Source organism: Nipponia nippon, unplaced genomic scaffold, assembly GCF_047370975.1.
Source record: "Nipponia nippon isolate SJK-2023a ecotype South Korea unplaced genomic scaffold, ASM4737097v1 scaffold_22, whole genome shotgun sequence".
In the NCBI taxonomy this organism is placed as follows: domain Eukaryota; kingdom Metazoa; phylum Chordata; class Aves; order Pelecaniformes; family Threskiornithidae; genus Nipponia; species Nipponia nippon.
Genome location: NW_028262339.1, coordinates 6,550,949 through 6,623,037, shown reverse-complemented (window position 1 = coordinate 6,623,037; position 72,089 = coordinate 6,550,949). Strand labels below are relative to the sequence as shown.

General features: G+C 43.1%; 1 long non-coding RNA gene across 1 annotated transcript; it reads right to left on the bottom strand.

The window, feature by feature from the left end:
- Positions 1 to 21,703: 21,703 nt before the first annotated feature.
- On the bottom strand, positions 21,704 to 42,677 carry LOC148055456 (uncharacterized). Its single transcript, XR_015705388.1, has 2 exons — positions 37,711 to 42,677; positions 21,704 to 25,549 (listed from the first exon to the last, which is right to left on the bottom strand). It is a non-coding gene; the product is annotated as an uncharacterized LOC148055456 (long non-coding RNA).
- Between the last annotated feature and the right edge of the window lie 29,412 nt (positions 42,678 to 72,089).

Sequence of the window (72,089 nt, the reverse complement as noted above, 5' to 3'; positions counted from 1 at the left end):
AGGAAACATTTCTGTCGGATTCTGGAATGCTAACCATGGCAGGAAATGGTTATGTAAAATGCAGAATTGCTTCTATTTAAAAGTGCTCTTTGGTGAACAAAGTGAGAAAAGATTTATTTCATGCTTTGCACTCTGAAATACAATAATCTGAGCAATTTGATAAAGTTCTTTTTACTGGGGAGCCCCAAGTTCACAGACTTGCTATTTGCTTCATCTGGTAAAGTTCACACCATTGCCAAGTCACATGAATTCAGAGGAAAAGCCAGGGCACTCTTCCTACAAGTTTAATTTGCTGTCCCTCCCTTTCCTGAATCATCTGAATATCTTAAGTCAGAAGGGAGAAGCTGGGCACTTGCAGGGGGGTGCACAGCTCTCATCTTGCCAAAAACCAACGCTACCCTTATCCACTTCTCCAATTTATGCTGCCCAGAGGGGCACAGATGAGCATGTTTTAGCAACAGGATTCCATGTCTAGCAGCTATGTGAGCCAAATATCTGATTAAAAAATATATTTAAAAAACCCAGGTGTACTTGTTCACATGAGAATATCCCATACAATGGCCTAAGGCTAGGGAGAAGTTTTCTAAAGGGAAATAAGAGGAGCAGGGTCACCCAAGCCCCTGAAAACAAGATAGGCAAAGAACCGGAAAACAGAATGATCTTCTACTTGTAGAAAAGAGGGACCTTAATTAAATCTTTTCTATGATTTAATGTTATCTATCCTAATTTCCAAGATATTAGGTGGAAAGACAATGCAAGAGCACTGTGTGTCTAAATTACATGCCAAAGGACCACGGATGTTGAAACAGTAAGCCATCAGCTTGATCTTACACAACTGTAAATTTTGAGTTATTACAGTGGACTTACTAGGCTGAATAAACAAGATCAAAACTGGGTTCACAGGGTTGATGGATTGATCCAAATCTTTTAATACATTTGTAAAGTAGACATTTCAGCTGAGTAATTGACATTTTGTAGGTTAGCTCTCACAGTCTGAACATTGTCACTAAACATGCTCTAAAGAAACGCAGGCTTTGAGCTCAGGGTGCACCCTAGCTTCCCTCTCGTGAGCTCTTTCCAGTTGCATACCTTTTTCCCACTTTTTTGGCTTCTGAAAGGCAAATCTGAAGTTTTCTCTCCTTTTTGGGGTGCTCGATTGCTACTGAATAGACATTAAAGCCATTTATGCATTTTAAGTGAGATCACCAATTTAATCCATCCTTAATGAGTTTCTTTTATTATCAGCGTGATTATGCTGTATTGTTCCTTCTTTAGAGGCTGCCCCATACTGGGGTGGAGGAAAAGACATGAATCACAGCTAATTTTGTACTGGGACAATCTGGAATCTACTCCTACTTACCCTCTAGCAAAACAAATCTAAACCACACTTAATCAGCTACTGGGTAATTTTTGGATAGGGACTGACCTAAGGAGTATGTCCCAGGGAAAGGAGTCATAATACAAATTCCCTGAAAACTCATTTTTCCCCAACTACTTTAATGGGCTTTGCAGTGCTCTAATTTACTTGAAGGATGAAGATAACCTGGGATCCAGGTCAAGAAAGGATCGTTCTTCTGCTTGGCCACAATGAAGGCACAAGAGGGACATAACTCTCTTGTCAATAGTCTTTTATTTTATGCTTCTGCCTATTGTATTTATAAACACAAATCTCATAAATATGGACATCAATTAAAGTTATATATCAAGATGAAAACACATTTTGTTTGTGGAACATTATGTCCAGTGGCAGAAAAGGTTTGTTCATACTTTGGAAAATCATGCCATGTTTTTTTTTCTTTCAAATTGCTATATGCGAACCTGTTTCAAAAAGCCTGGGCTTCCTTATATCTTTTGGAATGATGCACAAAGAACTGAACCCATTCCCACGTTGTCCATGACTAGAACATACAGATAACCATTAACACTCTCTCAAGATGATATAGTATATTTAAATAATTTAAATAATTTTAATGACTGGTAAAATATCACTGTATTAGTGTCCTTTTTTTTTTTCTTTGGAGAATAATATACCATTATCTGTTTGGCCTTAAAGCCTAAACCCCAGAAAACACTAAGAAATGTAGAAGACTATAAATATCATGCAAAAACAACAATAACAAAAATTTCACAGCAATAACAAACTGTTGGGGATAGTCAGAGATGTTCATTTTGGAAAATATAATTTCCATATTCTAAACTAATTCATAAAATAATAGCATTAAATCACTTTTGACACCACAACAAACATAACTAGCTATACTCAGGGTGGTAGGTATATCTGAGGCAAAACATATATTTAAAATAGATCATGTTGCTACATTTTAGGTAGACAAACTTCACTACTAATATTCTTAAAGCAAACTACCAGAAGTAGGACAGGGAACAGCATACTCTCCTGCACTTTGGGAAACCCCTTCTGGGGCAATCCAGAGAGCAGACCAGAATTTTGCTGTATTATAAATAACTAGATTTGGTCTGGTTCTTGCATGCATTATGCAAGTTCAGTGTGGAAGAGGAAAGCAGATTAAGGGCCTCATGTCACCTATTTCTGAGCCAGCAGTTTGCTTTTACAATGCAGATGTAATACAAAGGAACAGAACAGGAATAACTGTTGTTCTTCTGGTAGTGGTCAGGTGGCTTTTGAAGCAAAAAAGTGAAAGACGCTAGAGACCTCTCAGTTTCCTATGCACCACAAACAATTATTGTCCTATAGAACAGAAAATTTTTGATAATTTAGGATCTTGCAGGACACAAACTAGCATGCCCTACCCTCATATGCCAGTATGTCAAAGCAATTCAGCGCCACCACAGGTGCATTTTATTTGTGCCTGAGAGAGTGAAATGGCTCTGAGTAGCAATCGTCTTTTTACTGAGGATATTTCAGAGGTGGGTATTTGTTGCTAATTGGGACTGCACCATTCACTTGTACACCGACTTTCAAGTATCCAAAGTTATACCAGTTCCACACCAAGCCTGTGCCACAAGCTGATTTCCTGATTTCATTATGGAAAGAATGATATGTGGAAGTCACTGAAAAGAAAGCAAACAAAAAGGTAGTAGTAGATCAGAGAAACTACTTTATTCGATGCACTCAAAACTCTCTTATCTTCTACTAGTTGCAAAACCTATCTATTTTCTTTGCTGTGAAACAAAACTACATATATCACTGTCTTTGATCATGCCCTCTGTGGGAATATGTGCCTCATATTGCCAATCTGAACAGTCACGTATGTCCAGTGTTGTGCTGTTTTCTTAATTGATTGATGCATTCTCTGCGCCTCATAAAAAGTAGTGGAAAGAAAACCTAATAGTGAATGAGTTACACTTCCTAGGTTGATATCCAACCCACATAGCACTCTGAGCATTCACAAAAATTATGAACTCTAATAAAAGCAAGCAGTTGTAAAATTAGAATCAAAATCCCTGAAGGAGAAAGTTTCCTAGCACTGGGTCTCCTGTACTGTTTGCTCCAGGTGAGTCAGAAGAATGTGCTGTTGCTGCCTCTGCTCTGCCCAGCATCACCTTGGCTTCGAGAAGCAAAAAGCCAGCAAGCGCTGGTACAGCAGGAAGCCCAAGTCGGGCTACAGTGGGGTTCATCAATACACTGGGGAACATTCCCATGCACCCATGTGCCCCATCTGTACTACCTGTTGCTATCATCAGCCCAGAAGGAATGTTTTTAAGAAAAAGGGATAACTGGGGACAATGTTCAACTCCTGAGTATAGAAGCCCAGATACCAGCACTGCTATTGAAGGACATTTGCAGAATTCTTCTATTTTCTCTTCCTTTCTTATTGAGAGAATTTCATGTCTAGTGACAGTTAAAGACCTCATAGCACATTATGCTTCAGAGTCATAACTACTGATACACCAGCATAAAAAGTTGCTTTTGAAACTCTCACTTTAACTTTTCTGTGCCTCATTTTTCCAGATATAAATGGTAATAATATTGATTATTCGGTTTTGTAATATAAGAGGTTGTAGAGTTCTCTGAGGACAAGTTAAAAGTGTGCATTAAAATTAGCCCAAAAACCAGAGCATGTGGGCACCTACTTTTAGGTACTCTGAATATATAACACACACACACCCCCGCCGGCTTCATGGCCCATTTTTGCCATAACTCCTCTACGAAACACCACTTTCATCCTTCACAGTAGTGCTGCAGGGACACATTAGTGATTGTGAAATGCTAAAACCATGATGATCTGATGCATGCAATTATGAGAAAGTGATATAGCAGCTGCCGTTATTCCTTTCGACACATTGTTACTGCAGTGATTCATAAGACTGATCATTGATACTTTTGATTTGTACAATTCTGAAATATCTACTATAGTTAACAGTACTTGCCTCAGCACACAGGTTTTCCCTGAATGATATTCTTTTATTCTAGTGATTACATTTTCTAGGATCATCAGTAGTTCTTCCTCCTCCCTGTATGTTCAACCCTGACTTATTTATCAAGAACAACTATATGCTTCTTCTATTAATTTTCTTATTTTTTGCTCTTCTAGTCTACTCTTAACCTAAGCTATTCCTTGACCACCTAAGGAATTTAAGTTACTCACAGTTTTCCAAGATATCATGCCAAAAATCCTATCTATCTTAGTTCTTAATAACAATAGTCGCTATCAGTAGTAAAAAGTTACACAACATAAATTACACTAATATAACCATGCCTTTCTATGCCTTTGTTATTCATAGAATCATAAAACCATAGAATGCTTTGGGATGGAAGGGACCTTTAAAGGTCATCTAGTCCAACCCCCCTGCAATGGGCAGGGACATCTTCCACTAGATCAGGTTGCTCAGAGCTCCATCTAGCCTGCCCTCGAATGTTTCCAAGGATGGGGCATCTACAACCTCTCTGGGCAACCCGTTCCAGTGTTTCACCACCCTCATCGTGAAAAATGTTTTCCTTGTGTTCAGTCTGAATCTACCCTCCTTTAGTTTAAAACCATTACCCCTTGTCCTGTTGCAGCCAGCCTTGCTAAAAAGACTATCCCCATCTTTCTTGTAGGCCCCCTTTAAGTATTGGAAGGCTGCAATAAGGTCTCCCCACAGCCTTCTCTTCTCCAGGCTAAACAGCCCCAACTCTCTCAGCCTTTCCTCATAGGAGAGGTGTTCCAGCCCTCTGATCATTTTTGTGGCCCTCCTCTGGATCTGCCCCAACAGGTCCATGTCCTTCCTGTGCTGAGGGCCCCAGAGCTGGACACAGTACTCCAGGTGGGGTCTCACCAGAGCAGAGTAGAGGGGCAGAATCATCTCCCTTGACCTGCTGGCCACGCTTCTTTTGATGCAACCCAGGATACGGTTGGCTTTCTGGGCTGTGAGAGCACATTGCCGGCTCGTGTCCAGCTTTTCGTTATTCTCATCAGATGAGTTGCTTGCTAACAGAATAAAAGTATATTCTTAATGTTGGCCCTTAGGTGTGGGATTTGGCCTTTAATTTTATACTATTTCTATTAAGCCATTCCTTAAAATCATCCATATAGTCTGATCTTCCTATAGCCTCAACAGTGCCTTGCAATTTCCAAATTCTCCTCTATACTGAAGCATATTGTTGTGCAGAGGTCTGTACTTTAGGTTGTGCAAGGTAAAAGAAGTTTGCCTTAGCCAAGTAAATTAATTTTTTTATAAAAGTCAGCAAAAGTTTTAAGAAAGGAAACTGAAAGTCTGAAAGTTTTGTTCAAACAAAAGGATGTACTGCTATTATATACAAAAAATTGCAAACAGCCAGCAAAGATTCATCAAGGACAAAATCACATCCAACCAATTTAATTTCCTCAACAATAAGGTAAAAGGTCTGTGAATAAACAATAGAAATCATAAATCTTGCCTTTCATTATGCTTTTGACATTTGCTGATGTGATAAGCAAACCAGGCAAACCAGGTCAAGATGAAATTCTTCAGGGTGGATGAAAAATTGGATAACCATACAAGAAAAGTGCTCAGCCATTTACTATAAAAACACAAAGACAGATTGAGTCCTGTCTTGGGTTTGGTGCAAATCAACATTTTCAGCAAATAGGATATTGGACTAGAAAGTAACACTATTAAATTCTAGGCACTGAGCTAGTGGTACCAGCAATGACACTGGAGAACACTGTTAGTGCTGAAAATTATCTTGACAAATTGGAGAAATGATCTTCTTTCTTAAATAGATGTTGTTCAATAAGCAGAAGGTACTACATGCAGACAAAGTTACTCAGCTGTTTAGACAGATATCAAATTTTTTGAATAGCACTTCTGTAGAAAAGGACCAGAGGGTTGTAATGGATCTGAAGCTAATGGGACTTAATCTGCTGCTGTACAAGCTAGAGTTATAAACTAGTTGATAGGCAAGGATGTATGTAAATTATGTACAAAAATAATTGCTTCAGTTGGAGCTGAAGGTCTTATCTACCCGACTATTACAAATATTCTTAACCTTTCCAAATGCTTCTAGGTAGTACAGGCAACTATATGAGCATAAAGTGTTTGACATTGGCTATGGCTTGATGGGATCAGGAAGGCCAAGGCTTGGCTGGAGCTGAACCTGGTGAGGGATGCAAAGAATAATAAGAAGGGCTTCTACAGGTACATTAACTAGAAAAGGAAGGTTAAAGAAAGCGTACCCCCTCTGATGAGCAAAAGTGACAAACTGGTAACAATAGACGAGGAGAAGGCTGAGGTACTCAACAACTTCTTTGCCGCGTTCTTCACTGGCAACCTCTCTCCTCACACCTCCTGAGTCAGTGGGCCATTTGACAGGGATCGGGGGGCAAAGTTACTCCCACTGTAAGAGAAGATCAGGTTCGCGACCACCTGAGGAACCTGAACGTACATAAGTCTATGGGTCCCGATGAGATGCATCCCAGGGTCCTGAGGGAACTGGCTGATGTAGTTGCCAAGCCACTCTCCATGATATTTGAAAAGTCCTGGCAGTCAGGTGAAGTCCCTGGGGACTGGAAGAAGGGAAACATTGCACCCATTTTTAAAAAGGGTAGAAAGGAGGACCCTGGGAACTACTGACCTGTCAGCCTCAGCTCTGTGCCTGGGAAGACCATGGAACAGATCCTCCTAGAAGCTATGCTAAGGCACATGGAGGACAGGGAGGTGATTCGAGACAGCCAGCACGGCTTCACCAAGGGCAAGTCCTGATTGACCAACCTAGTGGCCTTCTATGATGGAGTGACTGCATCAGTGGACGAGGGAAGAGCTATGGATGTCATCTATCTGGACTTCTGTAAGGCCTTTGACACAGTCCCCCACAACATCCTTCTCTCTAAATTGGAAGGATATGGATTTGATGGGCAGACTGTTCAGTGGATAGCAAACCCTCTGGATGGTCGCATCCAGAAGGTAGTGGTCAATGGCTCGATGTCCAGATGGAGATCAGTGACGAGTGGGGTCCCTCAGGGGTCTGTTCTGGGGCCGGTGCTGTTCAATATCTTCATCAATGACATAGACAGCGGGATCGAGTGCACCCTCAGCAAGTTTGCAGATGACACCAAGCTCGGTGGAAGTGTCGATCTGCTGGAGGGTAGGAAGGGTCTACAGAGGGATCTGGACAGACTGGATCGATGGGCTGGGGCCAACTGTATGAGGTTCAACAAGGCTAAGTGCCGGGTCCTGCACTTCAGTCACAACAACCCCATGCAATGCTACAGGCTGGAGGAGGAGTGGCTGGAGAGCTGCCTGGCGGAAAAGGACCTGGGGGTGTTGGTTGACAGCCACCTGAACATGAGCCGGCAGTGTGCCCAGGTGGCCAAGAGGGCCAATGGCATCCTGGCTTGTATCAGCAATAGTGTGGCCAGCAGGACCAGGGAGGTGATAGTGCCCCTGTACTCGGCACTGGTGAGGCCGCACCTCGAGTACTGTGTTCAGTTTTGGGCCCCTCACTACAAGAAGGACATTGAGGTGCTGGAGCGTGTCCAGAGGAGGGCAACGAAGTTGGTGAAGGGTCTAGAGCACAAGTCTTATGAGGAGAAGCTGAGGGAGCTGGGGTTGTTTAGTCTGGAGAAGAGGAGGCTGAGGGGAGACCTTATTGCTCTCTACAACTACCTGAAAGGAGGTTGTAGTGAGGTGGGGGTCAGTCTCTTCTCCCTAGTAACAAGTGATAGGATGAGAGGAAACGGCCTCAAGCCGAAAAACTTCTTCACCGAAAGGGTAGTCAGGCACTGGAACAGGCTGCCCAGGGAAGTGGTTGAGTCTCCATCCCTGGAGGTAGTTAAAAGACGGGTACATGTGGTGCTTGAGGACATGGTTTAGTGGTGGACTTGGCAGTGATAGGTTAATGGTTGGACTCGATGATCTTAAGGGTCTTTTCCAACCTTAACGATTCTATGATTCTATGATTCTATGAAGGGATTGAGGGCAGCCCTGAGGAGAAGGACTTGAGGGTACTGGTAGATGAAAAGCTGGACATGAGCCGGCAGTGTGCTCTTGCAGCCCAGAAAGCCAACCGTATCCTGGGCTGCATCAAAAGAAGCGTGGCCAGCAGGTCGAGGGAGGTGATTCTGCCCCTCTACTCTGCTCTGGTGAGACCCCACCTGGAGTACTGTGTCCAGCTCTGGAGGACATGGACCTGTTGGGGCAGATCCAGAGGAGGGCCACAAAAATGATCAGAGGGCTGGAACACCTCTCCTATGAGGAAAGGCTGAGAGAGCTGGGGTTGTTCAGCCTGGAGAAGAGAAGGCTGTGGGGAGACCTTATTGCAGCCTTCCAATACTTAAAGGGGGCCTACAAGAAAGATGGGGATAGTCTTTTTAGCAAGGCTGGCTGCAACAGGACAAGGGGTAATGGTTTTAAACTAAAGGAGGGTAGATTCAGACTGAACACAAGGAAAACATTTTTCACGATGAGGGTGGTGGAACACTGGAACGGGTTGCCCAGAGAGGTTGTAGATGCCCCATCCTTGGAAACATTCGAGGGCAGGCTAGATGGAGCTCTGAGCAACCTGATCTAGTGGAAGATGTCCCTGACCATTGCAGGGGGGTTGGACTAGATGACCTTTAAAGGTCCCTTCCATCCCAAAGCATTCTATGATTTTATGAATTTATATGATTCTATAGCTATGTTGTCTTTAAAGAGGGGACATGGGAGCAGAGCTGTATCTGCATGCCTGCATCTAACCCACACAAAATGACACTTACAGGCTAAGGACAATTTCTTTGGGCTCAGCTGGTACTATTCAAACTGCCTAATGCTTTGTTAAGGCACACTTAACCACTATGTCATACTTGCAGGATAATTGTCCATCCAAAAGCAAATTTTTCTTTTCTGTTAGCATTCAGAACACCCCTCAGAAGTACACCAATAACATTTGCATTCTACCATTAACTCTGGCACATCAGATACTTTATCTTATCATCTGGATCTTTATATTAATTTGCATACATTTAAAAATGATAATTTATTACACATTTCACTAAGTACAGAGGTGTAAATTTGTTTCTTAGAATTATTTCTTTTTTGTTAATCCTGGAGATTTGGCTCCTAGCATGTTTAAGGGGTCAGTACTAAAGCATGGAGAGATGTGAAATTGTACATTCAGTTCTGAAATGCTCTGAATTAAAAATGTTCTTTATTCTAGTAAAGAGGAAAAAAATCTTTGTTACACACTTTCCACAAGGAAAATTTGACATAAAGAATTATTTGTGTTTTCTATATTACATGAAAGCAATTTTACATCAGTTCTTTAGCTTTTTATTGTTTTGTGAATTTGAAAGAGCTTAGAGTACTCTGTATGTTTTTCCTTATTTTAAAGCCAACGCAATTATCGCTAAGCTTCATTTAAGAAAGCTTGTAAAATATTCTACTACAGTGGTGAAGCCAAGAATTTGAGAAGGTTTACAGAACTGACTTTCATGCAGGTAAGAGGACCACCATCAAACAGCATCTCTTTAAACTTTAACCTTGCTTTATGAGTTCACTTCATTTTTGCTATTGGAGATAAAAGGGAAGACCTAATGTTGCAGATAAATTTTCCTCCTATCGGTCTACTTTTTGCATAGTGTCCTGGTTTCAGCTGGGATAGAGTTAATTTTCTTCTTGGTAGCCGGTATGGGGCTGTGTTTTGGGTTTAGGAGGAGAACAATGTCGATGATACACTGATGTTTTGGTTCTTGCTAAGTAGTGCTAAGTAGTTGCTAAGTGGCACTCACACTGATCAAGGACTTTTCAGCTTCCCATGCTCTGCCAGGTGCACAAGAAGATGGGAGGGGGCACAGCCAGGACAGCTGACCCAGACTGGCCCAAGGGCTATTCCATACCATATGACGTCATGCTCAGTATATGAGCGGCGGGAGTTGACCGAGGGTGGGGTATTGATCGCTGCTTGGGGGATGTGCTGGGCATCGGTCGACGGGTGGTGAGCAATTGTAGAGTGTATCGCTTGCTTTGTATTACTATTGTACTATTATTACTTGGTTTTATTATTGTTGCTATTATTACTATTACTGCTGTTCTATTTTTATCTTACTTTAGTTATTAAACTGTTCTTATCTCAACCCACGAGTTTTCCCCTTTTGCCCTTCCGATTCTCTCCCCCATCCCACCGGTGGGGGAGTGAGCGAGCGGCTGTGTGGTGCTTCGTTGCTGGCTGGGGTTAAACCACAACAGTCCTTTTTGGCGCCCAACGTGGGGCACAAAGGGTTTGAGATAATAACAGATTAATCAGAGTGTATTAAGGAATTTGTATTGAAAGGGTTAAAGCCAAGATAGACAAAGCCACTGCATCAAAATGCCTCCTGAAAGAATTAAAGCCTAGGGGCAAGGAGGACATTTTAAATATCTTAGTCACTTAACTAAACAAAAGAAAGGCCTTTGTGATTTAGGGAGTAGTTAGAATGGTTGTAAGATAAGGGGGCTCCGGGATAATCCCACCTCAGACAACTGGGCCTTGGGAGAACAAATGCATGGAAGATAGGAAGTCACAATAGGATGACGACAGCCTTGAAGGACACCGTTTAGGTGATCCTAGGACTGAGTTTGCGCAGAAGCAAAGGTCAATCAGCGAACACAGTGAAGACGACTAGGAGCCTTCATCTGAAGACCCCCAAAGACCACTTGAAGACCACCACGGGAGAGGACTGCGCATGCGGATCGGACATTTGCATATGTTAATGAGTTCCAGGAAATCTCATGTTTATGTAAATGATTTATCGGAAATCCTGTGAATATGTAGGATTTTATAGTATATAATCCCTGAAAGTCTACCAAATCGGTGGAGCACTTATGGTGGAGAATCCCCAGTGCTGCCCAGCGCTGCAATAAAGGATACCGGCTTAATAGTAACTTCGTTGCTATTGAGTTTCATTTCAGGGACTCTCTGAATACTCCGTTTCTCCCTTGGGGGATTCGGACTGTGAGGAGAAGCATCCGTGAATTTTTGTATCAGTATCTGTTAACAGTTTTATCAGTCGTAATATTGATTCATCCGTTCTCGGTACTAGTCCACCTGATCTGCACCATACTCTTGTTTTTGCTGTGCATGTTGAAGATTGGTGTGGGTTTTTTCAGTTTGCTGTGCTTTGCTGTAATGAGTGATGTTTTGCTTCGAAGACTGGTTATTAAAATGCTGACCTTGAGCGCTATCTGGTATTTGGGTTCTGTAGTGAAGCCATTACTGTACTTCGGGTACCACCTCATGGAGACAATTAGCAATTATACCTCTTCCTCTGAGAGGCTTTTTATGGAGGAAATACAGAATGGCACCTTCGCTGCCTTCTTCTATGATGTTTCCTCCTTCATTGCAACAACTTTTCATTGTCTTGAGCATCCTTGGGTAGTTAAGATATATCCATTGGTAGTTCTTGGGAATTTTGTTTCAGTTTTGTCTAAGGTTAATAAGCAGTTTAAGAATATCATCCAGAGATCTGCTCCAAGGCTGGATAGTTATGAGAGGCAGGGTGTGTGGGAGAGCATGGGCAAATGCCTAGGACAGTGGGCCCCTCCAATGTTTTGGAACTTCACCCCTGAACAAGTGCAGAATCCTGAAAAACTAGTAAAGTATTTGGAAAAAGTATGCTGTCACCCTGGCAACTCCAGAGAGACACAAATCACTGCAACGTGCTGGGGCCTGGCCCATGCCTACCGAGCCCTATTCAACACTATTCAGAACCCTCAAGGGGAAGAGAAGGTCTCTGGATGGGACGACAAAATGACGGCCCCTGTGGCTGCGCCGGCCCCTGCCACAGGCACTGTGGCTGTGCCAGCCCCCGCGCCGGCCCCCGTGGCTGCGCCAGTGCCCGCGATAGGTGCTGCAGCTGATCCAGAGAACCAACCCGTGCCAGTATCACTTGCCCCTATACAGAAGAGAAAATACACAAGGAAATCAACTCATTTAGTAAGGGCTGATGATGAGCCAGGGCCATCAAGAGAACAGGAGGGGGAAGAGGCAGAACCCATAAATGAGATGGTAACCACCCGATCCCTGTCCCTGAGTGAGCTGCGAGATATGCGAAAAGATTTCAGCCATCGTCCAGGCGAGCACATCATCACCTGGCTGCTCTGATGCTGGGATAATGGGGCTAGTAGCCTGGAATTAGAGGGTAGGGAAGCCAAACAGCTGGGATCCCTGTCTAGGGAAGGGGGCATTGACAAAGCAATTGGAAAATGGGCAAAAGCCCTCAGCCTCTGGAGGCGACTCCTGTCAGGCATGAAGGAAAGGTGTGCCTTCAAGGAAGATGTTCTATGTCACCCAGGCAGGTGGACCACCATGGAGAGAGGTCTCCAGTACCTGAGGGAATTGGCTGTGCTGGAAGTGATTTATAATATATATACATGGTTTAGTGGTGGACTTGGAAGTGATAGGTTAACGGTTGGTCTCGATGATCTTAAGGGTCTTTTCCAACCTTAACGATTCTATGATTCTAAAGTTACCTGCTTCTACTAAAATGGGAATGATTTGCTAAAAAGAATTCATAATTATGAAGGTAATTTTCCAAATTCCCATATGGTTCTTCTTTATGAATGTTCCTATAGTTTTACAGTATTCTATCAGAACAGGCTGGAACATAAAATAAGGTTATAGCAGAACCTTCAGTATTTCTTTTGAAATATACAGCAATCACTGTATTATTTTTAGTACAATTCTTTGGGATAAATCAGAACTGACAAGACCCGAATGAACGTATGACTGGTTTACTTCACATGCATCTTTGATCACTTTATATAATGATTTAGCCAAAAGCAAATATTACAGGCTGTTTAGAATATTTTAAGGACAACTCTGAACTCTGCATTATTCCTAAATTACAGGAAAGCACAAACCAAGCTTTGTTTCCACTTCTAGCGTCAATAGATTATGTGCCTTCTCTTGGTTTAATGCTGGTGTTGGTACAGAGAGTATTGTAAAGATGAAGAGAGTCTGCAATGCAGACATTTAAGAGAGAAAATGGGCAAGATATTCAGTAAGCAGTCCTGTCTTGAATTTCTAACAGGATTTTCTTTAATTTTTGCATGCTGCTATTTATATTAATATAATTACCCTGGTGTTTCTAGATGTTTCAAATTAAAAATGCAGTCATGCAGCTAGATGTGAAAGGCAAAGTACAATTATAATGAATGCCATTGTGTGATGCACCAGTTCTTGCTCTCCAGTTAGATTTGTGGGAGTAGAACAAATTCATTGTTTACCTGGCAATGCTTTATGAAACCATACTGATTTCAGGGCTACATCTATTGCAGCTGATAAATAAAAACAAGACATAAAAAATAAATAACTCCTACTCAAGGATATTACATAAAATTATTCCTTAAAAATATTGTTCATATGGAATACTTATACTTTAAAAGTAACAAAGAAATATGAGCATCCCTGAATCAGCACTGTGAAAATGGGTAGCAAGCATAATTTTTGAAAGGGATAATATTGCTGATTTAGCTTCACAGGAGCACTGTTGTGTTCATCTCATGCAAAGAAAATCCTGGATCCTAAAGGTCACCATTACACAGGGACCATCAGCAGTCCCTTAGGTTTTGAGTGAGCATATTGTCAATATAAGTCTGGTATAAAGATACTGAAAGCAGAACTGGGACATTTTGAATTAAATAAAAATCTGAAAAATGATGACTTCAGGTAAGCTCAGAGAGGTTTTTTTCTCTTTAATGTTTAGACAGGAAATAATTTGTTTCACTCAGAGTCTCATCTCTCCATTTCTAGCTAGTTGACCCTTTTTAGAACCTTTTCAGAACCTTTTCTATTAACATTTTGTCAATTTATATGCAAATGCATCATTTCTAACTAAAGTGCTAATGTTGTTTAAAAACACAAAGTGAAACTTCTAATAAAGAAGCTGTTAATTTGTTGTGTGAGCAGGCTGGAGTGAAAAAAACACACGTACACACACAGTGCTCTATAGAATTCTAATTCACTAAACCCAGTGATATAGTAAAGATACTTCACACAGAGAAAAATGTGGTAAACAGCAAACCAAAAAGCAGCACTCTAGCTACCAAAGTTGAGGGGAACCTGCTGTGGCTAAGTAGCAGTGGTGTCCTTAACTGAGGAAGACATCACTGGAGCAATTCTTCTCTTTCTGTTCTTCCTTTGTTTCCGTTCTTTAGGGTTTGTGACCATCTTTTATGCCTCCTTTTTATCTCTTGCATTTTTTACCATATAAGGGATTTTTACAGGTAGGATACATGTTCCTTGTTCACTTTGTTATGACCTAAAACCAGTCTGACCGGCTCTCAAGGTTGCATTCTTTTAGTGCAACCATTAATTGACTATTTTTGATTTGTGCTTCCACCCCACCTTTGGCCTTTCGCTACCACCCGGTGCCTGTATTCTCAAGGCCTCTACTATCATCTTCTGTCATCTTTTGCTTGTACTTTTCATGACCCCTGTTACAGAGCTGGATGATCTCAAAGCTACATTATCATAAACCAAATCTAGAGCCCTTGCTCCCTGCAGTTTGGATATATTTGAGAGATTTTAAAGACTGTTCTAGAGTACATATTTCTCAAATGTAAATATGAATGTGCAGCATGTGTAGGAACCTGGATGTAGTACTGCTACTCACTGTCTACAGTAAGGTTTCTTCTGTGTCAGGAAGTATGCATCTATCATGTCAGTATTCTTTAGCCAGACCTTGATGAGAAGTAGGACACAACCTTATACAATAATAAATACTGTAAAACCCAGAACAAACTCTGCCTGACCTTCAACTACTTTCCAAGACACAGTTTAAGCATTTTCCAAAAAGGCAACAGTTATGTAGGAAGCTATCCAGTTTGACAAGTGTGCAAGAAAGATGCCAAAATCCCAATTTCATTTGCCAAACTTAAGAGTATAATATATATCTGCAAATAAAAGATAAGTATTAGTCACTTTTCTTCCATGGTGAGAACATGTATGCATCTTCATATGTACACAGCAGTCTTTCCAGTTAACTATATTTCTTTTGGTTGCTTTATTAAACCATATGAACATCTTACTTCAGCACAGACATTTTAATTCTTTCTCAAATGGTGAAAATTTCTCTACAAGCACCCATTAACATAACCTGAAATGAAAACTAAACAGAAGTCACAGGTTTTGAATAATAGGGCTGGAAGAATTGCTTCAGCTTTTGTCAGATATCTAGTAAGTTAGTTTTGAGGCTCACGTGAGTTCAGGACTGATGCATGACCACTCTGCCCAGCCACAATGAAGAAGAGAAAGATTTTGCCCTATATTTCTTTTTCAGACCTTCCTTAGTTATGCTGGGAAAAGTAGAGGATTGGAAAAAAAAAATATTTTGGGGGCTATAAAGCCCACTTGCTTTCTTGATTTTCCAAAGCAAGTATGTATGACTAATTCCAAGGGTTTTTTATTTTCATGCCTTCCTGCTTAGAGAGTCATGCAACCTGTTTTAAAGGCTACATTCCAAGCGCTCTGCAAGCATAGAACCCCAATGTTTCAGATTTTCCTGGTCGATAACATTTTTCAAATTCCAAAACACCACAAATGAGTCAGGTACAGCTGTGCTGTGTTTGCAAGAGAAAAGCCCTGCTTGAGGCAGTTTTTCCTGTAAACAGACTATAGGTCAAAGAGAAAAATATTTTAAAAGAAATCCACTTCTGAGGAGTGCCTATTGTAGCAAGTTGTTTTATCTACTTCTGCTCCAAAAAGCCAATACTAACAAAACAAAAAACCCCTGTAATTAACAAACAGTAAGGAAAGAATTCATCATTAGAAACAGTCACTGTGTTTAACCTGTATATCAGAAAGAATATAAAAAGTAACACTGCGCTATGCCACACAGCCCACACTTGCTCTTTAGGAGGAAAAGAAGAATCTAAAGTTAATGTACAATGAATTTTTCAGTCAGTACAGGCAGCCTAGTAAACAAGCCACAAAATAAAACCAAACTTGAGTCTCCCCCATCCTGCTGACTCTACTTGTGTTTAATGTTTTACTGGTTCAAAGGGCTACTGTATAAACTTTCTGATTTAAGTCAAACAAAAATCAGAAATGTTAAGCAAGAGCAAGTATCATCACGTTCACTGGCCATAAGTTCAGCTAGCTAACTTAAATCAGTCAGATAACATTATCAAATTAAAATATATTTCGAATGATTGCAGAAAATCAGATGTTTAAATAACAGTGCAGATGAAAAGGTGGTGAAATCTATGTATCAGGATAGTCACCAATTGCCTTTTCTTCAGTATTTCAAACAGACAATTTCTATTGGTTTTGTAACAATTGTATAAAGTTTATCAAGGCAAACACAATATTATCACAGCAAGGAACTGCCACAATTTGGCAATATTAAATAAACATCAAGTTGATTTTATAGCTGGGGGCCATGTTCCATTATTCTTAGATGTGATATAAAGTGTGAAGAAGGCTGAAAGAACCACCTTCTCTGCAGGAAAATATGGCTTCCAAGACATACTATTCAGAAGTCTCAAAATCTGTGTGAAGACCATTTTAGCGCAAATACTCACCTGATTAAAAAAAGAAAATCCACTAAGATAAACAAATAAAATGTTTTCAGGGTCACTTCTGTATAAGTTATGTTATTCTGAAAAATAATTTATTCTCATTATTCTTGCATTAGCATACAAAGCAGAATGCAGGACTAGTTTGCAGTTATGCAAAAAAAATTGTTTCTCATGTAAATAGAATATCGCAAAGTGGTAAATGTTATCTGAGCTCAGAATGCACTAGAAGGTGGCAAGAATATTTCTATTTACTAACAAGGTAATGTTTGAATTGATTATCCAGTAACTATTGATGATAAGCCTGGGCCAAATGTAGGTTGATTTATTTTTTATCTGCTACCAACACTAGGAAATATCCCCAGTTTTAACCATTACTTAAGTCTAAGCAGAAGATTTGCCATCTTTTTGGCCTCTCTATAAACTAGTAGTACTTCACCATCTGTTAGGTTTTTTAATATTTGTAGTTACATATATGCCTCTTCCTGAGAACAAGACCTCCAGGTATTCATACACATCCAAAATAGGTATTGTAAAGCCTTGTCCAAATAGGGCAAATCAAGGGGCTGGGGTCATGCTCCCCTCAAGTCAATGGTGAGAGTGTGAAGAGCAATCTGGAAAGCTAACTTGCTTGGCAGGGACATATCAAGAGCTGCCCAACCAGAAACACTGGAGTTTAGACTGCCTAAAATGGAATTGTAGCTGCTTAAACCTCAGAAAACAATTCATTCTCTCCTGAAAACAGTTGTTACCCCTGAAGGCACCTGAAAATCAGTTTGCTTTGGTTTCTTGAATGCTTGAACTCACTCTCTTGCACCATCCTCTAACCTGTAGATAGACATGGATATTAAGGGATGTTATGAGTGGCCGCTGCCTTCATCAGTTCTGGGCCCAGGACTCACTCCTGACTGGCTGCTGGAGCCCAGTCTGGTATGCCCAGGGTCCCAGGGGTCTCTGTCTCAGGCCAATGGATGCAGCTGCTGCTTTCCTGTTTACAGGTTCAACCAGTAGCGAAGCTGAGCATGTATCCCAGAGACACACGCACAAAGGACACTGACACTGCCAGCTACAAAAACTGCCACAGACAAGGTGCTGCCTTCAACAGCACCTACATATAGGACTCACATAAAACATAAACACAGACAGCCAAGTCCCCTTCCTCTTCTTCGACTGGTAAGGATTGCAGCTCGCTAATGAAAGCACACACACACCACTCTCTAGGGTCACAAGCACACGCACATTCACAAATTCCTCAAGTGTTGGCAGAGCCCCTCTGTCCATCCAATATCCCTGCCCAGATCCTGAGCCCTCTTACCACTCCAGAGGTCTCCTACTCGCCAGCTAGTCCAGCTTGGTGCTCGCTGACAAAGATGCATGCACTCGCACGCTTGTCTCACAGGCACCCCACACTTGCAGGCGTATTAAGAGCCTTATGGAAGACATTTTATTTGAGTAGTTAATGATCCTGGGCATACCATGTCTTCTCTATTTGGCCTTGTAATTAAGGCTTGAGAAGCCCATATGTTAGCATGAGTAGCCACTGTAAAGGGACCTGCTGGGGTGCCCTGTACCAGCCTGCGCACTGGTGGATGTTATGACAGAGAGAACATTCTAGCCTGTCATGAAAAGATATATGGTTTTGATTCTTACACAAGATAAAAGGCACCATGGCATGGGAGGGAGGAGGAACATCTTCACAGACAGGACCTGCGCAGCATGTTGTAGGAAAATTCATCCAGGGTCTGTCTGATGCTGCATGAAATCGAGGTTCCCAGCATCTGGAGGGACATAAGATTTACTCTTACAGGGGCTGCCCTATGCCAGACACAGCCATTTCCAGCCATCTCGGCAAAGGTCCCACCACAGGGCAAAGCTGAGCCTACCAACAAAGTTGGTGGTGCCTCTGTGAAAACATACTTAAGAAAGGGCAGAAAACGCCAGGCAGGGAAAGGAGGAGGGGAAAAAAAAGAGTGAGAAACAGAGGGAACACCAAGGTCAGAGAAGGAGGAAGAGGAGGTGTTCCATGGCAGGTATTGCCTGCAGCCCATGGAGAACCCATGCCAGAGCAGAGGAAGAGTGCAAGAAAGAAGGAGCAGCAGAGATAAAGTTATGTATTGACTGTAACCTCCCTGCCATTCCCCCTGTGCCACTTGGGGCAGGGAGAGGAGTCTGGAGTGAAGGAATGAAGTTGAGTCTGGGAAAGGGAGGAGGAATGGTCTTGTTTTAATGTTTGTCTTTTTGCTTCCTGCTACCCAAATTAGTAATTATTTTTTTATTTTAATTTTCCCCATGTCAAGTCTGTTTTGCCTGCAATGGTAATATTGGCAAGGAATCTCCCTGTATTTATCTTGACCCATGAGCTTTCTCGTTCCTGTTCTTTTCTCTCACCCTCCTGCTGAGGAGGGGGAGCGAGCGAACATCTGCGTGGGACTTAGCTTTTAGCCAAGGCTAATCCTCCACAGCTAATTAGAGAAAAGATTATTTCCTGAAAATTTGAGGGTGGACATAAGGGGAAAATTATATTGAGTTGTACATATTATATAATTTCTGTCTTTGTGGCAAAAAAGAAGAATAGATCACGTGTTACATTACTATGAAGAAAGGACAGACTAGCTGACTAGATACAACAAAATAATTTTTCACCATGAGTGTGAGTGGTTATGCACTAGAACAGATTCCCAGAGGATCTCTAGTCTTTCAACTTAAATTGTTTCTGTGATTCTAGAAAAGGCACTGGATAATTCTTTTCCACAGTGAGTAGGTTAGAGAGAAGACTGACATGTCTGTTATGTGTTCAAGGCTTATAATCTGATGACTTTCTGGCCAATGCTTGTATTGTTTTTACACATTGCCTTCTTTTTTTCCATCTCCACTTCTCATTTGCCTTATTAAACAAATCTTGATTTAGAAATACCTTCAGTCAAATGCAAGCCATTGGAGGCCACTCAAAGAAAAAAAATCGAGGCTAACCTCGAGGTTAGATTTGTGAAACCATTTGAACACATTATCATTACACCACCTGCAGACATACTGGAGCAGTGAAGATGGTTTTGGTATCTTTATGATGATTGTGTTACTTATGACCTTGATTTTTAGTGGTGTACCTCTACTCTTGCTAGTATCAGCAGAAGCGCTTAATTATGTGTGGCACAACTCCCAATGAGTTTTGACAGAGCGACACCAGTTAGCAACTGAGAGAAATTAAGATAAATATCTAATGCAGGAAAAATGAAGAAAGGAAGCCAACTTACAGTGAGCTATGACAAAGCATGTTCTTTGTCAGCAACATCTCAGAATAGGTCTTTCATTATCTATACAATAGTCTAATTTAGAAGACCTAGACTGGTAGAGGGGAAAGTGTGTGGTTGTTATTTGCTTCAATGGCATTTCTAGATGTCATCCTGAGGGTAAAATGATCTTACCTGTTCTTGGGATGTCTCTGTTGCAAGCATGCCCAAAACTGGACCTTCTAAACTTCTCAAAAAAACAAAAGTGGTGTTTTGTGTGTACCAGTTCTGATGGTAGTTAATTTGATGCCTGCATTGTGTTGTGCCTCAAATTACTGTTATATTCTTCTTACTGCATTAAAAACAAACCCTCAGTAAAAACTAGGTCAAAATGGCTAAAGATAATTCTCTTACAACATCCTGAGCTGATGCTCAAGGGTAAGTTTCACTATACATTGTCCTTTCTTTTTACATGGCACAATAAAATGGTTCAAAACAAATAGCTGGCATGTCTAGTAATCTGGCCTGAGCAGAGCAAAAAGGTGCAATTTCTCCTGGCTTGAAGGACTGGTCATATCCCACCCATATTTCCATTGGAAACACAGTTTAGATGAGAAGTGTCATAACTCTATCTAAGGCCCTTAGGAAGCCAAAGCACAGGGCATTAATGTCTAGAGCCTATTCCAGAAGTAAAATCCTTCCCTGAAGAGAACCGAGGAACCATGGTCTCAGTTATCCCATAGCACATTCAAACCAACAAAGTAAATGCAATTTAAATAACAGTAAATGCAAGCTAGAGATTTCTAATGGCAAGTAAATTGCTTATTATCTAGAAAAGGTTGTGACCAAAAAATTTTAAAAAAAAGGAGAGGAGAGGAAGATCTGTTTGAAAAGCAAGTTTTTACCATTGCTGAATGGATCAGAATACACATTTCTCATGCCATCTGTTTAATTCATGATCCAGTCTATTAAAAATATTGCCGTAAATCAGAATTTCTGTAGATCTGGTGCTGGTGTACTAGATGTTTATACAAACATGTCTACTTATATGAAGAGGTTAATTCTTTCCCCCAATAACTTACATTTTAATACAAGAGACAGCTCAGGGGTTAAGAACATGAACTATAACTGAGTTATAACTAACACCTCTGACATCTTGCAAATTCATCTTAGATTTCTCATAGTACCTCCTAGATCAGAGAATTCCTGAAAACATGTGATGTGAAATATTTCTAGAGAAAGCAAAACAACTAATGAGCAAGGGGAAATTCAGGATTCTAAAACACACTGAGCTACTGACCTGCTCTTTATGAAAACATGGTTAGCAAGAGGTAATGGGTTGGACTGAATGTGCACCTTGGAAATAATCTTACATTATCAGGAAAGATAATTAGGTTACTTATTTTATCCCTATTTTCTATTCTTCTGTGTATTGTGTAATTATATTTTTTAAACATTAAAAGTTTAGATTTAATGTTTGTAGCGTTCGTTACATATCAAGGTTATACCGGCGGATCTCCAGCCGACCCGGGCTGGGGAAGGAACAGTCAGCACACACAGTGTGGGTGTTCAGCTTCAATGTTTATTGCGCAGTAGTTTACCTTTATACTCCCAGCAGTAGGCGTGTCATGTTATAAGGGGCGGAGACAAGGGAGGGTCGACCCTTAACTCTTTCCGTACAGCGCGTGATCTTCCGGTCGCCAGCCCTTATCTTTACTACATTTCCCCCTCCCTTAGCTCCAGTAGCTCTGGATCTCGCTGGGGAAGCTGCGCGTAAAATAATCAATATGTGGTAAGACTTCTTAATATACGACTCAGAATGCATAATTAAGCGTAACAGACAGGGTAATAGCACAACAAGGTCAAGAACAAGTAACAAGACTATGAGCCCGGTTATTAAAAGTTTGGGCGTTATTAACATTCCAGTTTTGTAAGCCTGGGATAGTGGATAGTGGAGCTCTGGTTTGACTTGTGGCAGCAACTGTCCTCCTTATCTCTAGTGAAGTAGGGGGTGAACAATAGACAGCTAGAGGCTTGTCCAATAGCCGGCATATACAGACACGCATCCGTGCAACTAAGCACCACGCAGCCGCTTGCTCACTCCCCCCCGGTGGGATGGGGGAGAGAATCGGAAGAGTAAAAGTGAGAAAACTCATGGGTTGAGATAAAGACAGTTTAATGGGTAAAGCAGAAGCCGCGCGCGCAAGCAAAGCAAGGAATTCATTCACTACTTCCCATAGGCAAGCAGGTGTTCAGCCATCCTCAGGAAAGCAGGGCTCCATCATGCGTAACGGTTACTTGGGAAGACAAACGCCATCACTCCAAACGTCCCCCCCTTCCTTCTTCTTCCCCCAGCTTTATATTGCTGAGCATGATGTCATATGGTATGGAATAGCCCTTTGGCCAGTCTGGGTCATCCCCCAGTGGCTGTGCTCCCTCCCAGCCAGCCTGTGTCCCCTCCGAGACTAAACCCGTTGGCTTTTCGTTCCCAGGAACTTCATGCCCCATCAGCGCACTACGTGCAGCAAGCCAGCACCGCTTTGCCGCAAACCCCTTCTTGAGCACCCTTTCTACTGTTCCCCAGGCGCGAAGCCAGTCGCTGGCTCCTCCAACATTATTTATGATCGCTTCTGTCAGCTCATTGCGTATTTTCCCCCAATTTGGGGTGTCCAAAAACTTCTGTGGGAGTGCCGAGCACTCCCCGGCGTAGCATCCATTGGATGCAGTCGCCCGTGGGCCTTTTCCTTATCACCCCATCCTCGCCCACCTCCGTTGCTACCAACTTTAGTACCTTTACGAGTTCTGCGAGCTCCATCGCTGCTACCTGCAGCCGATCACGTCGGGGTCACCACTATGTAGCGTTCGTTACATATCAAGGTTATACCGGCGGATCTCCAGCCGACCCGGGCTGGGGAAGGAACAGTCAGCACACACAGTGTGGGTGTTCAGCTTCAATGTTTATTGCGCAGTAGTTTACCTTTATACTCCCAGCAGTAGGCGTGTCATGTTATAAGGGGCGGAGACAAGGGAGGGTCGACCCTTAACTCTTTCCGTACAGCGCGTGATCTTCCGGTCGCCAGCCCTTATCTTTACTACATTTCCCCCTCCCTTAGCTCCAGTAGCTCTGGATCTCGCTGGGGAAGCTGCGCGTAAAATAATCAATATGTGGTAAGACTTCTTAATATACGACTCAGAATGCATAATTAAGCGTAACAGACAGGGTAATAGCACAACAAGGTCAAGAACAAGTAACAAGACTATGAGCCCGGTTATTAAAAGTTTGGGCGTTATTAACATTCCAGTTTTGTAAGCCTGGGATAGTGGATAGTGGAGCTCTGGTTTGACTTGTGGCAGCAACTGTCCTCCTTATCTCTAGTGAAGTAGGGGGTGAACAATAGACAGCTAGAGGCTTGTCCAATAGCCGGCATATACAGACACGCATCCGTGCAACTAAGCACCACGCAGCCGCTTGCTCACTCCCCCCGGTGGGATGGGGGAGAGAATCGGAAGAGTAAAAGTGAGAAAACTCATGGGTTGAGATAAAGACAGTTTAATGGGTAAAGCAGAAGCCGCGCGCGCAAGCAAAGCAAGGAATTCATTCACTACTTCCCATAGGCAAGCAGGTGTTCAGCCATCCTCAGGAAAGCAGGGCTCCATCATGCGTAACGGTTACTTGGGAAGACAAACGCCATCACTCCAAACGTCCCCCCCTTCCTTCTTCTTCCCCCAGCTTTATATTGCTGAGCATGATGTCATATGGTATGGAATAGCCCTTTGGCCAGTCTGGGTCATCCCCCAGTGGCTGTGCTCCCTCCCAGCCAGCCTGTGTCCCCTCCGAGACTAAACCCGTTGGCTTTTCGTTCCCAGGAACTTCATGCCCCATCAGCGCACTACGTGCAGCAAGCCAGCACCGCTTTGCCGCAAACCCCTTCTTGAGCACCCTTTCTACTGTTCCCCAGGCGCGAAGCCAGTCGCTGGCTCCTCCAACATTATTTATGATCGCTTCTGTCAGCTCATTGCGTATTTTCCCCCAATTTGGGGTGTCCAAAAACTTCTGTGGGAGTGCCGAGCACTCCCCGGCGTAGCATCCATTGGATGCAGTCGCCCGTGGGCCTTTTCCTTATCACCCCATCCTCGCCCACCTCCGTTGCTACCAACTTTAGTACCTTTACGAGTTCTGCGAGCTCCATCGCTGCTACCTGCAGCCGATCACGTCGGGGTCACCACTATGTAGCGTTCGTTACATATCAAGGTTATACCGGCGGATCTCCAGCCGACCCGGGCTGGGGAAGGAACAGTCAGCACACACAGTGTGGGTGTTCAGCTTCAATGTTTATTGCGCAGTAGTTTACCTTTATACTCCCAGCAGTAGGCGTGTCATGTTATAAGGGGCGGAGACAAGGGAGGGTCGACCCTTAACTCTTTCCGTACAGCGCGTGATCTTCCGGTCGCCAGCCCTTATCTTTACTACAAATGTTAATCTTTAACAAAAGAATACCACAGATTCTTATTTCTAGTTTGCAGAAGGCTACCTTGGGGAATTCATTGACTACTGTTGGAAGAAGTTGAAGAAAAATTGTGTGTATGAACTCATTAGTTCTTAGCCACAATGAGGCAGTGCCCCCTTAATCATATTCAGTTGGAAGTAAAGGCTGATATATTCATAGGTATGCTAATCTGACTCTATATGAATTTGACTATATTATAGACACAATAATGATGATGTTCTTACAACGTCCATTCATTAGAGATCAGTCTAGATCAGAACAATGTAGGAACTAGTTCTAGGAACTTTCTGCTTCTATCTACACACTGATGTTGCAGCAACTTGAAGCAAATGAGCCTTCCAGAACCCAAGATCAGTGAACCTTCAGGTCATATGAAAGACTGACCCAAGTGTATTGGGTTTGCATGGCAAGGTTTTGGTAGCAGAGGGGGCTACAGGAGTGGCTTCTGTGAGAAGCTGCTAGAAGCTTCCCCCATGTCCAATAGAGCCAATGCCAGCTGGCTCCAAGACAGACCCACCGCTGGCCAAGGCCGAGCCAATCAGCGACATTGGTACCGCCTCTGTGATAACACATTTAAGAAGGGGAAAAAAAGAACTGTGCAACTGCAGCCGGAGAGGAGAGTGAGAAAATGTGAGAGAAACAACTATTCAGACACCAAGGTCAGTGAAGAAGGAGGGGGAGGAGGTGCTCCAGGCGCCAGAGCAGAGATTCCCCTGCAGCCTGTGGTGAAGACCATGGTGAGGCAGGCTGTCCCCCTGCAGCCCATGGAGGTCCATGGTGGAGCAGATATCCACCTGCAGCCTATGGAGGACCCCACGCTGGAGCAGGTGGATGCCCGAAGGAGGCTGTGACCCCGTGGGAAGCCCGCACTGGAACAGGCTCCTAGCAGGACCTGTGGACCTGTGGAGAGAGGAGCCCACGCTGGAGAGCAGGTTTGCTGGCAGGACTTGTGACCCTGTGGGGGACCCATGCTGGAGCAAGTCTGTTCCTGAAGGACTGCACCCTGTAGAAAGGACCCACGCTGGAGCAGTTCATGAAGAACTGCAGTCCGTGGGAGGGACCTACGTTGGAGAAGTTCATGGAGGACTGTCTCCTGTGGGAGGGACCCCACGCTGGAGCAGGGGAAGAGTGTGAGGGGTCCTCCCCCTGAGGAGGAAGGAGCGACAGAAACAATGTGTGATGAACTAACCACAACCCCTATTCCAAGTCCCCCTGCACTGCAGGGGGGAGGAGGTAGAGATACAGGGTGTGAAGTTAAGCCTGGGAAGAAGGGAGGAGTGGGGGGATGGTGGTTTAAGATTTAGTTTTTATTTCTCATTGCCCTACTCCGATTTGATTGGTAATAAATTAAACTAATTTCCCCAAGTTGAGTCTGTTTTGCCCATGACAGTAATTGGTGAATGATCTCTCCCTGTCCTTATCTTGACCCATGAGCCTTTCATTATATTTTCTCTCCCCTGTCCAGCTGAGGAGGGGAGTGATAGAGTAGCTTTGGTGGGCACTTGGTGTCCAGCCAGGGTCAACCCACCACACCAAGACATTAAGGTCTTGTGTAAATAGAAGATCTTATGCTTTGTGACCAGTGTAAATTTGCATCCATGAAAGTACAAAGTAATTCCTTATTGTAAGCAAAGTGTATCCATGGAAACATTGGATATACAGATACTGTGATTTGTGCAAGTGAAACCACCATTATTTGTAAATGCCAATGCTGACAAGGACTAACTCATTTATCTCCTTATCCTCTGCTCAAATTCAAGGGTAATGTCAGAGCACTTGCATCTGACAAAAGTGTTATTTTTTGATAAAAAGTGGAAAGCCTTCTAGAATTAAGTTGGAGGACAAGAATAGATGACCTGAATAAACAGAAAGAATGGCTTCAGAAAAATATTAATGAATTAGAGACAAACTGTGTATGAAGTCATAATTAAATGCTCAAAAATAGGCTATATAGGCTGAGTAGAGATCAGAGAAAATGTGGTTTTACAGTGATTGATAAATAAGATCAATAAGGTCAATAATGCAGTACTTCTGTTAAGAGAGAGATACCTTGTGGGAGTATATTAGTGTATTAGTAAGTTTTAGAAGAAACTTACCAGAAACGACCAGCAGGTCGAGAGAGGTGATTCTCCCCCTCTACTCTGCTCTCGTGAGACCCACCTGGAGTACTGCATTCAGCTCTGGGGCCCCCAACACAAGAAGGACATGGAACTGTTGGAGTAGGTCCAGAGGAGGGCCACAAAAATGACCAGAGGGCTGGAACACCTCTCCTATGAGGAAAGGCTGAGAGAGTTGGGGTTGTTCAGCCTGGAGAAGAGAAGGCTCTGGTGTTGTAGAAGTCACTTTCTAGCTCAAATAAGAATCCAAAGACCTGTTGAAGCCTTAGACTGCAAGCTGTGAACTTTCACCTAGATATGCTGACCGTATGCTGAACTCCTACATAGCTACGTGAAGGAAGGCCCTGAAACCAGTGCAAACCAGAAAGATAAGGTAGCCATAGCCATTGGCAGAAGTTGCAACTATTCAAGATAAGAAAAGGAATGTCCTGCCTGGAGGCAGGGAAAGGATCCAATATGGAACAAGAAGACCCCAGACCCAAATATTGCTATTGGACCGAATCATCGCATGAGGGGAGGGGAACTTAACTTAACCTGTAAGGGTATAATTTCCCAGGGATTTCTTTGTTCGGGGTCCCTTTCCGGAGGCACCCAGCTCGAGCTGCTCTTCACCACTGTACCACTCAATACATTTGCCTGGTGTAAGTGGTGTCGGAGACTCTGCTTCGGGGAAACCTAGGGTCGAACCTGAGGGGAGAGAAAGCGCCCGAGGGAGAGTGTGTGTGCGAGCAAGGAGTCGGAAAGGGGCACCTGTCGGCTCAATGGAGCTGCCTGCTGCAAAGGGACTCTGGTTCTAGCAGGTAAAGTCTTGGGTGGTATGTGTGTGTGTGACTCCCTGAATGGTGTGTGAATGCTTGGGCAGCTGCTGCTCCTTTAATAGTTTGGCGACCCAGATGGGACCCTAGGCCAGCACCCTCGGATCCTCCCGCCTCCAGACATCCAACTGCTGGCAGCGGGTGAATTTACCTGGGACCTTTGGAGTGGGAGGCTCCAAAAGGTGAGTGTTAAAATTCCCTGAGCAGACTTGAGACTAGTGATTTAGGGGGTGCGTGGCCTGATTGGCATACATAGCACAAGGAAAAAGAAAAGGAGGGGAAAAAAAGGAAAAAGAAAAAAAAAAAAGATGGTGCATGGCCTGATCAGTGTAAATCGCACAAAAGGTGGTGCATGGCCTGATCAGTGTAAACCGCACATAAATGAGAAAAAGAAATGGGAAATGCACCTGGCGTAGAAAAGGGGATGCCCTTGGCCAAGGTTTTACAGAAGTGGGAGAAAATTTATGGTACAGCAGAATTATCTAAAAAGCGCACAATCAAATTGTGCCAATATAAACGGCCGTTTATTACAAGAACGGCAGGAGGGAGCCCTCTACAGTTATGACCAATCTGGGGAACCTTCGATCTACACAAACTAATGTATTCGAGACAGGGACTGGAGGATAGGTACCCATACCAAATGGATTACTGGTATGTATGGCATGCATGACCTGGGGAGAGAAAACTTCCAGGACAAAAGTCGAAAAAGAAAAAGGGGGTAATTGTAGCAGTAGCAGAAGCTACCCCACCAAAAATTCCTGTAAGTAGTTCAGCCCCACCTTATCTGTCTTATCTGTCGTCTTCTGATTCTCCTCCTGTTTACCCTCTGGCTGCTGGACCCTTTCCTATGACAATGACTCATGTTCCTAATCCTACTGCTGTGCAACCTGGGGCCCGGGGGAGACTGCCCCACTGTTAACCTTTTGTAGGGCAGCGGTGTGGGGAAGTAAGATGCCCCGCCTAAGGGAAGATGCCAAGAGGTGTGCCCAACTGCTCTCGAATATATGTGCAGGGTATAATCTGAATTGGAGTGACACTTAAATACTATTAAGGGAACTCTCTCACCCTTATGAAAGAGAGAAAATAATGAATAAGGATACTGAATTGGCTCAACAGGCAGGAGGAAACAGAAACCCCTGGCCAGCAAATGATCCAAACTAGGACTATAATCATGCAGGGGACTGAGCCGTTTGTCAGACACGGCTCTGGAATTTAATAGAAGCCATGAGAGCATGTGGGGAACTAGGGGTGAACTGGACTAAAGTACAAGAATGCAGGCAGAGACTCGACAAGCATCCTAGTGATTTTTGGGGACGACTCCAGCAAGCTCTGCTAAAATACAGAGGAATGACGCCGCAGAATTTTAATGACGTGCTCACGATTAGCATCTTTGTGGATCAGGTGGCCCCAATATACAAAATTACTTTAAAGAACACATGCCCAGGTGGCAGGGAGAGAATTTGTAAAAGATTTTGAGTATTGCTGTGTTTGTATATGATGGGTGTGAAGAAAAGCAAAAAAGCTGAGCAGATTAAAGAATGAAAGAAAAGAAGAAAAAAAAAAGATTAAAAAAAAAGCAAAAGAACAGGAGGCAAGTTTACTGGCTGCGGCTTTAGTAAGGAATTTGCAAGTGAGCTACAGGGGCTGAGGGGGGAAGAAGACCCTTTAGTAATGATACAAAAATTCACGGATGCTTCTCCTCATAGTCCGAATCTCCCCGAGGGGGAAACGAAATATTCAGAGAGTCCCTGAAATAAAACTCAATAGCAACAAAGTTACTATTAAGCAGGTATCCTTTATTGCAGCGCTGGGCAGCACTGGGGATTCTCCACCATAAGTGCTCCAATGAGGTAATGAACTTTTAGAGAATATATACTATACAATCATACATATTCATAGGATTTCCGGGAATTCATTTACATAAGCATGAGATTTCCAAGAACTTATTAACTTATTAACATATGCAAATGTCCGATTCGCATGCACAGTTGTCTCCCGTGGTGTCTTTGGGGTCTTCAGATGAAGGCTCATAGTCTTCTTCACTGTGTTCACTGATTGACCTTTGCCTCTGCGCAAACTCAGTCCTAGGATCACATAGACGTTGTCCTTCAAGGCTATTGTTGTCATTCTTCTGTGTCTTCCTATCTTCATGGTTCTGTGCATCTGTTCTCCCAAGGCCTGTCTGTAACGAGATTATCCCGGAGCCCCCCTTATCTCATAACTGTTCTTCTAGCTACTCCCTAAATCACATCCGACTGTAAGGTATTCACAACATCCTTAAATCACACCAGGGTGTCTTCTGAGCTAATTAAGTGACTAAGGTATTTACAACATCTTTCTTGCTCTTGTGGTTTTTAACCCTTTCATTCCCCCCTTACCTATTGAGGGTTGCAGCTCTTTAGAGCTCAAGCCTCAATCACTTATGTTTGTAACGTTTAGAGAGATTGGAAATACAAGAGCACCACTGTATCATAACACAGGCTAGGATGCATACACAAATCACCGTTATCCCTATTACAAACAGATTCCTTAGCCATGTCCAATTAGGTAGCCATGAGGTAAGACCATGCCATAATTCTTCAAAACCCCAGGATGTGTTGTCTTTTGGCAGTCTGATATAAATTTCTAGCTACAATTTGATTAGTAAGAGAGTTGTATAAGGCTTCAGTTCCCCAATGAGTTTTGTCATGCTCTGTTTTTATAAGTTTCCGTAATATTCTAAAGGGAACTATTATTCTGTTATCTTTCAACAGTGCCCATCCTGATGGGCCAGTTTCAGCTCCTAAGTTAGTGATCAGCTTTTGATCCTTTTCATCATATTCAATTGTTTCAGGTAGTGGCAAAGATTTTTCAGGGATTAAACTTAATACCTCACCTTGTTCCGCAGCTCGCCTTGCCTCGTAATCAACCAATTTATTTCCCACTTCCCTGTCAGTGTTACCTTTCTGATGTCCTTTGCAGTGCATAATTGCCACTGCTGATGGAAGTTCTACAGCATCTAAAAGTCGCAAAATTATATCAGCATGTTTTATACCTTTCCCTTGAGCAGTTAAGAGTCCTTGTTCCTTCCAGAGTGCTGCATGGGCATGGACTACACCAAAGGCATATTTTGAATCTGTCCAAATATTTACTCGCAGCCCTTCGGCCAGCTCCAACGCTCTCACTAGGGCAATTATTTCGGCTCCTTGTGCAGATGTGCCCTTAGGGAGTGACTTTGCTTCCACCAGTCGGTCTGTGGTGGTCACAGGTATCCTGCCATTCGAATTCCATTCTTTACGAAACTGCTCCCATCAGTATACCGCATTTGGTCGGCTTCCTCCAGCGGCTCCTCCTTCAAGTCTGGTCTGCTTGCATCTTTTACCGTGGTTGGTTCTGGGGTCCTGCAGATGGCTTCCTTTCGGTCATTCCCGAGCTGTCTTTGTCCCTTAGAAATCATGAATCCCAGGTATATTACTTCTTTTTCCAAGATCTGGGCTTTCTGTAATGAGACTCGGTAACCACTTAGTCCGTGAAAATTTAACAGACTCACAGTCCATTCTTTGCATTCTTCGTCCTTTTCTGTGGCTATTAAGATATCATCCACATGTTGCAAAAGAATCCAATTTCCTGGGGGCCTCTCCCAGGTCTCTAATTCCTTAGCTAATTGATTTCCAAAAATGGTAGGGCTGTTTTTAAATCCTTGGGGTAACACTGTCCAGGTCAGTTGGGTTTTTCGTCCTGTATCAGGGTTTTCCCATTCCCATTCGCCTAAGGGAAGATACCGAGTGATGTGCCCAGATACTCTCGAATATATGTGCAGAGTGTAATCTGAATTGAAGTGACACTTGAATACTATTAAGGGAACTCTTTCACCCTTATGAAAGAGAGAAAATAATGAATAAGGATGCTGAATTGGCTCAACAGGCAGGAGGAAACAGAAACCCCTGGCCAGCAAATGATCCAAACTGGGACTCTAATCATGCAGGAGACCTGATGAGCATCCTAGTGATTTTTGGGGACAACTCCGGCAAGCTCTGCTAAAATACAGAGGAATGATGCTGCAGAATTTTAATGACGTTCTCACAGTTAGCGTCTTTGTGGACCAGGCGGTGCCCGATAGATGGGATTACTTTAAAGAACACATGCCTGGGTGGCAGGGAGAGAATTTGTAAAAGATTTTGAGTATTGCTGTGTTTGTATATGATGGGTGCGAGGAAAGGCAAAAAGCTGAGCAGATTAAAGAGAAAAAAAGAAAGGGGAAGGGAAGAGAGAGAAAAAAAAAGAGAAAAAGAAAGGTAAGAGAAAAAAAAAAAGAGGCAAAAGAACAGGAGGCAAGTTTACTGGCTGCGGCTTTAGTAAGGAATTTGCAAGTGAGAGATGGGGACTGGGGGGAAGACCGGATACGAGATCTGAGCTAAGACCAGGAAAAAAGGAAAGGGGAACGGGAAGGAATGCTGGAAAGGAGTGTTACTATTGCGGGAACTTAGAGCATATAGAGTGGGAATGCCCACTCTGGCCGCGGGAAAGGACAAAAGAAGAAAATTATCACCGGGAAGACTTGCCCCGGGAAGATTCGCAATCACAATGACTGGAAGAAAGAGACCCTGCGGATCTTGAAGCAGAAAGATTAGAAAATTTTAATATGTGGGTAACCCAATTGGATCAGCAGAGACATATTATAGGTAAAGTTGAAGGTCGTGAAGTTTGAATTCATGGTAGATACGAGAGCCACATTATCCCTTTTGAATTTTACCCCGAGATGGTCTCGGACCACGGACAGAATTTTAATACATGGAGTCACAGGACAAAGAGAGCAGAATTTGAGTAAACCCCTATTAGTAACCATAGGAAACAAGAGTATATGGGGGTGATTTGTATTGGCGGGGGACTCCCCAGCGTGCCTGTTAGGGAGAGATCTCTTGCAGACTCTAGATGTAGAATTGCACTTGTCACCTGAAGGAATAGATTTAATAAACATGGGAATGACTGTAGTCACTGGAAGCCCAAATAATGAGCTGAAAATACCGGAAGCATTGAAATCGGTACCATCAAAGCTGTGGAGTAAAACTAGCACTCATCCGTAAACATAAAAACAAAGGGAGGAGACCCCCTCCGGCTGTGAAACAGTATCCGATTCCTCAAGAAGCTGAGAAGAGCATTCAAAAGCAAATAGACCGGTATTTAGCCCAAGGGTTTCTGAAAGTGTGTGTGTCACCGTATAATACTCCTATACTCCCTGTAGAAAAGAATAGATTAGATGAAGATGGGGAACCTGAATATCGTTTTGTACAAGATGTACGGGTAGTTAATCAGTATGTAGTGACTCATCCAGTAGTGCCCGATCCCTTTACCATACTTTTACAAATACCGCATTGGGCAAGAGATTTTACTGTGATTGATCGCTGCCTTCTTTAGCATCCCTTTAGGTGAGGACAGCCAACTTTTGTTTGCCTTTACATGGAAAAGACAACAATTAACCTGGACCCGTCTTCCACAAGGGTTTGGAGGACCTCCTACATTTTTTTCACGAATACTGAGAAATTATTTGAGAGACATAAAATTACCAGGCGAATCAGCTCTTGTACAATATGTAGATGATTTGCTAATAGCGAGTAAAGATGAGGATGCCTGTATAAAAGACGCTATACATCTATGTACTGCCTTAGCGGAGAAAGGTCATAGTGCATCTCCGTCCAAACTTCAGCTGTGTCAGAAGGAAGTTAAAGATTTAGGGTTTATCCTAAGGGAAGGGCAGCAAGTAATAGACCCAGAAAGAATAGAAGCTATAATAATTCTGCATCTGGTCACAAAGAAACAGTTGCGAGGGTTCCTCCTAGCTGTGGGATTTTGTCGACCATGGATTCCTGGGTTGGGAGAATTAACAAGATCACGGACAGAAGCAACAAGTAATGAGTAGGTAGAACCTATTGTGTGGGCAAGCTTTTAAAACAAAAAGGAGCTTTGGCATCAGCTCCCGCTCTTGGACTCTCAGACTATACAAAACCCATTAATTTGTATGTACATGAGTGAAAAGGGATAGCCAGTGGAGTAATAATGCAGAAACTGGGTCCGTGTCACAGGCCAGTTGCCTGTTATTCAACTCAGCTTGATCCAGTGGTGGCAGGAGCACCAACTTGTATTAAATCAGCAGTGGCAGCAGTGGCTATATTGGAGAAAAGTCACCCACACACCTTAGGACATTCAGTTACAGCTTATGTCCCACACGAAGTAGAAATACTACTGAAGCAATATGCAACCCAAGCATCGTCACCGCAATGGGCACATAGGTATGAACTAATTCTCCTAGTGGCAGATAATGTTATTCTGAGGAGATGCAATAGCCTGAATCCTGCAACGTTGTTACCGTTGCCTGATGAAGGGGAAGAACATCATCAGTGTGAATGGGTAATGCTTACTTCTGGCAAACCATGAATAGATTTAACTGATGTTCCTTTGCAGAATCCAGATTTGGCTTTGTTTGTAGATGGCTCGTCCTACTATTTGCATGGACAATGATGGCCTGGGTACGCTGTGGTCAGCCAAGGACAAGTGATGGAAGCTGAACCACTCCTGACAAGGCTGAGTGCACAAGGAGTGGAACTGATTGATAGCTTTGACGCACACAGCTCATCTAGGAAGGCGAAAACAAGTCAGTATCTACATGGACTCTCGGTATGCCTTCGGGGTGTGCCATGCAATAGGAATGCTATGGAAAGAACGAGGATATCTCACGTCATCAGGGAAAAGGGTATCCAATGGAGAGGAAATACACAATTTGCTGGAATCGGTTCAACTACCCAAAGAAATTGCTGTGACACATTGCCCAGGCCATACCAAGGACACTACAGAAATTAGTAAAGGAAATGCCTTACTGATGCAGCTGCGAAGGCTGCAGCCCGGCAACCTCTGAGAGAGTGTATGGTTGCAATCTCAATGGAAAATCAGAACGAATGGCCAAATTTAAGAGACCCCAAAACTATGTATGAAAAAGACTCTTCAGCAGAGGAAAAGAAACAATGGGAGAAGTGAGAAATATTTCATTACCATGGCCAGGTGGTTTCATGACAAAGCTCATGGAGTAGCAGAATCAGTGGCTAACCAGGTACAAAAAATATGGACAGCACCAGGAATTTATGCCGCCATGAAAAGGATTACCAGTAGCTGCTCAGCCTACCAAAAGTTTTTGAGTACCAAGCTGAGCTCAGAGTTAGGGGGACGACCATGGGCCTACTTCCCTTCTGAGGGATTACAAATAGATTACGCAGATATGCTATCCACCAGTGGATACAAACATTTAGTAGTTATAGTAGACCAATTGTCAGGTTGGGTAGAAGGTTTCTCCATGAGAAAAGGGGACACAGGGGGGCTAATAAAAGCATTATTAAAGGAAATTATACCCAGATATGGAATTCCCAAATCAATTGAATCGGACAGGGGGACAGGTAGAAAGAATGAACAGAACCTTCAAAGAAAAGATAGCAAAAATATCCACAAACAGTGGTTTGGAGTGGCCGGACGCATTGCACTTAGCTCTATGGGATGTGCGAAATGCCCCGTGACAACCCATAGGACTAACGCCAGCAGAAATTCTCTTTGGGAGACATTTGGTGTCCTGGTTTCAGATGGGATAGAGTTAATTTTCTTCCTAGTAGCTGGTATAGTGCTGTGCTTTGGATTTAGGATGAGAATAATGTTGATAACACACTGATGTTTTAGTTGTTGCTAAGTAGTGCTAAGTTGTTGCTAAGTAGTTGCTAAGTAGTGCTTAAGGTAGTCAAGGACTTTTCAGCTTCCCATGCTCTGCCAGGTGCACAAGAAGCTGGGAGGGGGCACAGCCAGGATAGCTGACCCAGACTGGCCAAAGGGCTATTCCATACCATATGATGTCATGCTCAGTATATAAACTGGGGGGAGTTGGCCTGGGGGCAGGGATCGCTGCTTGGGGATGGGCTGGGCATCGGTTGGCAGGTGGTGAGCAATTGTAGAGTGTATCGCTTGCTTTGTATATTATTATTATTATTGTATTATTATTTTTGTTTTTATTATTATTACTACTATTACTACTATTCTGTTTTATTTTACTTCAATTATTAAACTGTTCTTATCTCAACCCACGAGTTTTCTCCCTTTTACCCTTCCGATTCTCTCCCTCATCCAGCTGGTGGGGGGGAGTGAGCAAGCAGCTGTGTGGTGCTCTAGTTGCTGGCTGGGGTTAAACCACAACATTTGGCCATACCAGGGACTTATATCCCAGCTAAGATCAGCCTGTTGGATGGAGATGAATGATTGACCCAGTATGTTGTAAGTATGCAGAAACAGTTTGCAGACCATAAAAAATATTCTCAAATGGTGCCAGCTAGCACCACCTGAAGTACAGGTACATGATATACATCCTGGGGATAAAGTTCTAATAAAGATATATTCTCAAAAGTCTAAGCTAGAACCAAAATGGGAAGGGCCATATACTGTTTTACTATGTTCTTACTTTGCTGTTAAAGTTTCAGGAAAAGAAAATTGGATACGCCACTCACATGTCGAATGAGTGAGGGATAGCCAACCAGCTGAGAAATAACTGATTTGTGAAGATCAGGGAGTAGCTGTTCCAGTCCCTTGGGAACCAGAAAGAGAGACTCTCGTTTTCTGCTGTGAAACAGATACAGCTCAGGATTTAATTCTGGTAGAACTGACTAGGAGAAAAAATCACAATGTTTTGATAAAACCAGTTGCTGTTTAACAGTAGACTCCAAGTGTTGTGTGCAGGAAAATCCTAGATTAAATGTTAATATGGTATTTGTCAATGTAATTTGTGAAACTACTCTGCCAATATTGACAACTGTCTCTCCAACCACTACATTACCAACTTCAGTTTCCTTAAGAAGGAAGAAGCTGACCCCACAAATATCTGGAATTGGACCATATGCTATCAAAAACGTGGGTCAGCAACAAGTATTGTTTAATCCTTCATGGTCATTAAAACGAGTAGAGTTGTCAATGCAGGTAAATGTTTCCTCCATTAAACCGACCTGTGCACCTTTCCTAGATATGTCCTCCGCAGGGTGGCTAGCTTGGCTACATGGACGAACTCTGTCCCCTGCCAAACGAATGAAAAGAAGCATGACTAGTGTCTTCGCAGGATTAGGATCAGGACTTGGGGTACTTAATGGTATAAATGCTGAAGGACTCGCAAACAAACTCAGTGCGACATCTAGCGAGTTGGACAAACTGGAACACCCCTTAGGATCCTCTCTATTAGCATTAGGGACTAATCAATGACCTTTGTCTGGCATATTAAGCAGGAATGCTTAATAAAAAAAACAAAGGGAGGACTGTTGTAGAAGTCACTTTCTAGCTCAAATAAGAATCCAATACATAGTGTTAGGAGCAAGGCCTGTTGAAGCCTTAGACTGCAAGCTGTGAACTTTCACCTAGATATGCTGACCGTATGCTGAACTCCTACGCAGCTACGTGAAGGAAGGCCCTGAAACCAGCGCAAACCAGAAAGATAAGGTAGCCACAACCATCGGCAGAAGTTGCAACTATTCAAGACAAGAAAAGGAATGTCCTGCCTGGAGGCAGGGAAAGGATCCAATATGGAACAAGAAGACCCCAGACCCAAATATTACTATTGGACCGAATCATCGCATGAGGGGAGGGGAACTTAACCTGTAAGGGTATAATTGCCCAGGGATTTCTTTGTTCAGGGTCCTTTTCCAGAGGCACCCAGCTCGAGCTGCTCTTCACCACTGTACCACTCAATAAATTTGCCTGGCGTAAGTGGTGTCGGAGACTCTGCTTCAGGGAAACCTAGGGTCGAGCCTGAGGGGAAAGAAAGTGATCGAGGAGTCAGAAATGCCTTCAGAGATATACCTGCTCCAGCGTGGCCTTGCCCACAGCCACAGTCTCTTCAGAAGTAAACTTGCTCCAGCATGGGCTTATCCATGGCCATGTGCTTTGAGGTGCTCCAGCATGACCTCATGCACAGCCACTGATGCCTCAAGGTGTACCTGCTGCAGCACGGACTTATCCACAGCCACAGATGCTTCGAGGTGTACCTTCTCCAGTGTGGACTTATCCTTGGGCCTCAATCCCTTCAGAGATATACCTGCTGTGGCACAGACATAACCATGGCCACAGATGCTTTGAGACATACCTGCTCTGGCATGGGCTTATCCACGTCCACAGACGCTTCGGGGTGTCCTGCTTCTGCGTGGACTCATCCACAGGTCACAGTCCCTTCGACTCGAGTTCATACTGGAGTTCCAGCCTGTCCAGTACAGAAACAGCAGCCATGCCCTGGCCATCTGCCAGCCCAGGCGCATGGCCATTGCTGTTATCAAAATGTTCCCAGGCACGGCAGAGTAAGATGATAAGCAGTGCAGCAGTGCAGCAGTACAGCAAGCAGCAAAAGCAAAAAGCAGCCACTAACGAGCACTAGACTAATTTACAGTAAGGCAAGCAGGCCCCGTGGCAAGCACAGAAGCCTGCCGATTAATAGCTAAACAGCACTAACAGCTATAAATTCGATCTAGCACATTCCAATTAAATCTGTCGTTATCTCGAACCCTTCGAGCCCCACGTTGGGCGCCAAAAAGGACTGTCGTGGTTTAACCCCAGCCAGCAACTAAGCACCACACAGCCGCTCGCTCACTCCCCCTGCAGTGGGATGGGGAGAGAATCGGAAGAGTAAAAGTGAGAAAACTCATGGGTTGAGATAAAGACAGTTTAATGGGTAAAGCAAAAGCCGCGCGCACAAGCAAAGCAAAGCAAGGAATTCATTCACTACTTCCCATTGGCAGGCAGGTGTTCAGCCATCCCCAGGAAAGCAGAGCTCCATCATGCGTTAACGGTTACTTGGGAAGACAAATGCCATCACTCCGAACATCCCCCCCTTCCTTCTTCTTCCCCCAGCTTTATATACTGAGCATGATGTCATATGGTATGGAATAACCTTTTGGCCAGTCTGGGTCAGCTGTCCTGGCTGTGCCCCCTCCCAGCTTCTTGTGCACCTGGCAGAGCATGGGAAGCTGAAAAGTCCTTGACTAGTGTAAACTCTACTCAGCAAGAACCAAAACATCAGTGCGTTATCAACATTATTCTCATCCTAAATCCAAAACGCAGCACTATGCCAGCTACTAAGAAGAAAACTAACTCTATCCCAGCTGAAACCAGGACAACATCCCGTAATAAATCCTGTGTGATGCTGAACTGCTTTTCCCCTGCATCCCATAATGTGTCCCACTCTTAGGCAGCAACCACCCTTAGCCCAAAAGGTGATCTGGAGAGCTGCTCCTGATGACTCATCATGATGGGTTTCACGCCTGGACAATGGGGCCGATGGCTCTGCTTAGACAGTTCTTGGGAGGGGCCTGGACAAGGTGTTCATTCCTCTAGAGTCCCCGATTTGGGTTTCTGCCTATCATTGTGCCCCTGTGCTCCTCTGGACTTGTGCAAATGGACCTTTGATAGGCTGATGGCCCCTCTGATGGGCCTGGGAGTAGCTTGGCAGGATATTATTTAGGCTCCCCCTCCTGCCATTTTCTCTCTGAACTCCTTTGTCGCTGTGGAGATGAGTTTTATCACAAAACCTATCAGATGATAGTACCAACCTCCTAACTTCAGCCTCCTAATTTAGAAGGATTATCTGTACGAAGGGGAGGGACACATGTGGCTGGAGTGCCCTCCACTATGGTTAGTCTCATCTTTCTGTAGGATAACAGGCAGCAACATAGCCAGCCACTAGGATGAGAACGGTGTGCTACTGGGGAGGACCAGCGTGAGTGAGACAAGTGAGGGGCTCAGCACTGGCAGCTGGAGCAGGACCACAGGTCACAGCCCATGTGCCTGGGGCAGGATGCTGGGGGGATGAGCGTCTTTATCTTCCCCATTCCTGGTGTGTGTGGGGTGTGCGTGTGCATTTGCTAGCAAACTTTAAGCTGCACTAGCTGGTGAGTCCAAGCCGCGCCTTGGGTCTGGTCTGGGGTATCAGGCAGGCAGAGGGTCTGTGCTGCTACACCCAGGGGAACTTGCAAATGTGGAGTACATGAGGGATGAGTGTGTGAGTGCATGCATGTTTGCTAGTGAGCATCAAGCTGAACTAGCTGGTGAGTAGGTGACCCGTGAAGCGGGTAAGGGGGCCCGGGATCTGGGTAAGAGGTACTGGGTGGACTGAGGGGCCATGCTGGTACTCAAGGGATCTGCGAATGTGTGTGTGCTTGTGAACCTAGAGTGTTGTGTGTGCGCCTTCACTGGTGAACTTCTGTCTCTACCAGCCAAAGAGGAGGAAGGGGACTTGGCTGTCTGTGTTTATTTTATGTGAATCCTGTGTGTAGGTGCTGTTGAAAGCAGCACCTTGTCTGTGACAGTCTGTGTAACCAGCCATGTCAGTGTCCTGTCTGTGTGTCTGGGTGTGTGTCTCTGGGATACATGTGCAGCTTTATTACTGGTTGAACCTGCAAATGGGAAAGTGGCAGCTGCATGCCTCAGCCTGGGAAGAGACCACAGGTCCCTGGGCACCGGTCTGGGCTCCAGCAGCCGGGCAGGAGAGGTCCTGGGCCGGAGTGGCTGGAGAAGGCAGCTGCACTTCTTACATCACTTAACATTTTGTATGAATAAATATGACTCAGTGGCTGCTGGAGTATATTGTCTCTGGGAAGAGACTGCATGCCATTCCAAGTTGTAAATTATACCAAAAGGCTTGCCTCAGCTTCTGAGTTAACAGAATAACTGCCTAATGTGTGACATGCTAATTTCATTTAGGAAAGCCATCCCAGATCCACCCAATATGGGGATTAGGATTACAGTCTTTTTTTCTGTTTGATAGACATTTCCCATATATACATACATCGATGCAATGATTGATTCCAAACAGTTTTTTATTATAAAGCAGATCATTATTTGCAGATTGAGACTCTGTGACCAAGTGTTATGAACTGACTTTTCTATTTCTTCTGCCAACACTTTAAATGACAATGCTGCATTAAAAATTCTACTAAAAGTGGATGAACTGGTATTAAGTAAATGATATTAAGAAGATCATTGGTCATAGCATGCATGATATTTTTCAGCGTTCCTAAGGCTGATGTACTTATTAAGAATGACTAAAACCACATCTTCTCCACGGAAGGAAAAAAATGTGATTGACAAAGTGGCTTCCTGGTGCTCAGGAGTAGAACCTGGCATGATGCTATTTTTGAGTCACTTTGGTCTGAATCCCTCACTCCCTGAGTGTTACCAGCTAGCAGAGCAAAAGCTTCTAAAGCGGCCTAGGTGCCTTCATTTTCTATTTAGAAACTAATGCTAGGTGCTGAATTCTTTGCTAGTTCTGGTATTTGTTAGACAGCACTGGGCTATTTCTGTCAACCAGGTATATGCTTTTGACAAAGGAAACAGAAGGCATCAGTAAACAGCACAAGCCTAGGAAATGGGGAGGGAAAGGAGGAACACCTCTCTTAGTGTACTAACTGGCAATGACAAATCATACCAAGGGTGGCTCATACAGTAATGTATTTATACTTGAGTAATAAATAGACTCTTTTTTGGAGCACACATCAACTCAAAGGGCAGGAGTGAAACCATCTGGCAGACCCAAGGGCAACAGCAGATTTGATGGTACAGTGCAGCTGAAACCTGTCAAGTGTCAGATGGCTCTTCTTCCATTGACTGGCAGCTGATGGTACCTCCTGTGTGCCCTGTGGTGTCTAGGGCCAGAAGAAAAGACAAAGCATAAGGGAAAGAAAAACAAGCCATTCGGCCCTGAATATATGTTAAAATTTATTGTTGAAACCAGAGTTTCAAATGGAAAAGCACAAAAGAGCCTTTCATTCTAAGCTTTGCTATTTATGTATCAGCAGATAATGGTCTGGAACTGTGAGCTACAATATTGCAGGCAGACAAAGTATCTGATAGTTTTCATTATGGACAGAGCTCTATGCTATTTAATAGGAGCAAACACATGCTTCTCACACCTCAGCCAATAAATACTGTTGTAGAAGTCACTTTCTAGCTCAAATAGAATCCAATACATAGCGTTAGGAGCAAGGCTTACTAAAGCCTTAGGCCGCAAGCTGTGAACTTCCACCTAGATACGCTGACCATATACTTTTACTTAGCTACATGAAGAAAGGCCCTGAAACCAGTGCAAACCATAAAGGTAGCCATAACCATCAGCAGAAGCTGCATCCATTAAGATAAGAAAAGGAATGTCCTGCCTGGAGACAGGGAAAGGATCCAATAAGGAACAAGAAGACCCCAGACCCAAATATTGCTATTGGACCGAACCGTCACATGAGGGGAGGGGAACTTAACCTGTAAGGGTATAATTGCCCAGGGATTTCTTTGTTCAGGGTCCCTCTCCGGAGGCACCCAGCTCGAGCTGCTCTTCACCGCTGTACCACTCAATAAATTTGCCTGGCATAAGTGGTGTCGGAGACTCTGCTTCGGGGAAACCTAGGGTCGAGCCTGAGGGGAGAGAAAGCGCCCGAGGGAGAGTGTGTGTGTGAGCAAGGAGTCAAAAAGGGGCACCCGTCAGCTCAATGGAGCTGCCCGCTGCAAAGGGACTCTGGTCCTAGCAGTTAAAGTCTCAGGTGGTGTGTGTGTGACTCCCTGAATGGTGTGTGAATGCTTGGGCAGCGGCTTCTCCTTTAACGATACCTTCGTGATATACAGGTAAGGGTTAGGTTCTTGGTTATACATGCTGCGGATGGAGCATAGCTGGGCAGGGGCCTCTGGTACAGTTTAGGGCAGCTCTAAACATCACCAAATGCTGTGCTTTGTCTTGTCACCCCACTTTGGCCCATGCCTCCAGCATGTGAAGGGACAAGGGCACTGAAACTTTTCCTGGCTGTGCCTTGGAACAAAGGGGCCAGAGCTGGAGAAAACTTTATTCCACTTTATTTATTAATCTTAATTGTAATTTCATATCTTGTTATCCATTATAATGAATTTCATCCAGTGATGAGCCATATATACATGAATGCAAGAAACTGTGGTTTCAGGTCCAGCTGAGTAATACTGGCAAATGTCAGAAGATGGCTTAAAAGGTGACTGCCAGACATGGCTTTACAGACTGTTCAGTAGTCTCTGCCTTGCTTTCTCTTTTGATAAATTTATACATTTGTGTATGTATACATAAATATATTTTTATATATATTTATAAAGTTAATTTTATTGATATGTACAGAATTGGGCTCCTTTGACTATTTTCTTCTGTTCTGTTACTATAATAGGCCCAACCCTACAATATCTGAATGCCTTCCAATATCAGCTAAGTTCTGGCATGTATTTCTGTTCTCTGTTCCACTCTGGAGGGAAAGAAGAGCATGCAGTGCAGGGTTTTTTTGCTTTTGCTGAATTTTTAGTTACATATACAAACACTATTGTATGTGCATGTGTTTATAATAGAGAATTCTCCATGTTTGTACTGACCCTCCATCAGTCTTCATTGAATTAGTCTGGCCAGAAGTTTTAGTTCCCGCAAAATTTTGCTTATGTGGAGAATCTACAGTCTTGTCAGTAGAAGTTTATATATTTTCTGGATTTAAGATCTTTAAATTCCAGATATAACTAGACTAGGTAATTATTTTATTCCTATTTTTCTCCTCTTAGTTCCTTATCACCATATCATCTGCAGCTGATGATTTTTTTTATTCCAAGACAGTCTTGTATTATGCAAGGGCTTATCAAGGAGACCAAATTTCTTTATACAAAAGTAGAATTAACTTTCACTGTTGTGGTTCTATTTTCTAATTTGAAATAATGCTGAAAGGGAGGAAAGGATGTTCTTTGTGCCATTATTGTTTTATAAAGTAACTTTAAAAACATTCTGAGCTGTCTCTTCAGTTACCTTTGGTAACTATCATTGTGCCCCTGTGCTCCTCTGGACTTGTGCAAATGGACCTTTGATAGGCTGATGGCCCCTCTGATGGGCCTGGGAGTAGCTTGGCAGGATATTATTTAGGCTCCCCCTCCTGCCATTTTCTCTCTGAACTCCTTTGTCGCTGTGGAGATGAGTTTTATCACAAAACCTATCAGATGATAGTACCAACCTCCTAACTTCAGCCTCCTAATTTAGAAGGATTATCTGTACGAAGGGGAGGGACACATGTGGCTGGAGTGCCCTCCACTATGGTTAGTCTCATCTTTCTGTAGGATAACAGGCAGCAACATATGAGTTTTTTGAGTGGTAACGAGTGTCCAAATTGGTAGAGTATAAAGTAGGATGAAAGGTAGAACTTCCTCATCATCCTCACCCCTTCAGGCATATATACATGTAAGCTACAGAATTATTAATGTAAACAAGAACTTCCTGTATTTAACGTACAACTAACATAGCACGGCAGTCAGATAAAAGTGTAAAGATATATATCACCACCTTTTCCTCCATAGGAATTTATATCCTTGCCAGAGGCTGGGATGCATGCACTGCCTACTCCCCACTTAACACAGGCACCCATCAAGAGTCAGCTTTCCAGAAGAGTGGCCTCAAGAACAAAAATAAAATCTTCATTCTTGGTAAGAAAGAACTGAGAAGCCTGTTAATTTAACCAGATATAGTGATGGCTAAAAGGTGTTTTACCTAAAGAATTAGCTTTCAGCTTATCTGTTAATTGCATTATTATATCTAACAACACTGTAAAGTTGGTTATTACAGAACGTTTAAATCATTTACATTAAAACCCATTTATAATCAATTGCTCAAACTCAATAAATTTTCCAGGACAAATCAAGCCCCATTAAAAATAAATTCAACAGCCCTGGCTAAAGGCATGAGTACATGACCCAGTTACCTTGTGGCAAGCCAGAGTTCGAATTTAGAGTATATCACCCACTCCACAAAAATTGCCTGGACACACATTCTCCCTGTGACAAATACATGGCAGCTTACCAGTTACGGAAACAAGGCCTACCCAGCAGAGCATAATGCCACGTTGGGAGCAGCGTTAGTGTTTCATAGAATCATAGAATGGTTTGGGTTAGAAGGGACCTTTAAAAATCATCTAGTTCCACCCCCCGTCGTGGGCAGGGACATCTTTCACTAGATCAGGTTGCTCAGAGCCCCGTCCAACCTGACCTTGCACACTTCCAATGATGGGGCATCCACAACTTCTCTGGGCAACCTGTTCCAGTGTCTCACAACCCACATCATAAAAAATTTCTTCCTTATATCCAATCTAAATCGACCCTCTTTCAGTTTAAAACCATTTCCCCCTGTCCTGTCACTACAGGCCTTGGCAAAAAAGTCTCTCTCCATCTTTCTTATAAGCCCTGTTTAAGTATTGAAAGGCCACAATAAGGCCTCTCCGGAGCCTTCTCTTCTCCAGGCTAAACAACCCCAACTCTCTCAGCCTTTCCTCATAGGAGAGGTGTTCCAGCCCTCTGATCATCTTCGTGGCCCTTCTCTGGACCCACTCCAACAGGTCCATGTCTTTCTTGTGCTGGAAACCCCAGAACTGGATGCAGTACTCCAGGTGGGGTCTCACCAGAGCAGAGTAGAGGGGCAGAATCACCTCCCTCAACCTGCTGCCCACACTTTTTATGCAGCCCAGGTGTCATGGTTTAATGCCAGCCAGCAACTAAGCACCACACAGCCACTCGCTCACTCCCCCACACCAGTAGGATGGGGGAGAGAATTGAAAGAGTAGAAGTGAGAAAACTCATGGGTTGAGATAAGAACAGTTTAATAATGGAAATAAAATAAAATAGCATAGTAGTAATAGTAGTAATAATAATATAATAATATACAAAGCAAGTGATACATGATACAATTGCTCACCACCCGCAAACCGATGCCCAGCTGGTCCCCGAGCAGCAATCGCTGCCCCCCCCCCCCCCCCCGTCCAATTCCCCCAGTTTATATACTGAGCATGATGTCATGTGGTATGGAATAGCCCTTTGGCCAGTCTGGGTCAGCTGTCCTGGCTATGCCCCCTCCCAGCTTCTCGCTGGCAGAGCATGGGAAGCTGAAAAGTCCTTGACTAGTGTAAACTCTAGTCAGCAAGAACCAAAACATCAGTGTGTTATCAACATTATTCTCATCTTAAATCCAAAACACAGTACTATACCAGCTACTAGGAAGAAAATCAACTCTATCTCAGATGAAACCAGGACATTGTCTCAGAGAGGGGTGATTTAACATAACACGTGCAGTGATATCTCCATAGAAGCAGGGAAATCATCTCAGCCCTTCCTTCCATTTGGTGCCAATATCTGAACAAGGGCTTCGCGAGTGTCCTGGGAAGATCTTTCTATCACACTGCTGTCAAGAACAAATAAGCAAATATGTAAGCTGGCAGAGTACATAAGAAACCTATTGAAGTGCTGCCACTGCCTGGGAGAAGAATGCATGTGTCCTAAATATGCTATTTCTGAAGCAGTGTTCGATAACAAATAGGATAATTTTTTAAGAGGTGAAGGCATTTTGAATGAGTAGCTTCATCATTTTGCTGGCTTACATTCATTTGTTTCTCTTTAAACAGATTTAAAACTAACTTTTTGTATTTAAATACTCAAAGGTTGGAAGGGAAATAGTGGGTTTTGTTATCACACTCGCCTGATGTATCAGTACCTTGATTTAGAATTATTTTGTCAAAAACATTTTTGGGGACCTGTTTTGAGCTTTGTTCAAAGCTCCCTCTGCAGCACACAGAGAAAAGAAGATTTACAGTCAAAGAGTCTGGCAATGATGTCATCAGCAATAAGGAAATGAGGGCATTGTATTTGCTATTATCTCTAATAGATGAAATGGAACAAGCACTAATGATCATGCTGCATTTCTACTGTATTACACTTTATGTTCGTATTACAGTTTATATCCAGCAGCAAAAAGTCAGCAACATATTTGCTAGTTTCTTAGCATCTTAAATTATGCTTCTGTCTGACAAAGCTGTCTTCTCATTTTGGAAACAAGTAACAACAATATTATTTTTGAAAAGGATTTGGAAATAGCAATGAAAGTGATTAATTAGCTCTTGTTTTAACTCGCAACACACCACAAAGGAAGTGCCAAATGCTATTGTTCTGGAGCCAGTGCCTACAGTTGATTCTTATTCAAAGGAAGTGCCATTTACGTGAATATTGTTGTCTAAGAACTGATTAAGGACTTGAGGATTCAACCTGTTCCCAATTCATTTTAGGTAAATGAGTGATTCACCTGTACCTTCATTTATAACATAGGTCGTTGAAAGTATTGTGTGAGGAAGGTGCTGACCCAGTCCAAAGGCCAGGAAATAAGATGTTTCAGTTGATGCTGAACATCAGTTTGAGCCTCGGCTTCAGAGGGCCACTCGTTTCTTTTCTGTACAGTGCCAAGCACACTGTTAGCAATTAATAAATCACAAGGAAAAAGAATGCCTTTAGCTCAGGCTTTTCCTGCTAAGAAATACTCCTTTGTTCTTATTTATTGCATATATTGTGCAAGCCATCACGCAGTGACATGGGGTCCACATATCTGTCTGTGTTCCCAAAAGTTTCCTGCTGTTGTGCTTGGAGAGGTGCAGCTCCCCTGGTTGCTATAGCTGAAACAATGGCATAGATAGCATTAGTTTCAGAGTGGGCTAAGAAATAAATACTTGTACAGTACTTTATAGTTCATGTGTATGCTAGATTACACAGTGACTAAAAGAAACTTTTTATTTTTTGTGCATCTGGCAGTGGCTGCATGGCACAAGTCTGCAATTGATTATGGGTTTGTGGAGTATCGGCATTAGAAGCGGTAGAGAAAGGCGGTAAGAGTGCCGACGCAGCAGGGGCCGGGGGCGGATGGGGAAGTGGAGGGGTACTGGTTGCAGGGATCTGAAGGTCTAGCAGAGGTGTTGAAGCCATAGGAGCAGGTGAAGGAGAAAGCGGCGCAGAGGGTAGCGGGGGGGGTGAAGGGTTGTGCAACCTGAGCACCCGCGAGCAAGGGCATGTCGGAGGACGAACCCGATGTCGGTGTTTCTGGCGTGCCCTGCGGGGTTAGCTCCGGAGCGGTAGCAGAGGCTGCAGCCTTTCGGTCTGACTCTAATTGTTCTAAAGTGTCTTTCAGTAAACGCCATGTCGTCAAAACACTTGTGGCATTACTGTCCCCCCTGGTGGCCGCTTCCCATAACACTTTTCCTGCCTCCTCCCAAGTCTCCACCTGGAACGCGGTCGCTGCGTTCGCTTGTTGCCCGTTTTTTCGCAACCAAGTTAACAACAACCGAACCTTTCCTTCATCATAATTTATGCTCCCTTTTGCAAGGATTCGCAAAAATATACACAAAATAGATTTTTCTTCCGAGGACATTTGCGCCCCCATTTTCCCATCCCCAGCTGCTCACCTCTTTTTCCCGAGGCGATTAATTGTCAACAAGCAGCTCTCTGGTCTGCTGCAGTAGAGTTCAGCTCTCTGGTCTGCTGCAATAAAGTTCAGCTGGGCTTGCCACCGGCCGCTCTCTCGTCCGCGGTTCTTAGGACCGAATCACGTCGTAAGACCGAATCACGTCGTAGGACCAAATCACGTCGGGGTCACCATTTGTGGCAATTAAACACGGACTCCGCATATGAGTTTAGGCGAAGACAAGCAAAGACCCTTTATTTTTACAATCTATCCCTTTTATAATATGATCTAGTGTTCACGAGCAAGCAAAACTTATTTCATTGGCTACTGTCTTGCATCCACGCGTCTCTTCAGCGTTACTTATTGGTTCTTCAAGCTGGTGCACGCAAATTCCTCTTTCAGGGATGTATCCAATCTCATCCTTATTTTTCTGCCTCTAAGTTTCACAAACTTGTTTGTAACAAGCCTCAAGGCCACAGCTGCATTCCTGCGAACCTGTTTGTAACAAGCCTCAAGGGCACAGCTGCATCTCATCAAAGTAAAACACTATCTCACTTATTCCCACATTGTATGGCAGGAGTGCAGGTGGGACCTGCAGTGAAAATTGCAATAGATTTTTGAGTCACCAGTTTGTTCTTTTACCAACTAATCTACATATGGAAGGAAGCAGGAAAAAAAAATTAGGTGCAAAAGGCAGACAGTTGGGTATCTAACTGATATGACAGCAGGAAACTTCCTTCTCCTCTAATCTCTTCTTTAGTTCAGGATTGTGTCTACTTAGAAAAGACTTCCAGGGTTGCTTCTGCACAGAGCTTATTACCAACAGCTGCAGTGAAGCTGCCTTTATAGGCCAGGAGAATAAGAATAAAAAGCATCTTGTCTGGGAGCCTTACAAACCCATGCAAAACCAAATTCACAAACAATAAATGACCCTTAACTTGTTGTTTGTTCGGGTTTTTTCCTCATTTTTTCAATATAAGGGAACTGTGACAGACAATCTCTATAGGACAAAAAAAACCATTTTTGTCATTTTTGTACAGTCTTGGACACTGTAGATATAATTCACAGTGATACTTTGCCCATGCAGAAATGGCTAAATGTGTCCATTGATATTGTTCTCTTCAGAAAGATTTCTGTAGCCTTAGAGAAAGATTGCCATGTATTTACTGGAGATGTCATGCAGCACTTTTTTATATCAAAATTATTTCAGTGTGTGAGCACAGTCATAAAATTCATTATTTCTGAGTGAGCTGTTAGATTTGTCACCCAGGAGGTCAAAAAGGATTGTGTGCCCTTTTTGCATGTTTTGATTCTGATTCTCTTTTAATTTTCACACCTTTGATCACTAACTAGATTTTTTTTAAGCCCAGTTTATTATAAGTTTGTTAGTTTATTTCTTTTCTATCAAAGACTAAGTGATCAAATCTTTATTAGTTAATAATCTCTATTAGTTAATCTCTTTTAGTTAATAATAATTAACTACAACTAGTACTTATTATATTTATAGCTAAAAGTTTTATATATATAAAACTAATCATAACTGTTTAGGTAATTAATTCCTCCCCATAAAAATAAGAACAAAACAGAAAACCAGCTAATGAATACATGCTTTAGTTGTTATTCTGTTAGTAAGTATAATATAAAACTACCCTCTTTCCAAGCATACAAGACCAGCACAATACTTTATGTACTTCTTTATGTAAAGACATATTTTTATAGAATAACTCTAAAGCTCAAAACACCAAATCAGTGATGATTTGGCTTTTCATATATTGTGTTGAAGTTGTTTCATATGCATCCACATGGCTATCGAGAGAAAAGAGCATTGAATGCATCTTTATACATTTTAATATCATTGATTAGATCATTCTGTTTCTAATCTGTTGTCCCAAATCATTTCACCACGAGTGTGGATGCCTGTGATTTTCCTTTAACAGGTCTAGCCTCCCACCTTCAAAATGATTGCCAATTTTATTGACTCATGCCTTGTACTTTGTATTCATATTCTACATTAGCTGATTCTACTTTGATGCCAACTTTCATATAGTCTACTTTTTCATTAGCATCTTTGCACTTTTTGTACATGGTTACCTCTCCAAGCTATCCACAAAACTTGCTATATTCATTCCCATCCCTTCTGCAGACCTGCTTTTTCTGTGATCCCTAAACAAAAAAGTTAGCCAAGTCAATAGGTAGAATTGGCATACAAAGAAATTAGCGTTTCTTCTCTCCACCTCTGTATGTTTATTTTTTCCAGACAGTAAGCTCTTCAAGGCAAGGGCTAAGATAACTGTCCTAATGGGTGTCTTCACTTTGTTACATTTTCTATGATACAAGACCCTATTCCCAGCATTTATATATATATAGGCAGTTGCCAGTATGTTCTGTGCCATTGTACTTAGCAGGTGCAGTAGTGATAAATATTGGTTCCTGTGGTGGGTTAACCTTGGCCGGCTGCCAGATGCCCACCCAATCACTCTCTCACTCCCCATCCTCAGCAGGACAGGGAGAGAAAATAAGATGAAAAAGCTCATGGGTCGAGATAAAGACAGGGAGATCACTTACCAATTACCGTCATGGGCAAAACAGACTTGACTTGGGGAAAATCAATTTAATTTATTGCTAATTAAAAATGGAGTAGGATAGTGAGAAACAAAGGCCAATTAAAACAACACCTTCCCCCCACCTGCCCCTTTTTCCCAGGCTCAACTTCACTCTTTCATTCCAACTCCTCTACCTCCCCCCACAACCCCAAGCAGCACAGGGAAGATGGGGGTTGCGGTCAGTTTCTAACAGTTTCTCTCTGCTGCTCCTTCTTCCTCACACTTCTCCCCAGCTCCAGCACGGGTCCTTCCCATGAGCTGCAGTCCTTCAGGATAAGGCTGCTCCAGTGTGGGTCCTCCATGGGATGCAGTTCCTGTCAGGAGAACCTGCTCCAGCATGGGCTCTCCATGGGCCACAGTTCCTGACAGGAAATATCCACATGCTAAAGTGTGGGGTCCTCCATGGGCTGCAGTGTGGCTATCTGCTCCAGCATGTTCCTTTCCACAGGCTGCAGGGGAATACCTGGTCTGGAACCTGAAGCACCTCTTCCCTCTCCTTCTTCACAGACCTTGGTGTTCACAGGGTTATTTCTCACAATATTTTTCCTCACTCCTCACTGCCAGGCAGTGTTTTGCTCTTTCTTAGATATGTTTTCACAGAGGCAACACCATCTTTGCTAATTGGCTCAGCTTTGGCCTGCGGTGGGTCGGTTGCAGAGCTGGCTGGAACTGGCTGTGTCCAGCACACTGCAGCCCCTGGTCTCTTGTCACAGAGGTCACCCCTGCAGCCCCTGACACCAAAACCTCACCACATAAACCCAATACAGTTCCCTTTGTGAATATTTCCTGGACTAATAAGTGATAATCACATTATTAAGATGGAAGAGCACTTTTTATTGCCATCTGATTTCAATGAAGGAAGCCTGAGGTAGTTTTTAAAAATAATACAAGGGTATGTGCAGCTGAAAAAAAAAAATTCTATTCACGTTGGCCAAGACTGAAACCTTAGGAAAGCAACTCTTCTAAATCTCAATCTAGTATTTCAAATGGCATTCTAAATCTGACCCGGCCCATGTGGGTATCCGAATATGACATTACCATGAAGACTAAATGCAGTAACATTCATTCGCTACATGATCCCCAGGTTGTAATACTGACAGACCATGTCCTTTAAGGAACATTCTTTCTCAGGCTGCAGTAAAAGCTGTTGTGGCATCAACTCACCTTGGTAGTGCAAGTGGTCACGGCGTTCATGACAGCAACAGACCCAGCCGTAATCTATCTCCTGTCCATGATGGCAAACCTGAAGGGAAACCCACTCAGGAAGCAGAAGCAGCTCCAGAAGAAATGTCTTAGGTCATTTGCTTTCTTGTTTCAGCTGAGATCTGTCATTTTGTACGCCAGCTAACTTGTCATTCAGCAAGAGAGGTTCATAAGCTTGGCCTCTCCGATTCTGCTTTAGGGTGCCGAATGCATTGGCTGGGGATTCTACCTTCAGTGTATGTCACTGATTATGAAAACAGTAAACTATTCCATAAGGCATGTCATGGAAACAGTGTTATTATTTGTCATAATACTAACAGGTGAAAATATGAGAAGGAATAACTACCTACCATAATGCATATACTTCATATACATCTATATAGTGTTTCTAGATGGCATTTGAACAAATACTATTTAATTTGTTTTTTCAGAAGTAGGTGTCTTCTGTTTGTCATGACATTGAACTACTTCCTTCCAGAATTGTAGTCCTGCAGTAGATAAAATGGAAGGAAATACCAAGCTAATGCTTTTAAACCTGACAAAAATGTACAGAAAGTAATGCATTTTACCTGTGATATTTAAAAACTGTTTGGAGATTTATATGTAAAAAAAATTTCCACTACTTCAGGGAAGAAATTGAAATAATTCCACTGGACATGAAAATGTAAATTCCTCAAGCTTGTGTTGAGAATGCCTTACTCTGACTTTTCTAGTTTATATACAGTATTTTAATGACAACCAAAATGACTCAGATTTCTGTCATTTCATTCTCTAGTAAAACATTAGCAAAACAAAATGATAGAGTAGAAGAGGATTAGAGTAGATGCAAATTTTTGAAATGCCGTTGTATTTATTCATGACTTTTTAAACTCTGCAACTAGAAAATGTTTTTATAGGGCCTAGGGGAATAATGTGCAATTACACCAGGAAAGAAGCTTGAAGGAAGGTATTCCACAGCTTAATGATTTTGCTAAGGGGAAACACTCTTATACAAGGTCTGGGAGCCAGTAATATAATCTGGTTGCTTGCCAAATCTAAACTCATGAGTACTCAGCTTCCACTTGTCAACATAATTAGTCTAGATTTCCCTAACAAAGGATCCATCATGTAAAGTGATCCACCAGCACAGATCTTGCATCTGCCTAGAGCTCCTCCAGACTTAAATTACAAACTGTGTGCATGTATCACCTTGCAAAACTAGGATCGGGGTCTTTAGCTATTCTGATTCTTTATTTGTTGAACATAATTGATAGGAATTGAAAAAATAACAGCATCACTATATATGACCATTTACATTTCTTTGTTATTACTTTCATAATACATGAATTTCATAATGTATTGGTATATTACAGAAATTACAAAAAGAACCTGATGTACAACAATGTTATTAGTATTTGTTAAACTTTATAATACTGATAGTTAGCCAAAACCCTAATGCATTCAACATTCCTCTTTTGCTTTAATTGTTTTTACTTTAAATTGTTAGGCCTTACACAACATCCCTTAAAAAAATATATCAGCTACTGAAAAAAAAGTCATTAATAAAACATTCAGTAGCTATACTTTGTGATGAAATTAAAGCAAAAGATAATTGAATATTATTCATGTGGCAGGTTTGATAAATAAAATGTAATCTAGGTTAATATAAAGAAGAAGATTTAGGATACTATCCTCAGTAGATGAGAATGCATGCTAATGAATGTGGTGTTGTATTGGTTATGTTACATGTGGGATTCAGAAAAGAAGTTAATCATCAAGGACTGCTTAGAAGACAGCTACCAAGGACAGAGTAGAGCTAGGAAGAAAGTTAATCATTACCAGCATGCCAGCAGAAACCAAGGACAGAGGAGAGGCCTGTAAGATAAGAAGGAATATCTGAATGAAAGAGTGAATTCAGAACAAAGATAATGGGGAGTCTGAACATAAAACAAGAAACTCTCTTAACAAAAGAGAACAACCAAATCAGCATGATTAGGTGGAAAAAATCAATGAGGTCAACAAGCGGACAGGTCGAATTTGAGGATAACGACCACCACGGACCCCTGAAAGAATCCCCAGAATTAAACAGCGCATGCTCCGGTGGGAGGGGAAATATGTTAATGATTTCTGGGAAATAATTGTAATATTAATGACTTTTCTCAGAAAATTAATGAATATGTATGTTTTAAGTTTGTTAAATACCTTGCTGGCGTGACCTACAGCATGCACGCTAGGTGGAGATATCCCCCGTGCATCCAGAGCTGCAATAAAGAATGCCTACTTTCTAAATGCCAAATTGGTGTTAGAAAGTTTTTGGACCGGTTTGCGGTAACAGTTACAAGGACTGTTGTGGGATAACCCCAGTTGGCAGCTAAGCATCACATAGCCCCTCGCTCACTCCCTTCACAGCAGGATGGGAGAGAGAATCAAAAAGGCAAAAGCAAGAAAACTCGTGGGTTGAGATAAAGACAGTTTAATAGGTAAAGCAAAGTTGTGCGCAAAAGCAAAGCAAAACAAGGTATTAATTCACTACTTCCCATCAGCAGGCAGGTGTTAATAGCCACTTCTTGGAAAGCAGGGCCTCAGCATGTGTAAAGGTTACTTGGTAAGAAAGACAAATGCCATAACCCCAAACGACCCCCCTTCCTCCTTCTTTCCACAAGCTTTTATTGCTGAGCACGATGTCACATGGTATGGAATATCCCTTTGGCCAGTTGGGGTCAGATGTCCTGGCTGTGTCTCCTCCCAACTTCTTATGCACCCCCAGCCTACTCGCCGGCGGAGACAGAGCGAGAAACAGAAAAGGCCTTGATGCTGTGTAAGCACTGCTCAGCAATAGCTAAGACATTTGTGTGTTATTGAGATGGTTTTTGTTGCAAATACAAAACATAGCCCCATACTAGCTACTATGAAGAAAATTAACTCTATCCCAGCCAAAAGCAGTACAATCTCCACCCCTTATTCCATACCTTTTACATCATGTTTAAGTAAGTCCCACACTATCCAATACATCCTCATTACCCACCACCCCCCTTCCCATCCTTTGATTTATACACAAATATCATTCCCTTAGTCTATGTGCCAACCCTATAAAATGTCCGTAAAATGTCCAGAAAATGTCCATTGAGTTCATTTAGTCTGTGACTTGGGTTCCATCTCTTACAGTAGTCACTCAGGACAGGAGAGGTGGTGTGTCGTGTGGAGTTATTGGGCACCAAAACTAGCTCAGGTCAGGCCACTGATGCACTTGCACTGCTTGTGAGGCTCGTCCTCAATTGGTTTGTGTGGTTCCTGCTATAGTACTTCCTATAACATGCAACTCAAATCATGGGTTACAACAGTTTAAAGGTATATCCATTACAGTCTCCACCCCTGGTCCCTTTGGACTCCACCATAGGGTTTAACATTGCAATGAACTCCTCTCCTTGCCTCTGCTCCAGCATGGACTTATCCACAGCCACAGACGCTTCGGGGTATGCCTGCTCCAGTGTGGACTCATCCACAGGTCACAGTCCCTTTGACTTATGTTCACACTGGAGTTCCAGCCTGTCCAGTACAGCAGCACAAGAAACAGCAGCGATGCCCTGGCCATTTGCCAGCTCAGGGGCATGGCCATTGCTGTTATCAAAATGTTCCCAGGCACAGCAGAGTAAGATGATAAGCAGTACAGCAAACAGCAAAAGCAAAAAGCAGCCACTAACAAGCCCTAGACTCTAATATACAGTAAGGCAAGCAAGCCTCATGGCAAGCACTGCCAATTAATAGCTAAACAGCTATAACAACTATAAATTTGGTTTAGCACATTCCAATCAAATATGTTGTTATCTCAAACCCCTCAAGCTGCCTACGGGGGTTAACCCACAACAATTGTACTTGATATTTTTAACCCATTTCTTATAACTCTTTGAACTTGTACAAAAAGATTTGCTCATTAAGTGCAGTTGAAATTTAAAGTACACGTATCTATCCTTTTCCCATATGACGCACTTTGAGGTGAAGTAAGACTGTAAACTGAAAAGGCTGTCAGGTGTATGACAACTACAGGAGTAGCAAGAATTCTACCGGAGTTTATTGTTCTGATTGTGAACAGGCTGATAAGAAGCTTTTGCAGATTTTCCCTTGAAAACAAATATTGACTGTAGGAGTCACACTTTGGAGAAGGAGATAGGTGGATCCACCCATCTTGGTTTTTACTATCATCTTGCTTATCTCCTGCAAAGTGCCTGCAGAGCTAATGCCTTTTTCAGCCACAGGTCTCCTCCCTCAGTCACAGAAGTGATGCCATCAGAGTTTAGTCAGAGGTGAGGTTTGATGGAAGAGGTTAGATTTCTGTAACGTTTATCCCTTCATTTGGAATAGTTGCTTCTAATCTGCAGGAGTGGAACTGGCTGCACAGTCATTGCATATCTACGAGTCCTGGAGATTAAATATCTTCATCTGAAACATGGTTTGTTTGAGCTGAAAAGTAATATAGTCCCAGCAGATTCTTAAAATTATTCTTTGCTAAATCACATATTAAATTACATATTACAATAGCATATCATAAATATGAACTGATGCCATGCAGATAGAGACAGCATGATCTTGGAGGCAGCTGTTCTGTGCATAAAGGCTCTTGGGCTTAAAATGTCTTTGCATAGTTTTCTTTTATTATGTTCAATACAAAACAATTAGGATGGCTGTGATGAATTAATTACTAATATGTCACAGTAGTATGCCTGGATTATGCATGACAATATTATACAGAAGGAACAGCAGCATTAGGAAGTATGTGTGTTACTGAGGAAAGGAACATTACATGCACTGTTTTTGTCTGAAAAATCATATCCCGGTGGCATCTGCCATAATTCAGTCTTGGGAGTGCAACACTGGTGTCTTATTGTGGCTAAAAAATATGAACACATTCAAAAACCATTGGAGGCAGGTCAGTTCCACTTCAGTACTTATAAAGTAGGTAGAAATTACCAATGTTCTTTCCTGTTGAAATCCCTAGTTTTAAAATGTTAGCGAAGTTCTTCAAGTACAAAAGGAGGGACCTTGCCATCTTTTTGAAGTATTTGAACCTAGCAAAACTTTTCCTCTAGAGTCAGATAATAATATTAGCCAAAAGCTAATATTTGAGAGCTAGACTGAGGATCTGATGGCTGTAAAATGGCCAATGATTCCTTGCCTTTGCACAACAATAGAGTTTGTTGGGGGGGTTTTTTTGTTTTGTTTTGTTTTTTACAAGTTCAGAAAGATTCACTCTAAAACAGTAACAGATTTCCTGTCATTTCAAACCCTTTTCGAGGTCAGGGATGCAGACACACCATAATCATACCTTTGAATGTAGACCATCAGTGCAAAAGATTTGTTATGTAAAATGTACTTCAGAAGAGGGGTCCTAACAGCTCAGTCCCCAATGGTGAGCAGGCTGTCTGGCATGTAAAGAGAGTAAAAAAAAACCCACCCAGCATCCCCTTTGCAAAATCCTTTGTCTTTGTGAATAAAGCAATGTACTGTAAAAAGTCCTGTGGTACTAGAATAGGATTAATATAGCAACCAAAAAGTTTTCAGAAGGGTCTCGATCAGTAGGGAACAAGGAGTCCCAGATTGGAGAAGGCTGTGGCTCACTGAAGGCCGGGCCTCAACAGTTATTGAATAAAGATCTCTCTACTACAACTCTTCCTGCGAGTGAAAAACAGGTGCATCTGCAGCCATGGGGGAAGTAAGGACACTGCCACATTTTGTACAGCCTAGCAGCAGGGAAAGGAAAGAAGATGCTAGGAACTGTTGGTGTCCAACTTAGTAAATGGATAGCCATGCTAAGGAGCAAATACAGGAGGACACTGAAGAATAAACACCCATTTCCAAATAACAAGTGGCAACTGTCCCTCAGCTCCTGCATACATACCAGGGCATGCTGTTAGGCAGAGTTCTGCAGTGTAGCATGCAAGTTAAAGTTAATGCAGTGCACTCTTTTTTGCACAGTGTCCTGCTTATTGCCTGCTTCCAGAGCAATGGACATTCCTGAGTCATAACACGGTGACCTGACTCCTGGCTTGTGCCGAAGTTGTGTATTTTTCTTGGTGAAGAATTTGATTTTGTGTGGCTGTGTCTGCCTTGTTTCTACTCAGGTTACTAGTGTACAATTTATGTAGGTATTGCAAAACAACAAAAATATCTTCTTATAAGGGAGAAAAGCAGGAAGGAGACTGCCCTAGCAGGATGCACAGTTGAACCTAGAGCACAATGGCAGTGGTACAAGCAAGTCCTGAAGATACCAAAGGTAACTGAAGAGACAGCTCAGAATGTTTTTAAAGTTACTTTATAAAACAATAATGGCACAAAGAACATCCTTTCCTCCCTTTCAGCATTATTTCAAATTAGAAAATAGAACCACAACAGTGAAAGTTAATTCTACTTTTGTATAAAGAAATTTGGTCTCCTTGATAAGCCCTTGCATAATACAAGACTGTCTTGGAATAAAAAAAATCATCAGCTGCAGATGATATGGTGATAAGGAACTAAGAGGAGAAAAATAGGAATAAAATAATTACCTAGTCTAGTTATATCTGGAATTTAAAGATCTTAAATCCAGAAAATATATAAACTTCTACTGACAAGACTGTAGATTCTCCACATAAGCAAAATTTTGCGGGAACTAAAACTTCTGGCCAGACTAATTCAATGAAGACTGATGGAGGGTCAGTACAAACATGGAGAATTCTCTATTATAAACACATGCACATACAATAGTGTTTGTATATGTAACTAAAAATTCAGCAAAAGCAAAAAAACCCTGCACTGCATGCTCTTCTTTCCCTCCAGAGTGGAACAGAGAACAGAAATACATGCCAGAACTTAGCTGATATTGGAAGGCATTCAGATATTGTAGGGTTGGGCCTATTATAGTAACAGAACAGAAGAAAATAGTCAAAGGAGCCCAATTCTGTACATATCAATAAAATTAACTTTATAAATATATATAAAAATATATTTATGTATACATACACAAATGTATAAATTTATCAAAAGAGAAAGCAAGGCAGAGACTACTGAACAGTCTGTAAAGCCATGTCTGGCAGTCACCTTTTAAGCCATCTTCTGACATTTGCCAGTATTACTCAGCTGGACCTGAAACCACAGTTTCTTGCATTCATGTATATATGGCTCATCACTGGATGAAATTCATTATAATGGATAACAAGATATGAAATTACAATTAAGATTAATAAATAAAGTGGAATAAAGTTTTCTCCAGCTCTGGCCCCTTTGTTCCAAGGCACAGCCAGGAAAAGTTTCAGTGCCCTTGTCCCTTCACATGCTGGAGGCATGGGCCAAAGTGGGGTGACAAGACAAAGCACAGCATTTGGTGATGTTTAGAGCTGCCCTAAACTGTACCAGAGGCCCCTGCCCAGCTATGCTCCATCCGCAGCATGTATAACCAAGAACCTAACCCTTACCTGTATATCACGAAGGTATCGTTAAAGGAGAAGCCGCTGCCCAAGCATTCACACACCATTCAGGGAGTCACACACACACCACCTGAGACTTTAACTGCTAGGACCAGAGTCCCTTTGCAGCGGGCAGCTCCATTGAGCTGACGGGTGCCCCTTTTTGACTCCTTGCTCACACACACACTCTCCCTCGGGCGCTTTCTCTCCCCTCAGGCTCGACCCTAGGTTTCCCCGAAGCAGAGTCTCCGACACCACTTATGCCAGGCAAATTTATTGAGTGGTACAGCGGTGAAGAGCAGCTCGAGCTGGGTGCCTCCGGAGAGGGACCCTGAACAAAGAAATCCCTGGGCAATTATACCCTTACAGGTTAAGTTCCCCTCCCCTCATGTGACGGTTCGGTCTAATAGCAATATTTGGGTCTGGGGTCTTCTTGTTCCTTATTGGATCCTTTCCCTGTCTCCAGGCAGGACATTCCTTTTCTTATCTTAATGGATGCAGCTTCTGCTGATGGTTATGGCTACCTTTATGGTTTGCACTGGTTTCAGGGCCTTTCTTCATGTAGCTAAGTAAAAGTATATGGTCAGCGTATCTAGGTGGAAGTTCACAGCTTGCGGCCTAAGGCTTTAGTAAGCCTTGCTCCTAACGCTATGTATTGGATTCTATTTGAGCTAGAAAGTGACTTCTACAACAGTATTTATTGGCTGAGGTGTGAGAAGCATGTGTTTGCTCCTATTAAATAGCATAGAGCTCTGTCCATAATGAAAACTATCAGATACTTTGTCTGCCTGCAATATTGTAGCTCACAGTTCCAGACCATTATCTGCTGATACATAAATAGCAAAGCTTAGAATGAAAGGCTCTTTTGTGCTTTTCCATTTGAAACTCTGGTTTCAACAATAAATTTTAACATATATTCAGGGCCGAATGGCTTGTTTTTCTTTCCCTTATGCTTTGTCTTTTCTTCTGGCCCTAGACACCACAGGGCACACAGGAGGTACCATCAGCTGCCAGTCAATGGAAGAAGAGCCATCTGACACTTGACAGGTTTCAGCTGCACTGTACCATCAAATCTGCTGTTGCCCTTGGGTCTGCCAGATGGTTTCACTCCTGCCCTTTGAGTTGATGTGTGCTCCAAAAAGAGTCTATTTATTACTCAAGTATAAATACATTACTGTATGAGCCACCCTTGGTATGATTTGTCATTGCCAGTTAGTACACTAAGAGAGGTGTTCCTCCTTTCCCTCCCCATTTCCTAGGCTTGTGCTGTTTACTGATGCCTTCTGTTTCCTTTGTCAAAAGCATATACCTGGTTGACAGAAATAGCCCAGTGCTGTCTAACAAATACCAGAACTAGCAAAGAATTCAGCACCTAGCATTAGTTTCTAAATAGAAAATGAAGGCACCTAGGCCGCTTTAGAAGCTTTTGCTCTGCTAGCTGGTAACACTCAGGGAGTGAGGGATTCAGACCAAAGTGACTCAAAAATAGCATCATGCCAGGTTCTACTCCTGAGCACCAGGAAGCCACTTTGTCAATCACATTTTTTTCCTTCCGTGGAGAAGATGTGGTTTTAGTCATTCTTAATAAGTACATCAGCCTTAGGAACGCTGAAAAATATCATGCATGCTATGACCAATGATCTTCTTAATATCATTTACTTAATACCAGTTCATCCACTTTTAGTAGAATTTTTAATGCAGCATTGTCATTTAAAGTGTTGGCAGAAGAAATAGAAAAGTCAGTTCATAACACTTGGTCACAGAGTCTCAATCTGCAAATAATGATCTGCTTTATAATAAAAAACTGTTTGGAATCAATCATTGCATCGATGTATGTATATATGGGAAATGTCTATCAAACAGAAAAAAAGACTGTAATCCTAATCCCCATATTGGGTGGATCTGGGATGGCTTTCCTAAATGAAATTAGCATGTCACACATTAGGCAGTTATTCTGTTAACTCAGAAGCTGAGGCAAGCCTTTTGGTATAATTTACAACTTGGAATGGCATGCAGTCTCTTCCCAGAGACAATATACTCCAGCAGCCACTGAGTCATATTTATTCATACAAAATGTTAAGTGATGTAAGAAGTGCAGCTGCCTTCTCCAGCCACTCCGGCCCAGGACCTCTCCTGCCCGGCTGCTGGAGCCCAGACCGGTGCCCAGGGACCTGTGGTCTCTTCCCAGGCTGAGGCATGCAGCTGCCACTTTCCCATTTGCAGGTTCAACCAGTAATAAAGCTGCACATGTATCCCAGAGACACACACCCAGACACACAGACAGGACACTGACATGGCTGGTTACACAGACTGTCACAGACAAGGTGCTGCTTTCAACAGCACCTACACACAGGATTCACATAAAATAAACACAGACAGCCAAGTCCCCTTCCTCCTCTTTGGCTGGTAGAGACAGAAGTTCACCAGTGAAGGCGCACACACAACACTCTAGGTTCACAAGCACACACACATTCGCAGATCCCTTGAGTACCAGCATGGCCCCTCAGTCCACCCAGTACCTCTTACCCAGATCCCGGGCCCCCTTACCCGCTTCACGGGTCACCTACTCACCAGCTAGTTCAGCTTGATGCTCACTAGCAAACATGCATGCACTCACACACTCATCCCTCATGTACTCCACATTTGCAAGTTCCCCTGGGTGTAGCAGCACAGACCCTCTGCCTGCCTGATACCCCAGACCAGACCCAAGGCGCGGCTTGGACTCACCAGCTAGTGCAGCTTAAAGTTTGCTAGCAAATGCACACGCACACCCCACACACACCAGGAATGGGGAAGATAAAGACGCTCATCCCCCCAGCATCCTGCCCCAGGCACATGGGCTGTGACCTGTGGTCCTGCTCCAGCTGCCAGTGCTGAGCCCCTCACTTGTCTCACTCACGCTGGTCCTCCCCAGTAGCACACCGTTCTCATCCTAGTGGCTGGCTATGTTGCTGCCTGTTATCCTACAGAAAGATGAGACTAACCATAGTGGAGGGCACTCCAGCCACATGTGTCCCTCCCCTTCGTACAGATAATCCTTCTAAATTAGGAGGCTGAAGTTAGGAGGTTGGTACTATCATCTGATAGGTTTTGTGATAAAACTCATCTCCACAGCGACAAAGGAGTTCAGAGAGAAAATGGCAGGAGGGGGAGCCTAAATAATATCCTGCCAAGCTACTCCCAGGCCCATCAGAGGGGCCATCAGCCTATCAAAGGTCCATTTGCACAAGTCCAGAGGAGCACAGGGGCACAATGATAGGCAGAAACCCAAATCGGGGACTCTAGAGGAATGAACACCTTGTCCAGGCCCCTCCCAAGAACTGTCTAAGCAGAGCCATCGGCCCCATTGTCCAGGCGTGAAACCCATCATGATGAGTCATCAGGAGCAGCTCTCCAGATCACCTTTTGGGCTAAGGGTGGTTGCTGCCTAAGAGTGGGACACATTATGGGATGCAGGGGAAAAGCAGTTCAGCATCACACAGGATTTATTACGGGATGTTGTCCTGGTTTCAGCTGGGATAGAGTTAGTTTTCTTCTTAGTAGCTGGCATAGTGCTGCGTTTTGGATTTAGGATGAGAATAATGTTGATAACGCACTGATGTTTTGGTTCTTGCTGAGTAGAGTTTACACTAGTCAAGGACTTTTCAGCTTCCCATGCTCTGCCAGGTGCACAAGAAGCTGGGAGGGGGCACAGCCAGGACAGCTGACCCAGACTGGCCAAAAGGTTATTCCATACCATATGACATCATGCTCAGTATATAAAGCTGGGGGAAGAAGAAGGAAGGGGGGGATGTTCGGAGTGATGGCATTTGTCTTCCCAAGTAACCGTTAACGCATGATGGAGCTCTGCTTTCCTGGGGATGGCTGAACACCTGCCTGCCAATGGGAAGTAGTGAATGAATTCCTTGCTTTGCTTTGCTTGTGCGCGCGGCTTTTGCTTTACCCATTAAACTGTCTTTATCTCAACCCATGAGTTTTCTCACTTTTACTCTTCCGATTCTCTCCCCATCCCACTGCAGGGGGAGTGAGCGAGCGGCTGTGTGGTGCTTAGTTGCTGGCTGGGGTTAAACCACGACAGTCCTTTTTGGCGCCCAACGTGGGGCTCGAAGGGTTCGAGATAACGACAGATTTAATTGGAATGTGCTAGATCGAATTTATAGCTGTTAGTGCTGTTTAGCTATTAATCGGCAGGCTTCTGTGCTTGCCACGGGGCCTGCTTGCCTTACTGTAAATTAGTCTAGTGCTCGTTAGTGGCTGCTTTTTGCTTTTGCTGCTTGCTGTACTGCTGCACTGCTGCACTGCTTATCATCTTACTCTGCCGTGCCTGGGAACATTTTGATAACAGCAATGGCCATGCGCCTGGGCTGGCAGATGGCCAGGGCATGGCTGCTGTTTCTGTACTGGACAGGCTGGAACTCCAGTATGAACTCGAGTCGAAGGGACTGTGACCTGTGGATGAGTCCACGCAGAAGCAGGACACCCCGAAGCGTCTGTGGACGTGGATAAGCCCATGCCAGAGCAGGTATGTCTCAAAGCATCTGTGGCCATGGTTATGTCTGTGCCACAGCAGGTATATCTCTGAAGGGATTGAGGCCCAAGGATAAGTCCACACTGGAGAAGGTACACCTCGAAGCATCTGTGGCTGTGGATAAGTCCGTGCTGCAGCAGGTACACCTTGAGGCATCAGTGGCTGTGCATGAGGTCATGCTGGAGCACCTCAAAGCACATGGCCATGGATAAGCCCATGCTGGAGCAAGTTTACTTCTGAAGAGACTGTGGCTGTGGGCAAGGCCACGCTGGAGCAGGTATATCTCTGAAGGCATTTCTGACTCCTCGATCACTTTCTTTCCCCTCAGGCTCGACCCTAGGTTTCCCTGAAGCAGAGTCTCCGACACCACTTACGCCAGGCAAATTTATTGAGTGGTACAGTGGTGAAGAGCAGCTCGAGCTGGGTGCCTCTGGAAAAGGACCCTGAACAAAGAAATCCCTGGGCAATTATACCCTTACAGGTTAAGTTCCCCTCCCCTCATGCGATGATTCGGTCCAATAGTAATATTTGGGTCTGGGGTCTTCTTGTTCCATATTGGATCCTTTCCCTGCCTCCAGGCAGGACATTCCTTTTCTTGTCTTGAATAGTTGCAACTTCTGCCGATGGTTGTGGCTACCTTATCTTTCTGGTTTGCACTGGTTTCAGGGCCTTCCTTCACGTAGCTGCGTAGGAGTTCAGCATACGGTCAGCATATCTAGGTGAAAGTTCACAGCTTGCAGTCTAAGGCTTCAACAGGCCTTGCTCCTAACACTATGTATTGGATTCTTATTTGAGCTAGAAAGTGACTTCTACAACAGTCCTCCCTTTGTTTTTTTTATTAAGCATTCCTGCTTAATATGCCAGACAAAGGTCATTGATTAGTCCCTAATGCTAATAGAGAGGATCCTAAGGGGTGTTCCAGTTTGTCCAACTCGCTAGATGTCGCACTGAGTTTGTTTGCGAGTCCTTCAGCATTTATACCATTAAGTACCCCAAGTCCTGATCCTAATCCTGCGAAGACACTAGTCATGCTTCTTTTCATTCGTTTGGCAGGGGACAGAGTTCGTCCATGTAGCCAAGCTAGCCACCCTGCGGAGGACATATCTAGGAAAGGTGCACAGGTCGGTTTAATGGAGGAAACATTTACCTGCATTGACAACTCTACTCGTTTTAATGACCATGAAGGATTAAACAATACTTGTTGCTGACCCACGTTTTTGATAGCATATGGTCCAATTCCAGATATTTGTGGGGTCAGCTTCTTCCTTCTTAAGGAAACTGAAGTTGGTAATGTAGTGGTTGGAGAGACAGTTGTCAATATTGGCAGAGTAGTTTCACAAATTACATTGACAAATACCATATTAACATTTAATCTAGGATTTTCCTGCACACAACACTTGGAGTCTACTGTTAAACAGCAACTGGTTTTATCAAAACATTGTGATTTTTTCTCCTAGTCAGTTCTACCAGAATTAAATCCTGAGCTGTATCTGTTTCACAGCAGAAAACGAGAGTCTCTCTTTCTGGTTCCCAAGGGACTGGAACAGCTACTCCCTGATCTTCACAAATCAGTTATTTCTCAGCTGGTTGGCTATCCCTCACTCATTCGACATGTGAGTGGCGTATCCAATTTTCTTTTCCTGAAACTTTAACAGCAAAGTAAGAACATAGTAAAACAGTATATGGCCCTTCCCATTTTGGTTCTAGCTTAGACTTTTGAGAATATATCTTTATTAGAACTTTATCCCCAGGATGTATATCATGTACCTGTACTTCAGGTGGTGCTAGCTGGCACCATTTGAGAATATTTTTTATGGTCTGCAAACTGTTTCTGCATACTTACAACATACTGGGTCAATCATTCATCTCCATCCAACAGGCTGATCTTAGCTGGGATATAAGTCCCTGGTATGGCCAAATGTTGTGGTTTAACCCCAGCCAGCAACTAGAGCACCACACAGCTGCTTGCTCACTCCCCCCCACCAGCTGGATGAGGGAGAGAATCGGAAGGGTAAAAGGGAGAAAACTCGTGGGTTGAGATAAGAACAGTTTAATAATTGAAGTAAAATAAAACAGAATAGTAGTAATAGTAGTAATAATAATAAAAACAAAAATAATAATACAATAATAATAATAATATACAAAGCAAGCGATACACTCTACAATTGCTCACCACCTGCCAACCGATGCCCAGCCCATCCCCAAGCAGCGATCCCTGCCCCCAGGCCAACTCCCCCAGTTTATATACTGAGCATGACATCATATGGTATGGAATAGCCCTTTGGCCAGTCTGGGTCAGCTATCCTGGCTGTGCCCCCTCCCAGCTTCTTGTGCACCTGGCAGAGCATGGGAAGCTGAAAAGTCCTTGACTACCTTAAGCACTACTTAGCAACTACTTAGCAACAACTTAGCACTACTTAGCAACAACTAAAACATCAGTGTGTTATCAACATTATTCTCATCCTAAATCCAAAGCACAGCACTATACCAGCTACTAGGAAGAAAATTAACTCTATCCCATCTGAAACCAGGACACCAAATGTCTCCCAAAGAGAATTTCTGCTGGCGTTAGTCCTATGGGTTGTCACGGGGCATTTCGCACATCCCATAGAGCTAAGTGCAATGCGTCCGGCCACTCCAAACCACTGTTTGTGGATATTTTTGCTATCTTTTCTTTGAAGGTTCTGTTCATTCTTTCTACCTGTCCCCCTGTCCGATTCAATTGATTTGGGAATTCCATATCTGGGTATAATTTCCTTTAATAATGCTTTTATTAGCCCCCCTGTGTCCCCTTTTCTCATGGAGAAACCTTCTACCCAACCTGACAATTGGTCTACTATAACTACTAAATGTTTGTATCCACTGGTGGATAGCATATCTGCGTAATCTATTTGTAATCCCTCAGAAGGGAAGTAGGCCCATGGTCGTCCCCCTAACTCTGAGCTCAGCTTGGTACTCAAAAACTTTTGGTAGGCTGAGCAGCTACTGGTAATCCTTTTCATGGCGGCATAAATTCCTGGTGCTGTCCATATTTTTTGTACCTGGTTAGCCACTGATTCTGCTACTCCATGAGCTTTGTCATGAAACCACCTGGCCATGGTAATGAAATATTTCTCACTTCTCCCATTGTTTCTTTTCCTCTGCTGAAGAGTCTTTTTCATACATAGTTTTGGGGTCTCTTAAATTTGGCCATTCGTTCTGATTTTCCATTGAGATTGCAACCATACACTCTCTCAGAGGTTGCCGGGCTGCAGCCTTCGCAGCTGCATCAGTAAGGCATTTCCTTTACTAATTTCTGTAGTGTCCTTGGTATGGCCTGGGCAATGTGTCACAGCAATTTCTTTGGGTAGTTGAACCGATTCCAGCAAATTGTGTATTTCCTCTCCATTGGATACCCTTTTCCCTGATGACGTGAGATATCCTCGTTCTTTCCATAGCATTCCTATTGCATGGCACACCCCGAAGGCATACCGAGAGTCCATGTAGATACTGACTTGTTTTCGCCTTCCTAGATGAGCTGTGTGCGTCAAAGCTATCAATCAGTTCCACTCCTTGTGCACTCAGCCTTGTCAGGAGTGGTTCAGCTTCCATCACTTGTCCTTGGCTGACCACAGCGTACCCAGGCCATCATTGTCCATGCAAATAGTAGGACGAGCCATCTACAAACAAAGCCAAATCTGGATTCTGCAAAGGAACATCAGTTAAATCTATTCATGGTTTGCCAGAAGTAAGCATTACCCATTCACACTGATGATGTTCTTCCCCTTCATCAGGCAACGGTAACAACGTTGCAGGATTCAGGCTATTGCATCTCCTCAGAATAACATTATCTGCCACTAGGAGAATTAGTTCATACCTATGTGCCCATTGCGGTGACGATGCTTGGGTTGCATATTGCTTCAGTAGTATTTCTACTTCGTGTGGGACATAAGCTGTAACTGAATGTCCTAAGGTGTGTGGGTGACTTTTCTCCAATATAGCCACTGCTGCCACTGCTGATTTAATACAAGTTGGTGCTCCTGCCACCACTGGATCAAGCTGAGTTGAATAACAGGCAACTGGCCTGTGACACGGACCCAGTTTCTGCATTATTACTCCACTGGCTATCCCTTTTCACTCATGTACATACAAATTAATGGGTTTTGTATAGTCTGAGAGTCCAAGAGCGGGAGCTGATGCCAAAGCTCCTTTTTGTTTTAAAAGCTTGCCCACACAATAGGTTCTACCTACTCATTACTTGTTGCTTCTGTCCGTGATCTTGTTAATTCTCCCAACCCAGGAATCCATGGTCGACAAAATCCCACAGCTAGGAGGAACCCTCGCAACTGTTTCTTTGTGACCAGATGCAGAATTATTATAGCTTCTATTCTTTCTGGGTCTATTACTTGCTGCCCTTCCCTTAGGATAAACCCTAAATCTTTAACTTCCTTCTGACACAGCTGAAGTTTGGACGGAGATGCACTATGACCTTTCTCCGCTAAGGCAGTACATAGATGTATAGCGTCTTTTATACAGGCATCCTCATCTTTACTCGCTATTAGCAAATCATCTACATATTGTACAAGAGCTGATTCGCCTGGTAATTTTATGTCTCTCAAATAATTTCTCAGTATTCGTGAAAAAAATGTAGGAGGTCCTCCAAACCCTTGTGGAAGACGGGTCCAGGTTAATTGTTGTCTTTTCCATGTAAAGGCAAACAAAAGTTGGCTGTCCTCACCTAAAGGGATGCTAAAGAAGGCAGCGATCAATCACAGTAAAATCTCTTGCCCAATGCGGTATTTGTAAAAGTATGGTAAAGGGATCGGGCACTACTGGATGAGTCACTACATACTGATTAACTACCCGTACATCTTGTACAAAACGATATTCAGGTTCCCCATCTTCATCTAATCTATTCTTTTCTACAGGGAGTATAGGAGTATTATACGGTGACACACACACTTTCAGAAACCCTTGGGCTAAATACCGGTCTATTTGCTTTTGAATGCTCTTCTCAGCTTCTTGAGGAATCGGATACTGTTTCACAGCCGGAGGGGGTCTCCTCCCTTTGTTTTTATGTTTACGGATGAGTGCTAGTTTTACTCCACAGCTTTGATGGTACCGATTTCAATGCTTCCGGTATTTTCAGCTCATTATTTGGGCTTCCAGTGACTACAGTCATTCCCATGTTTATTAAATCTATTCCTTCAGGTGACAAGTGCAATTCTACATCTAGAGTCTGCAAGAGATCTCTCCCTAACAGGCACGCTGGGGAGTCCCCCGCCAATACAAATCACCCCCATATACTCTTGTTTCCTATGGTTACTAATAGGGGTTTACTCAAATTCTGCTCTCTTTGTCCTGTGACTCCATGTATTAAAATTCTGTCCGTGGTCCGAGACCATCTCGGGGTAAAATTCAAAAGGGATAATGTGGCTCTCGTATCTACCATGAATTCAAACTTCACGACCTTCAACTTTACCTATAATATGTCTCTGCTGATCCAATTGGGTTACCCACATATTAAAATTTTCTAATCTTTCTGCTTCAAGATCCGCAGGGTCTCTTTCTTCCAGTCATTGTGATTGCGAATCTTCCCGGGGCAAGTCTTCCCGGTGATAATTTTCTTCTTTTGTCCTTTCCCGCGGCCAGAGTGGGCATTCCCACTCTATATGCTCTAAGTTCCCGCAATAGTAACACTCCTTTCCAGCATTCCTTCCCGTTCCCCTTTCCTTTTTTCCTGGTCTTAGCTCAGATCTCGTATCCGGTCTTCCCCCCAGTCCCCATCTCTCACTTGCAAATTCCTTACTAAAGCCGCAGCCAGTAAACTTGCCTCCTGTTCTTTTGCCTCTTTTTTTTTTTCTCTTACCTTTCTTTTTCTCTTTTTTTTTTCTCTCTCTTCCCTTCCCCTTTCTTTTTTTCTCTTTAATCTGCTCAGCTTTTTGCCTTTCCTCGCACCCATCATATACAAACACAGCAATACTCAAAATCTTTTACAAATTCTCTCCCTGCCACCCAGGCATGTGTTCTTTAAAGTAATCCCATCTATCGGGCACCGCCTGGTCCACAAAGACGCTAACTGTGAGAACGTCATTAAAATTCTGCAGCATCATTCCTCTGTATTTTAGCAGAGCTTGCCGGAGTTGTCCCCAAAAATCACTAGGATGCTCATCAGGTCTCCTGCATGATTAGAGTCCCAGTTTGGATCATTTGCTGGCCAGGGGTTTCTGTTTCCTCCTGCCTGTTGAGCCAATTCAGCATCCTTATTCATTATTTTCTCTCTTTCATAAGGGTGAAAGAGTTCCCTTAATAGTATTCAAGTGTCACTTCAATTCAGATTACACTCTGCACATATATTCGAGAGTATCTGGGCACATCACTCGGTATCTTCCCTTAGGCGAATGGGAATGGGAAAACCCTGATACAGGACGAAAAACCCAACTGACCTGGACAGTGTTACCCCAAGGATTTAAAAACAGCCCTACCATTTTTGGAAATCAATTAGCTAAGGAATTAGAGACCTGGGAGAGGCCCCCAGGAAATTGGATTCTTTTGCAACATGTGGATGATATCTTAATAGCCACAGAAAAGGACGAAGAATGCAAAGAATGGACTGTGAGTCTGTTAAATTTTCACGGACTAAGTGGTTACCGAGTCTCATTACAGAAAGCCCAGATCTTGGAAAAAGAAGTAATATACCTGGGATTCATGATTTCTAAGGGACAAAGACAGCTCGGGAATGACCGAAAGGAAGCCATCTGCAGGACCCCAGAACCAACCACGGTAAAAGATGCAAGCAGACCAGACTTGAAGGAGGAGCCGCTGGAGGAAGCCGACCAAATGCGGTATACTGATGGGAGCAGTTTCGTAAAGAATGGAATTCGAATGGCAGGATACCTGTGACCACCACAGACCGACTGGTGGAAGCAAAGTCACTCCCTAAGGGCACATCTGCACAAGGAGCCGAAATAATTGCCCTAGTGAGAGCGTTGGAGCTGGCCGAAGGGCTGCGAGTAAATATTTGGACAGATTCAAAATATGCCTTTGGTGTAGTCCATGCCCATGCAGCACTCTGGAAGGAACAAGGACTCTTAACTGCTCAAGGGAAAGGTATAAAACATGCTGATATAATTTTGCGACTTTTAGATGCTGTAGAACTTCCATCAGCAGTGGCAATTATGCACTGCAAAGGACATCAGAAAGGTAACACTGACAGGGAAGTGGGAAATAAATTGGTTGATTACGAGGCAAGGCGAGCTGCGGAACAAGGTGAGGTATTAAGTTTAATCCCTGAAAAATCTTTGCCACTACCTGAAACAATTGAATATGATGAAAAGGATCAAAAGCTGATCACTAACTTAGGAGCTGAAACTGGCCCATCAGGATGGGCACTGTTGAAAGATAACAGAATAATAGTTCCCTTTAGAATATTACGGAAACTTATAAAAACAGAGCATGACAAAACTCATTGGGGAACTGAAGCCTTATACAACTCTCTTACTAATCAAATTGTAGCTAGAAATTTATATCAGACTGCCAAAAGACAACACATCCTGGGGTTTTGAAGAATTATGGCATGGTCTTACCTCATGGCTACCTAATTGGACATGGCTAAGGAATCTGTTTGTAATAGGGATAACGGTGATTTGTGTATGCATCCTAGCCTGTGTTATGATACAGTGGTGCTCTTGTATTTCCAATCTCTCTAAACGTTACAAACATAAGTGATTGAGGCTTGAGCTCTAAAGAGCTGCAACCCTCAATAGGTAAGGGGGAATGAAAGGGTTAAAAACCACAAGAGCAAGAAAGATGTTGTAAATACCTTAGTCACTTAATTAGCTCAGAAGACACCCTGGTGTGATTTAAGGATGTTGTGAATACCTTACAGTCGGATGTGATTTAGGGAGTAGCTAGAAGAACAGTTATGAGATAAGGGGGGCTCCGGGATAATCTCGTTACAGACAGGCCTTGGGAGAACAGATGCACAGAACCATGAAGATAGGAAGACACAGAAGAATGACAACAATAGCCTTGAAGGACAACGTCTATGTGATCCTAGGACTGAGTTTGCGCAGAGGCAAAGGTCAATCAGTGAACACAGTGAAGAAGACTATGAGCCTTCATCTGAAGACCCCAAAGACACCACGGGAGACAACTGTGCATGCGAATCGGACATTTGCATATGTTAATAAGTTAATAAGTTCTTGGAAATCTCATGCTTATGTAAATGAATTCCCGGAAATCCTATGAATATGTATGATTGTATAGTATATATTCTCTAAAAGTTCATTACCTCATTGGAGCACTTATGGTGGAGAATCCCCAGTGCTGCCCAGCGCTGCAATAAAGGATACCTGCTTAATAGTAACTTTGTTGCTATTGAGTTTTATTTCAGGGACTCTCTGAATATTTCGTTTCCCCCTCGGGGAGATTCGGACTATGAGGAGAAGCATCCGTGAATTTTTGTATCATTACTAAAGGGTCTTCTTCCCCCCTCAGCCCCTGTAG